Source organism: Triticum urartu, chromosome 6A (assembly GCF_056163025.1).
Source record: "Triticum urartu cultivar PI428250 chromosome 6A, HENAU_Tu73, whole genome shotgun sequence".
NCBI lineage: Eukaryota > Viridiplantae > Streptophyta > Magnoliopsida > Poales > Poaceae > Triticum > Triticum urartu.
In genome coordinates this window covers 35,083,201-35,155,289 of record NC_141878.1, presented here as the reverse complement: position 1 = coordinate 35,155,289, position 72,089 = coordinate 35,083,201, and positions in this window count along the sequence as shown.

The window sequence follows — 72,089 nt, the reverse complement described above, 5'->3', positions numbered from 1 at the left end:
GCTTGAGCACCAGCGGGAAGTAGTTGGCAAGGATCTTGTCGTCCCGTCCCCCGGCAGCCTGCACCGCGATGGTGTAGATGCTGAGGAACTCCGACGGATGTGACTTGCCGTCGTACTTCTCCGGCACATCTGGCTTGAAATTTTTTGTGTTGGGCCACTAGACTTGCCGCAGCCCGGGAGTAAATGCAGGGCAACCTACCGCGTACGGCAAGTTGTCTGGTTCCTCCGGTGCGTGCATGTCAACAGATGGCCCAGCGCGCAGGTCTGACTGACGCCGCGCTTCTCTTCGAGGCTCGATACGAGTACGAGCGTCTTCTTGTTGCCGTTCATGAAGAACTTGGCGTTGATCGCGACGAGCTCGTGGATCTGACGACGCGGTGGAGTCGCTGTCGATGTGGATCCGGCAAGCCGGCGATCTCGGCCTTCGGGGTGGAGAGTGCATGGTGGTTGCACCCTCACCAGTCTTGTCACCACCGGCTCGCGCCTGGCTAACTTGCCGTGGCTGCGATGTGCTAGGTTGCTGTGGGTTGTCGCCGTTGGTGAAGCCGATGAGGCTCTGAATGGTGGCCCTCCAGCCGTCGATCTTGTCTGGCGCTGGAGGGAAGTCCAGGAGCAGTTGAGCTCGCGCCAGAGCTTCTGCTGGAGTGGCGGGCGGTGGTGGCGAACGGTGCGAGGAACGGGATATGCTCGGACTTCTAACTATGTTAGAAGGAGCAATATCCCGTCCAAGCGACCTTACCTCGCTCGTGCCAGCATGCTGGCGCGCATGCTGGTCTTGAGCCCTCCGAGATCCGCCAGCTTGGTCTTGATCCAGCGAGCGCATGGTACCGTGAGTACCATGGCGCTGCCGGTCCCGCGCCTCTTGAGACGGGCGCGGCGCGTGTACGGACGCCGAAGTTTTGGAGTGCGCCCGGTCGTTGTGGGAGCCGGCTATGCCGCCGATGGGCAGCGCTGCCTTGTCCTTGGACCTGGTGACACCGGGAGCTCCGTCGTCGACGCCCGCTCTTCCGCCAGCGTTTACCCCGCCAGCCGTGTGCTCCAGTGGCGGTGGGTTCGGCGCGGACAGAGCGGCCGCTTTCGAAGCCTTCTTCTTTGGCGGCATGTCGGTTAAGATGGTGAAGATCTAGCTCGTGTGGACTTCGGATCAGGTTCACACAACCTCGACGCCCCCTACCTGGCACGCGAAAGATGCCGGGGAAGCTGGCCCACGAGCACCTATGGGACTTGGTGGACCGAGCCCCTTTCGGTTCGGCGGGGGCGGAGATCGCGCAAAGAGCAGATCGAGGCGAGGCACGCGAGCAGTTTACCCAGGTTCGGGCTGCACGGATGCGTAAAACCCTACTCCTGCTTGTGTTTGTATTGGTTTCTTGCTAGGGAGCGCGGAGTGCTACCGTACACTCCAGCAGCTAGCGAGGCCGAGCGTGAATGAGTGTCCTCTCCCCCCCCCTACGTTGCGCATGGGCCTCCTTTTATATGCTCAAGGGGTCACCGACGGGTGGCAACATAGACAAAAGGGCAAAAACGGAAGAGTGGTGGTTGGTACAACTACCTGTACAGTGTATCGTCCTACCCCTGACGGCAGGGGACAAGGGCATTAATTGCCTGTCTGTGTCACCCAAACAGTACAGAAAGGGACCGCTAGGGACGCCACCGTTTGCCACGATGGTTATCTTGTCAGCGCCTGCTTGCCACCGCGCACCCCTAGCTGCACAGCCTCCTCCCACGTACGCTTGGGAGGGTCCCAGAGCGACACGTTGGCGGGTGTGCTGGAGCGCGGGCACGAAGTGGGGGCTTCCCGCGGCAAGCTCCCTGCCGCGGTCGTCGTCTTGTCGCGCTCGGGAGCTTGTCGCTCACTGGGCCTTGCCGGGACGCGTGGCGCGTCGCGGCAAGTTTCCTTGATATGCCTTGGTTGGCCTTCCCGGCAAGCTCCTCTCGCCGGGGTCTTGTTTCCTTCCCGGCAAGCTCCTCTTGCCGGGGCCTTGGTTGGCCTTCCCGGCAAGCTCCTCTTGCCGGGGTCTTGTTTCCTTCCCGGCAGGCTCCTCTTGTCGGGGCCTTGGTTGGCCTTCCCGGCAAGCTCCTCTTGCCGGGGTCTTGTTTCCTTCCCGGCAAGCTCCTCTTGCCGGGGCCTTGGTTTGAGTACTTTGTTCTTGAACGGCCCCAAATTAGCCACGGAGGGTCTTGGCGGTTACTCGGCAAACCTTGCCGCGGGATGCTGCGACCGCCCGTGCACAAGTTCGGGATACTAGGGTACCCCTACTCTAGTACACCGACAAGATGGCATGCCAAGGCCGATTTGTTGCTAAAATATCCTTCCATATATTTATTGTGACATAGATTGCCATGGTCTAGTAGCCAATCTGTTAGGTGAAATAGCTCCACACCGTTTTATACTCGATCTTTGTTGCTGCGATGGCCTTCGATAGTTTGATGGCTGTGTGCTCGGCTTCATTGACTGCTGAAACAGCCTGCCATAATTTGGCACTCAAATCTGTTTGCTGAATTAGCTTTACATATATTTCGTTACTTAGATCTGCTCGTCCAAATATCTTGCCATAGCTTTAGACATCGACCTAGGTATTTTTTTCTGGACTTCATAAATAAGCATATATGTTTTTCCTGTAATATCTAGTAGAAGAACTAATTTGTATGTCTAACAGATGGACAAGACTTGGATAACTTCTGCTCGAAGATTCTCCGCTGCATATGTCGAGGGGGTTGAAAACTTCATGAACTTTATCAGAGCTGAGTACGGTGGTCCGAAATCAGATGTGCTCTGCCCGTGTAGCAGTTGTATGAATTCAGTTACAAGACCCCAGTCAACTGTGCAAAATCACCTACACTTGTATGGGATGTCGGTCACATATACTAGGTGGGTTCATCATGGTGAAGCTGTGAACGTCAATGTTATTGACTACGTGGAAGCAGCAGATCACCATCTTGATCTGCCTGATGCTCAGGTGGAAGAGGAGGAGGAGGTGGTGGTGGCGGAGCCAGTGAGTTTGACCAACATTGAAACAATGCTACGAAATGCTCGTGCATTTCATGAACTTTCACCTGCAGAAGAAAAACGGTGGGCCCGCATGTTGGAACAATGCAACATTGCTGTCACCCCAGGAAATAAGCCGTCGGTATTCTCAGCTATGGTCACCTTTCTTCAGGTGAAGACATCTGAGCAGATGACCAACAAATCATTCGATGCGATGTTGGCTACTTTCCGCAAATCTTTCCCAGATGCGTTTGAGCTGCCACACACCTACAGTAAAATTAAGAATTTCCTTCGTGCAGTTGGAATTGGATATGATATGATCCATGTTTGTAAGAATAATTGTGTTCTGTTCCGGAAGGATTATGCCAACTTAAGTGAATGCCCGAAATGCAAATCATCAAGATGGAAAGATGGCGATGTTGTGAAGAGGATTCCTCATAATGTTCTGAGACATTTTCCAATTACACCAAGATTGCAGAGGTTGTTTCATGATGCTGAAACAAGAGAGGATGTACTGTGGCATTCTAGGAACCAGGAGTACAGAGATCAGAATGTAATGAGCCATCCATCTCATGGTAGTGAGTGGAAAAGCTTCAATGATAAACACAAAGAGTTTGCTGCTGATCCGAGAAACATTAGACTTGGCTTAGCTTCAGATGGATTTAACCCATTTGGCCACCAGAGCACCACATATAGCATGTGGCCAGTGCTTGTTATCCCTTACAACATGCCTCCAAATGTCTGCACCAAAGAATCAAACTACATGATGGCCTTGCTCATCCCAGGTCCAAAAAGTCCTGGAAAGGATTTTGATTTGTTCATGGAGCCTCTTGTGGAGGAACTTCAACAGCTATGGAAGGGTGTTCGCACTCGAGACCTATATAGCAGCCCACCAGCTGATTTCTTTCTGTGTGCTGTTATAATTTGGTGCATCCATGATTATCCGGCTTTGGGTACTATGTCAGGGCAAACGACACATGGTTACAATGCATGTGTTCGCTGTGACAGGAATCCGCTGTCATACGCAATACTTAGCAAGATCTGTTACATTGGACACCGCGGTTTCCTTGCCAAGGACAAGCCGCATCCTAGAAAATACCGAAGACATGTGTTCAATGCAAAGCATGAAAACCATGATGCACCAAAGAGGCTCACCGCCGATGAGTTGCAAGTGGAATTAGAGAAGGTCGGGCATATTACACCAGGAAACCATCCTGGTAATGGTAGCGGGAAAAGGAAGCGTGGCAGGGTAGAAGAGAGATTATTGTTTACCCATAGGTCCACTTTGTGGGACTTGGAGTATTGGAAAGATTTGGATCTGCGGCATAATCTTGATGTGATGCACATCGACAAAAATATATGTGACAGCATTATCGGCACACTTCTTAATATTGAAGGCAAGACGAAAGATACCTTAAAATCTAGGATTGATTTGACACACCTGGGTATCAGAAAGGATTTGCAGGTGCAAGATGAAGGTAAACCACAGGATATGGCACCAGCTGTGTACGTCTTGGACAAGGTAAAAAGAAAAGAATTCTGCGAGGTCCTGTCACGTGTGAGATTTCCACATGGATTTGCTTCCAACCCTGAAAGGAGAGTCAGTGCAGATGGAAACAAGGTACAAGGGTTGAAAACTCATGACTGCCACGTCCTACTTCAAAGGGTTTTACCTGTTATCCTTAGAGGCTTGGGCCGCCCTGACTTATACAGAGTAGTTGCAGAGTTGGGACAATTCTTCAGGGAACTCTGCAGTAGGAATATCAGGATAGATGCTTTGGAGCGTCTTAGAGACAAGATACCAACTATCCTATGCGACCTTGAGAAGATATATCCTCCAGCCTTCTTTGATGTGATGGTACATTTGGTTGTTCATCTACCTGATGAGGCACTACTTAGAGGTCCAGTACAGTATGGCTCGATGTACCCTATTGAAAGGCAGCTAGGCACTTTCAAGGGCTATGTTAGGAACAGAGCTAGGCCCGAGGGTTCCATTGCAGAGGCCTACATTGCTACAGAAGCATTGACATTCTGCTCAAAATACATTGAAACAACTGATCAGCTTAGCAAAGAGGTGGGTGAAGACAATCCCGGGCTCAATGTTTTCGATTATTCTGTTTGAGTTACACGGAAGAGTCGACAAGAGGACAAACCTAAAGATTTGGACAAAATGGTTTGGTATGTGTTGGATAACTGTCCTGAGATACTACCTTATATCAAGTAAGTGCAGTACTGCAGCTTATACATCGTAATCTACTAAACTTGCAACACATTCTTATATATTTAGATGTTTGACGCGATCACTATGTTGTGCAGCATCTACAAAGAGGAGTTACTGCCGCAAAATCCAAGAAACATTGACAAACTGGTTATGGCAGGATTTGCGAAATGGTTCAAGAACCATGTAAGCTTTTGAAGTGCACTATCAGTTTTTTTAATATATTGAGTACATAAGATGATCAGCTTGTCTATTTTCTAACCATAGCTTAAGAAGATGCGGGAGGATGGGCAGGCTGTTGATGATGCCCTTTACTCACTAGCAATGGGTCCTGATACTTGGGTAAGACATTATGAATCTTGCATTGTTGGAGATGTGCGCTACAACACCCTTGCACGAGACGAAGGCAGGAAGACACAAAACAGTGCCATCATGAGCACGGATACGTATGACAAAGAGATAACTGAAATGTATTCTAACATAACAGACATTGTTCAGTTGTAGTATATCTCTAGTTTCGAGGATCATCCGTGTGTGGTTCTGTTGTGCTGTCGTTGGTATAACCTGTTTTCCAGGATCGCAAAACCTAGAGTTGATGATTATTTCAAATCCATCAATGTCAAGGCGTCATACCAGACCAACGAGCCTTTTATTTTGGCAAATCAAGCAACACAGATATTTTTCTTGGAAGACACATTTGCACATAGCAATGACTGGAGAGTATTGCAAAGGTTTGAGCAAAGGAATTCGTTTAATGAAGTTGCACAACAAGATGATGCTTACACTGCTCCTAATGTACAAGATAAAACAGATGTTCCTAATATCTTTGAGAACCATCACGCCAATGACGCCGGCGAAAAGATTGCCTGTCGTGCTGTGGACATACAAGAGTTGATCAAGAAGAAGCCAACGTTCGAGGACGTTGAGGACGAAGAAGAAGATGACACCGTGGGGAATTACGATTCAGACTGATACACATGGCGAAGATGTTGACGCTGCTGCTGCGGATGATGATTGCATTGCTTTTGTCGTATTTTCCTGTCAAAAGACATTTTTTATCTACTATGTGAAATTGTGTTTGCTATGACAACTAAAACCTGATGAACATGTTGTTTAGTATTTTGCTGTGAGAACATCACTTGTTATGTATGCTGATTTGTATTTGGTGATTGTATGACAACTAAAACATGATGACATTGTTGTTTAGTTGTACTCATATTTGGATGTGAAACTTGAATTTGATGACATAGTTTGTTGTTGGACTGCAATTTGCTCGGCGTCTTCGAATGAGAACAAAGCTGACCCGACAGGGCCTCTGCTATTTATTTATTTATATGAGCAAAAGGGGATACCCCCTGATTTCCGTTAATAGAAATCATTAGATGTTCACAACACTACGCCCAGCCTGCTACACAGGTTTCAATCATTACTAGTTTTGGCAAAGTGCTCATGTCGTAGCCACTGAATACATCATGAGTGCTACATACACTGCAAATAAAGAGACAATCATCCTACAGAGCACATCGATTTTGCCCGTTATCTTCACAAGCTCTTTCATCTCCTCATTGCTGTCAAGGCCATTCAGCAGCTGTTGCTTGGCAATGATCAGAGGAACTACATCTTTAACCTTCTGCTCTGCATCTTCCTCTTCTGCAGTTCCTTCAGTTACTTGTCCAACACCCCAACCTGCTGGTATTGGGATTCCTCGGCTAACCAAATAATCAGCGTAGCTGCATTCCCCCACATTAGCAACTTCCCAGAAATACAAATCACACGAATCTGCCCTTTTCTGCACGAATCAAATTGGAAGATCATCAACCAAACTATTAAAAAAAATCAGTAACTGAAAGCAGCAGAACAACACTTAAACATATTATTACCCCATGATTCGGGCATTTGTAGAAGACTTGGCCAGGGTTGCGGATTGTGGTTGAGACGCGACGGATGACTCTGCGTGATTTGCAGCAGTGGCACCACACCAACGGCAGCGGGTTGCTATGAGCAATCGGCTGCGGTGCGCGTGCCGGCGGGGGTGTGATGAGACCCACAGGAGATGGTACGGGTGGCGACTTGGCGCATATCTGGTTGTTGCCTGCTGAAGAGCAGGTGGACGAGCAGCCAACGGACATGGTTGCTGCGGCCAGAGCTTCTGATGCTAGGCAGAGTACGTAGAGAAGAGGACAAGCGAACGTTGGATATGTCAGTTTCATTACTTGCAGAGTAGCATAGCACCATATATAGTCATAGTCTAGGTTTGGATTCGAACCAGCTACAGGAGCACATCTTTCTTTTTTCTAAAACTCGGCAACGTCTCTTTACTGGTACACTAGCTTGTTCTGTACGCCTTCCCAAGTCTTTGATTTTCTTTCCCTTCTTTTTGCGAGGAAGGAAGGAGGACAAAATTGAGAGTTCCTGGGACTCGAACCCAAGACCTCTCGGTTGAAAACCAAGGGTGCTAGTCACTTATGCGGCGAACGTTCCCTATGAGGAGGACGGCAGACGAACGCATTTTCCTCGCAATTTTCTTCCTATATATAAAAAAGTATGCTACTTGGTGTCCGCTTAGTCAACAAACGATTGTGCCAACCTTGACCATTGGATTGACATTTAACGTCTGTCGCATTTCTTCAGTCTCTTCTTCCTCGAGCCGCCAAAGCCAAACCAGCGCCGGCGGGACCGCCTGCTCCCGCCTCCCACGGTTGGCTGTGATCTTCCCCGGCTCCTGTTCGTTCCCGTCCGAGGCCTCACCATCGTCCTCCGCCTTGGTTCGCTCACCACGGCGCCGCCCTCCGGTGTTGTCAACATGGTCAACAACCGAGAGGAATAAGGAGATGAATGTACATGGTCAGGATGATAGTAGGGACCCAGCAGCGCGCGCAGTAATTTTGTTTTTTCGGGACGGAGAAGGGTATCAACTGGGTTGTGCGGGACCCGTGGCCCGTCTAGCCCAGGCTTTTATTTCATATGTTTAGCACATGACCAGCCCAGTTTGTTTTTTTCCTTTTTGAAAATGGCTAGCTAGCTATTTTGTTTTTTGCAGAATAACCAACGTAGGCCTACTTGCTTTTCTACGCCCTGCTGGGCCGAGAATCTTTCAAGACGAGGAGGGATGCATTTTATCCAGAAAATGAGCTATAAGTAATAAGAAATGGGCTATAAGTAATAATAAATGGGTTGTAAAATGAAAAAATACAGCAAACAGGCAATTAGTTCCAAAATACTGTTTTCTTTCGGATTTTGATATTTTAAATTTCATTGTTTTTGTGCGGGTAAAATTTCATTGAATTTAAATTAAGGTATATTTAGATTTAAAATTAATTTAAATCTGGCTAGAAATTTCGGGTTGTATGTTGTTTGGGACAGATTTGGAGACTGACTTGTGGGTCTACTAGGTTGGCGTGTACTTTGGCTTTGTCAAATTAGTCCACAAACGATTCTAGCAGCAGTGACCGTTGGATGTTAATCCAACGGCCATGCTGCTTCTTCAATATCTGATCTTCTTGCTCCAGCCGCCCAAACTAGCTCCGGTGGGACTGCCTGCTCCTGCCTCCCATGGCCGGCTGTGCTGCCGCACAGGCCGCACCGCCCCACCCTACTTCATTGCTGGCCAGGCCATTCCTCTACTCACCCACACCTCCTGTTATTTTCCGGCGACGGCAGCCGGACCAGTAAACCCTCGTACTCCCCACCGCATGGGCAACCATTGCCGAGGCTTCCCCGGCTCTGTGTCGTTCCCTTCCTAGGCCTCGCCGTCGTCCACCGCCATGGTGCTCTCGGCGGAGCCTGGTCAACGTGGTCAATGAACGACATCCATCGGCCGTGGACTATACGCGCAAAATAATGATTCCTCCACCTGACAGATGGGACCCACCGGAAGGGACTCTGTATTTCGCGAAAAAAACGTTCCCCCGCTGACATGTCAGACTCACCAGCTATATCTTCGCACGCAAGGAAGTTCCTCCTTATTACGCACAAAAAAATGAATACCCCCTGCTAGCTGGGACCCACCATAGTGGGAGGATGACTTGTGGGCCAACTAAGTTGACGGGGACGGAGGGCTTTGTCAACTTAGTCAATATGAACGATTCTAGCTCCAGTGACCGTACGATGTCCATCCAATGGCCGTAGTGCTTCTTCAACCTCTGGTCTTCTTGCTCCAGCCGCCCAAAGCAGCGCCGGTCGTGCCGCATGCTCCTGCCTCCCGTGGCCGACTGTGCTGCCGCGGAGGCCTCACCGCCCCCTACTATTCCCACCGTTGGGCAGGCCCTGCGGCGACGGTAGCCTCACACCGCAGCCGAACCAGTGAACCCTCGTACTCCTCTCCGAGCGGGCTTCCACTGCCGCGTCTTCCCCGGCTCCGCGTCGTTCCCTTCCTAGGCCTCGCCGTCGTCCACCGTCGTGGTGCTCTCGGTGCGGCCTGGTCAACCTGGTCAAGGAACGACTTCCATCGGACATGGATAGTACGTGGAGAGGCTGACAGCTGGGTCCACGGCCGCAGCAAGGAAGTGCCTCCTTATTACGCGGAAAATAATGATTCCTCCACCTAACAGCTGGGACCCACCGGACGGGCCACTGTATTTCGTGGAAAAAACGTTTCCCCGTGACTACTGGGACCCACCAGCTTCATCTTCGCATGCAAGGAAGTGCGTCCGGGCAAAAAAAACCATTCGCCCCCTTGACTACTGGGACCCACCAGCTACACCTTCGCACGCAAGGAAGTGCGTCCGGGCAAAAAAAACGATTCGCCCCCCTGACTGCTGGGACCCACCAGCTACATCTTTGCACGTAAGGAAGTGCGTCGGGCAAAAAAACGATTTGCCGCCCTGACTGCTGGGACCCACCAGCTACATCTTCGCAGGCAAGGAAGTGCCTGACAGTCGGGACCCACCTGGTCGAAGTGTACGTAGCGTTGTCATTCTGGTCGCGAACGTGTACGTACATACTGGTCGATGTAGAGGCGCGCACGTGTCGTAGTAGAGGCGTGCACGTGTCATAGTAGAGGCGCGCACGTAGCATGTACATGTACATACAACGGCTAGGGTGCAAGAAAGAAAATACGGCCACGTATGTGTACATACGGGCGGGGTCTCGAACGCCTACTCGCGCATACGTACGGCGAGGGCTCTTTGACATGGATGGGTCGGAATGGAGAAACAGTGTCGTCATCGTGTTCATGGGGAGGCAACGGAATGCGTCGTGTTCATGGGGAGGCAACAGAATGCGTCATGTTCATCGGGAGGCAACGGAACGCGTGGGAGCCAACCGGCTGGGTCGGAACGGAATGTGTGGTCATGTTCATCGGGAGGGCTTGGACAGAACAAGCGACGGAAACGAAGCCTGGCGTACCGCACAACGGAGGAAACGGGCTTGTGTTCGACCGGCCACGTTCGAAACGGGATCCTGTTCATTGGGAGGGGTCTAGTGTACCGCAAAATGGAGGAAACGGACCTCCTACGGTCGAAACGGGGGTCCTGTTGATTAGGAGGGGTGTGGCATGCCGCAAAATGGAGGAAACGGACCTCCTATGGTCGAAATGGGGGTCCTATTGATCGGGAGGGGTGTGGCGTATCGCAAAACGGACGAAACGGACTTGTGTTGGAGCGCTACGGTCGAAACGGGGGTCCTGTTCATCGGGAGGGGTGTGGCGTACCGCAAAACAGGACTCCACGGGATACTGTTCATCTCCACCGTCGACCTCCTCCAGCCTCCACGGGCTACCGTCGACCTCCTCCAGCCTCGACCGCACGCTACTCCACCGGCTACTGTTCAACCACCCCTCCACCGTCTACTGTTCATCCAGCCCTCCACACCACGGGGTCCTATTCAACCACCCCTCCACGGGCACCCCTCCACCGTCTACTGTTCATCCAGCCCTCCACACCACGGGGTCCTATTCATCCACCCCTCCACGGGCACCCCTCCACCGTCTACTGTTCATCCAGCCCTCCACCACACCACGGGGTGCTGTTCATCCAGAGGGATGCCACTGCTCACTGTTCATCCAAAGCCCCCGCAACACTCACTGTTCATCCCAGAGGCAGCATCGATCGACTTCAGTTAGCAGCAGTAGCGAAGGAATCGCTCGATCGGGTTCAGTTAACAGCCATCGATCGATCACTCAGGTTCAGTAACGCGTAGCCTGCAGTGCAATCGCTCGGGTTCAATTAGAGCCCAACGCCTTGCTCGGGTTCAGTTAGAGCCAACGCCTCGCACACACACGCGTACATGTACGAGATAAACACGCATTGCTCGGCCCCCGACCTCCCACCGTAACCGGGAACTCCCCGAAATTTTCCTCGCCCTCGCTTCTACCACGGTTTTTTCCGTCATGGACGACCCAAAGAATGTCATGCAGCTGCATCTCGGGCCCGCCCAGGACAAAAAGCCCATTTTCTGTCATGATTTTGTGTCATAGAAGTAGGAGCCCACCACATCTGTGATGATACCGGATTTTGTCACAATTATCGTCATAGAAGTGTCATATGTATGACAGAATTTTTTTTTCGTTCGGCCCACAATGTCACGGATGTGTCTTTTTTTTGTAGTGTGTGATGAAGTCGGAGCATGATTTATTTATTGATTGTCTTCCTTATGAGTGGCGGTCGGGGACGAGCGATGGTCTTTTCCTACCAATCTATCCCCCTAGGAGCATGCGCGTAATACTTTGCTTTGACAACTTGTAGATTTTTGCAATAAGTATATGAGTTCTTTATGACTAATGTTGAGTCCATGGATTATACGCACTTTCCTTCCTTCCACCATTGCTAGCCTCTCTAATACCGTGCACTTTTCACCGGTATCATACACCCACCATATACCTTCCTCAAAACAGCCACCATACCTACCTATCATGGCATTTCCATAGCCATTCCGAGATATATTGCCATGCAACTTTCCACCGTTTCGTTTATTATGACACGCTCCATCATTGTCATATTGCTTAGCATGATCATGTAGTTGACATCGTATTTGTGGCAAAGCCACCGTTCATAATTCTTTCATACATGTCAATCTTGATTCATTGCATATCCCGATACACCGCCGGAGGCATTCATATAGACTCATACTTGTTCTAAGTATCGAGTTGTAATTGTTGAGTTGTAAGAAAATAAAAGTGTGATGATCATCATTATTAGAGCATTGTCCCAAGTGAGGAAAGGATGATGGAGACTATGATTCCCCCACAAGTCGGGATGAGACTCCGGACTAAAAAAAAGAGGCCATAAAAAGGAGAAAAGGCCCAAATAAAAAATGAGAGAAAAAGAGAGAAGGGACAATGTAACTATCCGTTTACCACACTTGTGCTTCAAAGTAGCACCATGATCTTCATGATAGAGAGTCTCTCATTTTATCACTTTCATATACTAGTGGGAATTTTTCATTATAGAACTTGGCTTGTATATTCCAATGATGGGCTTCCTTAAAATGCCCTAGGTCTTCGTGAGCAAGCAAGTTGGATGCACACCCAGTTAGTTTCTTTTGTTGAGCTTTCATATGCTTAGAGGTCGAGGATGATAATTATATGCCTCCCTCCGAAGACGAGGCAAGCCTCGACGACGACGAATTCGTCGTGCCAGAGGATCCCATCGAACAAGAGTGTTTCAAATGCAGGCTTATGGCCACGGCGAGCAGCCTCAAGAAAAAGCAGCAACAGCTTAGAGCTGATCAAGATTTGCTAGCCGACAGATGGACTGAAGTCCTTGCGGCCGAAGAGTATGAACTCGAACGCCCCTCCAAGAGCTACCCAAAGCGCAGGCTGCTTCCCCAATTAGAGGAGGAAGCACCTAAACCTACATCACCAACGCATGACATGGCCGACCGGCCACCTCGTGGCCGTGACAGAGAGGCCTCTCAGCCCTCCACTCAAGTCGCGCCCCGGCGCCGCTCAAAACATACTAAGGCACGGGAAAATGCGCCAGACCTGCGAGACATACTGGAGGACAAGGCAAGGCAAACAAGATCGATCTACGGATCGCGTGGGCGCCCCACGGCACGTGACGGTGATCGTCACTCCGGATACAATAAATCCGGCCGGGCCGAACTCAATAGACAAAGCTCGTTTGAGCTACGTCGTGATATAGCCCAATACAGAGGCGCCGCACACCCACTATGCTTCACAGATGAAGTAATGGATCATAAAATCCCTGAGGGTTTCAAACCCATAAACATCGAATCATATGATGGCACAACAGACCCTGCGGTATGGATTGAGGACTATCTCCTTCATATCCACATGGCCCGCGGCGATGATCTACACCCCATCAAATACCTCCCACTCAAACTTAAGGGACCAGCCCGGCATTGGCTTAACAGCTTGCCGGGAGAATCAATCGGTTCTTGGGAAGACCTGGAAGCCGCATTCCGACAATTTCTAGGGTACCTATGTGGGACCACCGGACGCCGATGACCTAAGCCACATCATTCAGCAGCCAGAGGAATCGGCCGGGCAATTCTGGACACGGTTCCTAACAAAGAAAAACCAAATAGTCGATTGTCTGGACGCAGAGGCCCTTGCAGCCTTCAAGCATAATATCCACGACGAGTGGCTTGCCCGGCACCTTGGACAGGAAAAGCCGAAATCTATGGCAGCCCTCACGACACTCATGACCCGCTTTTGCGCGGGAGAAGACAGCTGGCTAACTCGTAGCAATAACTTAACCAAGAACCTTGGTAACTCGGACACCAAGGACAAAAGCGGCAGGTCGCGTCGGAACAAGCAAAAGCGCTGCGTTAACAGCGACATCAACGAGGATACGGCAGTCAATGCCGGATTCAGAGGCTACAAATCCGGTCAGCGGAAAAAGCCATTCAAAATAAATTCTCAGGGCCCATCCAGTTTGGACCGAATACTCTACCGCTTGTGCCAGATACATGGCACCCCCAAAAAGCCAGCCAATCACACCAACAGGGATTGTTGGGTGTTCAAGCAGGCAGGCAAATTAAACACCGAAAAAAGAGACAAGGGGCTGCGTAGCGACGACGAGGAGGAGCCCAGGCCGCCGAACAATAGTGGACAGAAGGGTTTTCCCCCACAAGTGCGGACGGTGAACATGATATACGCAACCCACATCCCCAAGAGGGAGCAGAACATTCGTTACGGGACGTATACGCGATGGAGCCAGTCGCCCCAAAGTTCAACCCATGGTCCTCCTGCCCGATCACTTTTGATCGAAGGGACCACCCCACTAGCATCCGTCATGGCGAGTTCGCCGCATTGGTTCTCGACCCAATTATTGACGGATTTCATCTCACAAGAGTCCTCATGGACGGCGGCAGCAGCCTGAACCTGCTTTACCAGGATACAGTGCGGAAAATGGGCATAGATCCCTCAAGGATTAAGCCCACCAAAACGACCTTTAAAGGCATCATACCAGGTGTAGAGGCCAACTGTACAAGCTCAGTCACACTTGAAGTGGTCTTCGGATCTCCGAATAATTTCCAAAGCGAGGAGTTAATCTTCGACATAGTCTCGTTCCGCAGTGGCTATCACGCACTACTCGGGCGAACCGCATTTGCAAAGTTCAATGCGGTACCGCACTACGCATACCTCAAGCTCAAGATGCCAGGCCCTCGAGGAGTAATCACGGTCAATGGAAACACCGAACGCTCCCTTCGAACGAAGGAGCACACGGCGGCCCTCGCAGCGGAAGTACAAAGCAGCCTTTCTAGGAAGTTCTCCAGTCCGGCCGTTAAAAGGCCGGACACTGTCAAGCGCGCCAGGAGTAACCTACAACAAGACCGCCTGGCACGTTCTGAGCAGGCGTAGCAATGCGGCCCCAACCCCAACCCTCGCGAAATAGCGAAACCAGTGCTTCGCGTACATAACTATGCTCTTGAAATACCATGGGCACAGGGGGAGGGGCGCCATCATGGCATGCCCAAAACACGGCTTAAACCGTACTAGGGGCTGCCGAATTCTTTCTTTATCTTCTCTTACTTTCAGGACTCCATACTTCGGACGACCTGTTTGGCAATTCAACTGCCGCACAAATGATGCAAGAGCCAGGGACGCAGACAAGCCATGCCACATTATGGAACTCCCAGGTGGTCTCTATCACGAGCAGTATACCTATTTTGCATACAATTCCGCGGCCTTCCCCTGGACCGGACATGTTAAATGGTCCAACCTTTTGCTTATCGCGCTATTTGTATCATTCTGCTTCGATCGCAGCATTTTTAATAAACAATGCATAGCTTCTATCTATTTTTGCATTGCCTTTTTTATGAATATACGTTCATTGATGACATGTTGCACCCGTACACTGTGGTACGGCAAATACGCCAGGGGCTTCAGTACCCCTCAATATGGTGTGAGAAGTCCGAACACTTTGACAAGTGCGGCACCCCGAACTTATAGCATTATATGCATCGGCTCCGAATCATGTCTTGGGTCAATAGTTGGGTTTGCCCGGCTCCTATGTTTTGGTGCCTTACGTTCCGCTATATCGGCTAAGGTAGCACTAGGAGAACTACTGCGATTGTGCCCCAGTTGAGCTAGGCCGAGCACCTCAGTAGAGAAAGCTAAAACTGACTGTCATGATGAAGCGAGAGACCAGTCGCTGTTTGAGAGGTTTTTCGAGTCCCTAAAGACTTATGCGGCTTCGAGCGATGAACCGGCTTTGTCCGGCCAAGGCGTGGATAGCGCCCCGAACTCGGTCTTCCGAATACTAGGGGCTTCGCCGAAATTTAAAATTATAGAGTTCTATGGCTAAGTGAGAGTGTTCAAGCATTATAGTCTGATTGCCTTGTTCGTTGTGCTGAGCACCTCCCTCAAAGGACCCAAACATGGGAAAAAGAGCGCTCAGGTTTATCCCGAACACCCCAGCACTAGTGGCTTGGGGGCAGAAGCCGACGACTGGCCATCTCTCAATTTTTGATAAATGGCCGCACAGAAAGTAATATTTTAAATTCAACAAGCATTGCTTAGCGCATATGGACAAGTTTTCAGCGCACAGGACAATACGAGCAAGTTTACTCAAAAATTACATCCCTGGTACATTCATCCACCATAAGGCGGGCACCCTTCAGAACGTCCTTATAATAGTTCTCGGGCTTGCGATGCTCTTTCCCCGGCGGTGGCCCGTCCCTCACAAGCTTCTCATCGTCCAGCTTACCCCAGTGCACCTTAGCATGGGCAAGGGCCCTTCGGGCACCTTCGATGCAGACGGAGCGCTTGATGACCTCGAGCCTTGGACAGGACTCCACCAGCCGCCGCACCAGCCCGAAGTAGCTCCCAGGCAGGGCCTCTCCAGGCCACAGCCGAACTATGAGGCCCTTCATGGCCTGTTCGGCCGCCTTGTGGAGCTCGACCAGCTGCTTCAGCTGGTCGCTCAAGGGCACAGGGTGTCCGACCTCAGAATGCTGAGACCAGAACACTTTCTCCATTGAACTGCCCTCCTCAGCTCGATAGAACGCGGCGGCATCGGATACGCTCCAGGGAAGATCTGCGAACGCTCCTGGAGAGCTCCGGATTCGGGTAAGTAACAAGTAGCTTACTTTTGTATGTTTGCTTTGCATAAAGAATGCCTTACCCGCCGCTATCTTTTTCACCACATCCAACTCCTGGAGGGCCTTCTAGGATTCGGCCTTGGCCGACTTGGCAGTCTCGATGGCCGCCGCGAGCTCGGACGCCTGCGTCTTCGAGTCAAGCTCCAAACTCTCATGTTTTTCATGAGAGCCTAAAGCTCTTGCCGCGCCTCGCCGACCTGCGCCTCAAATTTCTCCCGCTCGGTGCGCTCCGTGGCCGCTCTCTTCTCGGCCTCGGATAGCGCCTGCTTGAGGGTCGCCACCTCAGTTGTGGCACCTACAATAAGCAGCATAATTCTATCATTCTTTGCAATTGCATCTTTTTATATATATATTTTTCTATAAGGTATCTCTTACCTTCGTTCTCCTCGAGCTGCCGCTTGGCAAGGCCGAGCTATTGCTCGGACCGCTCGAGGCCCTGCTTCAGTGTGCCCACCTCCGCAGTCAGTGCGGCGGTCACAAGCAGCGAAGCCTGCATACGCATATTGACTCATTTTTTGTTAGACTCCTGCGAAATTTATTAGATCCTCTATTTGGCTTTTCTTTCCGAACGCCAAATAGAGCATCAGGGGCTACTGTCTATGCGGTAATATTCTTACATATTTTTTCCTTACCTCGAAGCCTGTTAGAAGGCTGGCACAAGCGTCAGTCAGTCCGCTCTTGGCCGACTGAACCTTCTGGATCACCGCACTCATAATAGTGCGGTGCTCCTCGTCGATAGAGGCACCCTTAAGCACCTCCAGCAGATTGTCTGGCGCCTCCGGTTGGACGGAGGCCGCCGGCTTAGTAGGCTTACTCCTCTTAGAAGGAGGTCGCCTGCCGCAGTCCGGAACCATTGAGGATTCCGGCGCGGTGTCCGGCGGAAAGGCGGACTTAGAGCCCTGGGGGATCTTGTCCCACTTACTCCCGGAGTCCGGGAGGTCGCCTTGCGGCTCCTCCAGGACCACCTCCTCTTGGCCCGGAACTTGTTGTGACGCCACTTCGGCGTCATCCGCAGCACGGGGGGAGGCAGCGGGCGGAACTGAATTCACGTCTGATGAATCCAGAGAGCCGCTCGACGACTCGTCGAGCCCGGCCTTGGGCGGGCTGCACAGTTATATTCGACATAAGGAAAAGTTGTGCAACAAAGGAATGCTATGAGTTACTCTGGTATTCGAATACTTACGATTTCGCCGGGCGCTTGGCCCTGTGCGGCCACTCCTCTTCGCCATCATCGACGTCGATGGAGTAGTCCGGAGGAGGGGTCTTCCTCTTCTTGGACCCTTCGGCCTCCCCTGTTGGGGCGGCCTTCCTCTTCTTTCCTCCCCCCGCTGGAGGGGGAGAGGTTTCTTCTTCCTCCTCCTCATCTTCAGGGGAGGAGTGTGTCTCGGATTCATCGGATGATGAATCTGACACCTCCAGACGCCGGGCACTCTTTCGAGTCCCTGTGGCCTTCTTCTTGGCCTTCTTCTCCGGCACCACATAAGGTGCCGGAACCAGAAACTTCGCTAAGCGAGCATTGGCTGGGTCTTCGGGCAAAGGAGCCGGACAGTCGATCTGTCCGGACTTCACCTGCCAATCCTGTCAAAGGTAAGGGAGTTTAGATCCCGCATAGAGTCAAACTATGGAAAAACAACATCCTGTAAAAGGTAAAAATATCTTACCGCACTAGCTTGACGCTGCGTGCTGAATCCGCGATCCTCGGAAGCGGATGCGGGAGCCTCGGTGCCCTTGGTTAGCCCCTTCCAGGCATCTTCGTACATCGTGTCGAAGAGCCTACTCAGAGTTCGGTGCTGCGTTGGGTCGTACTCCCACAGGTTGAAATCCCGTTGTTGACACGGGAGGATCTGGCGGACGAGCATAACCTGGACTACATTGACAAGCTTGGGCTGCTTGTTCACCAGGGACTGGATGCATGTTTGCAGTCCGGCGACCTCTCCTTCGTCACCCCACGACAGGCCGTCTCTTTCCAGGATGTGAGCCGCGTAGGGGGTCCGGACCGGAACTCAGGGGTTGCGATCCATTCCGGATCGCGTGGCTCGGTGATGTAAAACCACCCCCACTGCCACCCCTTCAGGGTCTCCACAAAGGAGCCCTCGAGCCATAGGACGTTGGCCATCTTGCCCGCCATGGCGCCTCCGCATTCCGCCTGGTTGCCCCGCACCACCTTCGGCTTGATGTTGAAGGTCTTGAGCCATAGGCCGAAATGGGGGCGGATGCAGAGGAAGGCCTCACACACGACGATAAACGCCGATATGTTGAGGACGAAGTTCGGGGCCAGATCATGGAAATCCAGGCCGTGGTAGAACATGAGCCCCCGAACAAATGGGTGGAGAGGAAAGCCCAGTCCGCGGAGGAAATGGGGAAGGAATACTACCCTCATGGGGCGTTGGGGTGGGAAGGAGCTGCCCCTTTTCGAGAAGCTGGTGCGCGATGTTGTTAGACAAGTATCCGGCTTTCCTCAGCTTTTTGATATGGCCCTCCGTAACGGAGGATACCATCCACTTGCCTCCCGCTCCGGACATGGCTGGAGAAGGTTGAGGTGGGAAGTACGGACTTGGGCACTGGAGCTCAAGTACGCGGAAGATGGATAGGCAAAGGAGGAAGAAGGCGTAGATAGAAAGGTGGATCCTTATCCCCTTATATGGGCAGATGTGACTATGCGTCCCCACCAGCCTGGTAAAACTCGCTTATCTCCCAAGCGCCGTGATAAATGGCGCGGTTGGGTTACCCACGTCCGTATTGATGAGAATCCCATAAATAAAGGGGACACGATCTCTGCTTTGACAAGACGTGCCAAGGAAACCGCCTCGCAAAAAGCGCTGAGGTGGGAAAGTAAAAAACGATTCGAATAAAGGCTTGGCCATAGTGTGATGTCACACTACGGAATATGTCAGCAGATTAGATTTGTGCAAATATTATTCTCTCTATGGCAATATGTGGAAACGTATTTTGCAGAGCCGGACACTATCCTTAGTGTTTACAATCTTTTATGAAGTACTTGGAGGAGGAACCCGCCTTGCAATGCCAAAAACAATCTGCGCTCCAGACTCGTCGTCATTGAAGCCTGGTTCAGGGGCTACTGAGGGAGTCCTGGATTAGGGGGTTTCCGAATAGCCGGACTATACCTTCAGCCGGACTCCTGGACTATGAAGATACAAGATTGAAGACTTCGTCCCGTGTCCGGATGGGACTTTCCTTGGCGTGGAAGGCAAGCTTGGCGATGCGGATATTTAGATCTCCTACCATTGTAACCGACTTTGTGTAAGCCTAACCCTCTCCGGTGTCTATATAAACCGGAGGGTTTTAGTCCGTAGGACAACATACAGACAATCATACCATAGGCTAGCTTCTAGGATTTAGCCTCCTTGATCTCGTGGTAGATCTACTCTTGTACTACCCATATCTTCAATATTAATCAAGCAGGACGTAGGGTTTTACCTCCATCAAGAGGGCCCGAACCTGGGTAAAACATTGTGTCCCTTGTCTCATGTTACCATCCGCCTAGACGCACAGTTCGGGACCCCCTACCCGAGATCCGCCGGTTTTGACACCGACAGCCTAGTTGACTCGGATCATGTATCACTTAGATGACTAGAGGGATGTCTATCTGAGTGGGAGTTCATTAAATAATTTGATTAGATGAACTTAATTATCATGAACATAGTCTAAAAATCTTTGCAATATGTCTTGTAGATCAAATGGCCCACGCTAATGTTGCCCTCAACTTCAACGCATTCCTAGAGAAAACCAAGCTGAAAGACGATGGTAGCAACTATACGGACTGGGTCCGTAACTTGAGGATCATCCTCATAGCTGCCAAGAAAGCATATGTCCTTGATGCACCGCTAGGTGAAGCACCTATTTTCTGAGCAACTCAAGACGTTATGAACGCCTGGCAGTCGCGTAGTGATGATTACTCCCTGGTTCAGTGCGGCATGCTTTACAGCTTAGAATCGGGCTCCAAAAGCGTTTTGAGCAGCACGGAGCATATGAGATGTTCCAAGAGCTGAAAATGGTTTTCCAAGCTCATGCCCAAGTCGAGAGATATGAAGTCCCCGACAAGTTCTATAGTTGTAAGATGGAGGAGAATAGTTCTGTCAGCGAGCACATACTCAAAATGTCTGGGTTGCACAACCGCTTGTCTCAGCTAGGAGTTAATCTCCCGGATGACGCGGTCATTGACAGAATCCTTCAGTCGCTTCCACCTAGCTACAAGAGCTTTGTGATGAATTTCAAAATATACAGGGGATGGAGAAAACCATTCCTGAGGTATATTCAATGCTGAAATCAGCGGAGGTGGAGATCAAAAAGGAACATCAAGTGTTGATGGTCAATAAAACCACTGGTTTCAAGAAAGGCAAGGGTAAGAAGAACTTCAAGAAGGACGGCAAGGGAGTTGCTGCGCCCGGTAAGCCAGTTGTCGGGAAGAAGCCAAAGCATGGACCCAAACCTGAGACTGTGTGCTTTTATTGCAAGGGAAACGGTCACTGGAAGCGGAACTGCCCCAAGTACTTAGCGGATAAGAAGGCCGGCAATACCAAAGGTATCTATGATATACATGTTATTGATGTGTACCTTACCAGCACTCGTAGTAGCTCCTTTGTATTTGATACCAGTGCGGTTGCTCATATTTGTAACTCAAAACAGGAGCTGCGGAATAAGCGGAGACTGGCGAAGGACGAGGTGACGATGCGCATTGGGAATGGTTCCAAGGTCGATGTGATCGCTGTCGGCACGCTACCTCTACATTTACCTACAGGATTAGTTTTAAACCTCAATAATTGTTATATAGTGCCAGCTTTGAGCATGAACATTATATCTGGATCTCGTTTAATGTGAGATGGCTACTCATTTAAATCTGAGAATAATGGTTGTTCTATTTATATGAGAGATATGTTTTATGGTCAGGCCCCGCTGGTCAATGGTATATTCTTATTGAATATCAAACGTGATGTTACACATATTCATAGTGTGAATGCCAATAGATGTAAGGTTGATAATGATAGTCCCACATACTTGTGGCACTGCCGCCTTGGTCACATTGGTGTCAAACGCATGAAGAAACTCCATGCAGATGGACTTTTGGAGTCTCTTGATTATGAATCATTTGACACGTGCGAATCATGCCTCATGGGCAAAATGACCAAGACTCTGTTCTCCGGAACAATGGAGCGAGCAACCAACTTATTGGAAATCATACATACGGATGTGTGCGGTCCAATGAGCACTGAGGCTCGCGGTGGTTATCGTTATGTTCTCACCCTCACTGATGACTTAAGTACATATGGGTATGTCTACTTAATGAAACATAAGTCTGAGACCTTTGAAAAGTTCAAGGAATTTTAGAGTGAGGTTGAGAATCAACGTGACAGGAAAATAAAGTTCTTACGATCAGATCGTGGGGGAGAATATTTGAGTCACGAATTTGGCACGCACTTAAGGAAATGTGGAATTGTTTCACAACTCACCCCTCCTGGAACACCTCAGTGTAATGGTGTGTCCGAACGTCATAATCGCACTCTATTAGATATGGTGCGATCTATGATGTCTCTTACCGATCTACCGCTATCATTTTGGGGTTATGCTTTAGAGACTGCCGCATTCACTTTAAATAGGGCTCCGTCGAAATCCGTTGAGACGACACTGTATGAATTATGGTTTGGGAAGAAACCTAAGCTGACGTTTCTGAAAGTTTGGGGATGCGATGCTTATGTCAAGAAACTTCAACCTGAAAAGCTCGAAGCCAAGTCGAAAAAATGCGTCTTCATAGGATACCCTAAGGAAACTATTGGGTATACCTTCTACCTCAGATCCGAAGGCAAGATCTTTGTTGCCAAGAATGGATCCTTTCTAGAGAAAGAGTTTATCTCGAAAGAAGTAAGTGGGAGGAAAGTAGAACTTGATGAAGTACTACCTCTTGAACCGGAAAGTAGCGCAGCTCAAGAAAATGTTCATGTGGTGCCTGCACCGACTAGAGAGGAAGTTAATGATGATGATCAAGGAATTTCAGATCAAGTTACTACTGGACTTCGTTGGTCCACAAGGACATGTTCCACACCAGAATGGTATGGCAACCCTGTCCTAGAAATAATGTTGTTAGACAACGGTGAACCTTCGTACTATGAAGAAGCGATGGCAGGGCTAGATTCCAACAAATGGCTTGAAGCCATGAAATTCGAGATAGGATCCATGTATGAAAACAAAGTATGGACTTTGGCAGACTTGCTCGATGATTGCCGAGCCATAGAAAATAAATGGATCTTTAAGAAGAGACGGACGCGGATGGCGATGTGACCATCTATAAAGCTCGGCTTGTCGCTAAGGGTTATCGACAAGTTCAAGGGGTTGACTACGATGAGACCTTCTCACCCATAGCCAAGATGAAGTCCGTCCGAATCATGTTAGCAATTGCCGCATTCTATGATTATGAGATATGGCAAATGGACATCAAAACGGCATTCCTTAATGGTTTCCTTAAGGAGGAATTGTATATGATGCAGCCGGAAGGTTTTGTCGATTCTAAGAATGCTGACAAGGTATGCAAGCTCCGGAGCTCAATCTATGGGCTGGTGCAAGCATCTTAGAGTTGGAACATTCGCTTTGATGAGATGATCAAAGTGTTTGGGTTTACGCGGACTTATGGAGAAGTCTGTGTTTACAAGAAAGTGAGTGGGAGCACTGTAGCATTTCTCATATTATATGTGGATGACATACTATTGATGGGAAATGATATAGAATTTTTGGAAAGCATAAAGGCCTACTTGAATAAGTGTTTTTCAATGAAGGACCTTGGAGAAGCTGCTTACATATTAGGCATCAAGATCTATAGAGATAGATCGAGATGCCTCATTGGTCTTTCACAAAGCACATACCTTGACAAGATATTGAAGAAGTTCAATATGGATCAGTCCAAGAAGGGGTTCTTGCCTATATTGCAAGGTGTGAGATTGAGCACGGCTCAATGCCCGACCACGGCAGAAGATAGAGAAAAGATGAGTGTCATCCCCTATGCCTCGGCCATAGGGTCTATTATGTATGCCATGCTATGTACCAGACCTGATGTGGACCTTGCCGTAAGTTTGGTAGGAAGGTACCAAAGTAATCCCGGCATGGAACACTGGACAGCAGTCAAGAATATCCTGAAGTACCTGAGAAGGACTAAGGATATGTTTCTTGTTTATGGAGGTGACGAAGAGCTCATTGTAAAGGGTTACGTCGATGCTAGCTTCAAAACAGATCTAGATGACTCCAAGTCACAAACCGGATACGTGTATATTTTGAATGGTGGGGCAGTTAGCTGGTGCAGTTGCAAGCAAAGCGTCGTGCCAGGATCTACGTGTGAAGCGGAGTACATGGCAGCCTCGGAGGCAGCACATGAAGCAATCTGGATGAAGGATTTCATTACTGACCTAGGAGTTATTCCCAATGCGTCGGGCCCGATGACTCTCTTTTGTGACAACACTGGAGCTATTGCCCTGGCCAAGAAGACCAGGCATATCAAGCGTCGCTTGAACTCCATTCGTGAAAATGTTCAAGATGGAGACATAGATATTTGTAAAGTGCATACGGACCTGAATGTCACAGATCCGTTGACCAAACCTCTTCCACGAGCAAAACATGATCAACACCAGAACTCTATGGGTGTTTGATTCATCACAATGTAACTAGATTATTGACTCTATTGCAAGTGGGAGACTGTTGGAAATATGCCCTAGAGGCAATAATAAAATGGTTTTTATTATATTTCCTTGTTCATGATAATTGTCTATTGTTCATGCTATAATTGTGTTATCCGGAAATCGTAATACATGTGTGAATACATAGACCACAACATGTCCTTAGTGAGCCTTTAGTTGACTAGTTCGTTGATCAATAGATGGTTATGGTTTCCTGACCATGGACATTGGATGTCGTTGATAATGGGATCACATCATTAGGAGAATGATGTGATGGACAAGACCCAATCCTAAGCACAGCACAAGATCGTGTAGTTCGTCTGCTAAAGCTTTTCTAATGTCAAGTATCATTTCCTTAGACCATGAGATTGTGCAACTCCCGGATACCGTAGGAATGCTTTGGGTGTGCCAAACGTCACAACGTAACTGGGTGGCTATAAAGGCACACTACGGGTATCTCTGAAAGTGTCTGTTGGGTTGGCATGAATCGAGACTCGGATTTGTCACTCCGTGTGATGGAGAGGTATCTCTGGGCCCACTAGGTAAGACATCATCATAATGAGCTCAATGTGACCAAGGAGTTGATCACAGGATGATGTGTTACGGAACGAGTAAAGAGACTTGCCGGTAACGAGATTGAAAAAGGTATAGGGATACCGACTATCGAATCTCAGGCAAGTATCATACCGGTAGACAAAGGGAATTGTATACGGGATTGATTGAATCCTCGACATCATAGTTCATCCGATAAGATCATCGTGGAACATGTGGGAGCCAACATGGGTATCCAGATCCCGTTGTTGGTTATTGAATGAAGAGATGTCTCGGTCATGTCTACATGCCTCCCAAACCCGTAGGGTCTACACACTTAAGGTTCGATGACGCTAGGGTTATAGGGAAAGTTTGCATGTGGTTACCGAATGTTGTTTGGAGTCCCGGATGAGATCCCGGACGTCACGAGGAGTTCCGGAATGGTCCAGAGGTACAGAATAATATATAGGAAGTGAGGTTTTGGCCACCGGAAGTATTTCGGGCATCACCGGTAATGTACCGGGATCACCGGAAGGGTTCCGGGGGTCCACCGGGAGGGGCCACCAGCCCCGGAGGCTTGCATGGGCCAAGAGTGGGAAGAGACCAGCTCCTGAGTGGGCTGGTGTGCCTCCCACCAAGGCCCAAGGCGCAGCTAGGAGGAGAGGAGGGAAACCCTAGGCGCAGATGGGCCTAAAGGCCCACTCTAGGGCGCGCCCCCCCTCTCTCCCCCTCTTGGCCGCCCCCTCCAATCCCATCTAGGGCTGCCGCACCCCCTAGGATGGGAACCCTTGAGGGGGCGCAGCCGCCTCCCCTCTTCCTATATACAGTGGGGGTTTTGGGGCTGCCAGGGACACGACTCTCTCTCTCTCTCTCTCTCTCTCTCTCTCTCTCTCTCTCGGCGCAGCCCTACCTCTCCACATCCTCGTCCTTCGTAGTGCTTGGCGAAGCCCTGCTGGAAACCACACTTCTCCACCACCACCACGCTGTCGTGCTGTTGCTGGAGTTGTCTTCCCCAACCTCTCCCTCCTCCTTGCTGGATCAAGGCGCGGGAGACGTCACCAGGCTACACGTGTGTTGAACGCGGAGGCGCTGTTGTTCGGCGCTTAGATCGGAATCGACCGCGATCTGAATCGCTGCATGTACGTCTCCTCCAACCGCGTTCTAGTAACGCTTCTGCATCGCGATCTTCAAGGGTATGAAGATACACTCCCCTCTCTCTCGTTGCTAGTCTCTCCATGGAATGATCTTGGTGATGCATAGAAAATTTTAATTTCTGCAATGATCCCCAACATCGTGGTGTTGTTGGGAGCCTCCAATTAAGTTGTGGAGATTGCCCCAAGCTTGTTTGTAAAGTTTAGGTTGCCGCCTCCAAGGGCACCAATTGTGGAATCGCGGCATCTCGCATTGTGTGAGGGCGTGAGGAGAATACAGTGGCCCTAGTGGCTTCTTGGGGAGCATTGTGCCTCCACACCGCTCCAACAGAGACGTACTTCCTCTCAAATGGAAGGAACTTCGGTAACACATCCTCGTTTCCACCGGCTCCACTCTTGGTTATCTCTTACCTTTACTTGTGCAAGCTTATATTGAGTTGTATCCCTAGCTTGCTTGTGTGCTTGTTGTTGTTGCATCATATAGGTTGCTCACCTAGTTGCATATCTAGACAACCTACTTTGATGCAAAGTTTAAATTGGTAAAGAAAAGCTAAAAATTGTTAGTTGCCTATTCACCCCGTCTAGTCAACTATATTGATCCTTTCAGAAGTGTTGATAGAATTGCTCATGATGTGGAAAATCTCAAGATGAAAATTTTGTGCCTAAAGTTGATGAATCAATTAAAGCTCTTTATGTTTCTATGGATGAAAGTAAGAAAAGAACTGCTATGCTTAGAGCTAAAAGAGAATTTTTTAGAGAAAGCTTTTTCTAGTGATTATTCTTGCAAAAGTGATGAAGATCTTAAAATGATTGGTGTTTCTTCTATTGATTCCTTGTTTAGTAAAGTTAAGAATGATGAAAAAGGGACTGGAGAAGAGTCAACTTTAGATAGAAGGCGTCCCAATATTTCGGAGGGTGAAAATCTTGTTGAGAAAATTGATAAAAGTGGGTTTGAAGAGGTCAAAACTTTAGCTAGTGATGCACCCACTATTTTGGATTACAAAGACTTTAATTATGATAGTTGCTCTTTGATTGATTGTATTTCTTTGGTGCAATCAATGTTGAATTCACCCCATGCTTATGAAGAAAACAAAGCTTTTACTAAACATATTGTTGATGCTATGATGAAAGCTTCGGAAGAAAAATTGGAATTAGAAGTTTCAATTCCTAGAAAATTGCATGATGAGTGGGAACCTACTATCAAAGTCAAGATTAAAAATTATGAGTGTTTTTCTTTGTGTGACTTGGGTGCTAGTGTTTCTACAATTCCGAAATCTTTATGTGATGTGCTTGGTCTTACCAATCTTGAAGAATGTTCTTTGAATTTGCACTTGGCGGATTCTACTATTAAAAAGCCTATGGGAAGAATTAATGATGTTCTTATTCTTGCAATTGTTCTTGGTATTTATTGCAATCCGTCTTGCCCAATTATTCTTGGTAGACCGTTTTTACACACTATCGGTGTCGTGATTGATATGAAAGAAGGCAATATCAAGTTCCAATTTCCTTTGAGAAAGGGTATGGAACATTTTCCTAGAACAAAAATTAGGCCACCTTATGAATCAATCATGAGGGCATCCTATGGATCTCGAACCAAAGATGACAAAACTTAGATCATTGCCTTACGCCTAGCTAAGGGCGTAAAACTATAGCGCTTGTTGGGAGGCAATCCAATGAATAAAATTTATTTTCTCTTTTTTATTTCTGTTCTTGTGTGTTTTCACAATTATGCTACTGGTATGATTGCGTTTTTTGTGTTTTAATTAGTGTTTGTGCCAAGTAAAGCCTTTAGGATCTTCTTGAGTGATAGTTGTTTGATCTTGCTGAAAAAGACAGAAACTTTGTGCTCACGAAAATAATTTTCATCAATCACAGAAGAGAGATATTGCCCTGATTGTTTTTGCAGAAGATTAATATACAAATTACCCTGGTATTCCTAATTTGTTAGAATTTTGGAGTGCCAGAATTATTCGCCAAAGTCAGATTACTACAGACTATTCTGTTTTGACAGATTCTGTTTTCTTTGTGTTGTGTGCTTATTTTGATGGCTCTATGGTATTCTTTGATGAGTTTTTGCCATATAAAAGTTGGAATACATTATATATAATAAAAAAAATATGAATTGGTTTGATACAGCACTTATGGTAGTAGTTTGTTTTCTTATACTAACGGATCTCACAAAGGTTTTGTTGAGTTTTGTGTGATTGAAGTTTCCAAGTTTTGGGTTATCTTACGATGGATGAAGGAAGGATGTAAGAGCCTAAGCTTTGGGATTCCCCGGCATCCCAAGCTATTATCGAAGAATGAGCAACCAACTAATCTTGGGGATGCCCCCGAGTGGCATCCCCGCTTTCTTCCAACAACTATCGGTATTTCACTCGAGGCTATATTTTTATTCGTCACATGATATGTGTTTTGCTTGGAGTGTCTTGTATGATATGTGTCTTTGCTTGTTTTATTTTGTGTTTTAAGTCATCAATCCTTGCTGGACACACCTATTTGAGAGAGCCAAAATTATATCATGACTTGTTAGAATTGCTCTCTGTGCTTCACTTAAATCTTTTATGAGCTAGGACTTGCTCTAGTGCTTCACTTATACATTTTTGAGCACGTGTGCTTTGTTATTTTTCAAGAAATGCTCTCTTGCTTCACTTAGATTCATTTGAGAGTTAGTAAAATTTTGAATAAATTCTCTCTTGCTTCACTTAAATTATTTTGAGAGAAATAAAATCTGTTATGCTCATGATCTTCACTTATATTTGTTTGAGCTTATGAAAAGCAACACATAAAAATTAGTCCCAGAGTGATAGATATCCAAGAAGGATAAATAAAAAAATGTCATGAAAATCATTGGACAAAATAAACTTGATTCTTAGTAATAGTTTTGAGATATGTTGATGTGATATGTGAGTTATGTTGATGAGTAATTGTGCTCTAGTAAGAATGTTGGTGTTAAGATTTGTGATTCCCTATGCATGCATGAAAGTCAACAATCATGCAATGAAAATTATATCCTACTTGTGGTGCATTATTCGGTGTTACTTATGCTTAATGCTTGCTTTACGAAATTATTCGTTTCTTGGTTGGTCGCTTCTCAATCTTTTTGCTAGCCTTCTTTTTGCACTAAGTATGACCTCTACTTGTGCATCCAAACTCCTTTAAACCAGTTTTGCCACATGAGTCCACTATATCTACCTATATGCTGTATTCTTTTTCCGTTATAAGCAAATTTGCATGTGCCATCTCTAATTTTCAAAATAAACTACTCTTTTGTGTATTTGTTTCGCTCGCGGAACGGTAACGGGTGGCTAATATTTCCCATGTTGGATGTGTTATTCTCACAATGAGTGTTTATTCACTTGTCATTGCACGAGAGTAAGGCAAAGGTTTTAGGGATTCCCAGTCCCAACATGCAAAAATGAATATACTTTATGTTGTCAAATAATAAATTCCTTGGAAAGTGTTGGTATGGAAGGCACCCGTGGATACGGCTAGCCATGGAAAGTGAAGGAATGGTGGAAAAAGGAATAAACTTTACTTTTTGTTTGGGAACCGCCTATGGCATATCTAGCATTGAAAGTGTTCGTAGCTCTACGTCGTTTTCGTTGGTGGGATGGATACACCTCCCAAAATGTTTTTATCTCTAATTTTTCACATTGAGCTCTGGCACCTCTACAAATCCCTACTTCCCTCTGCGAAGGGCCTGTCTTTTACTTTATGCAATTTTTATTTTTGAATTTGAGTCTCCATCTTCTCTTATAAAAGCACCAACTAAGAGGCAATATGATCATACTTAAGCATTGGGTGTAGCTAATATTCGAGTGTGTTTCATGAATGGATCAATGTTTGAGCATGATGGGCTAGGGATAACTTGTTTTGGCATTGATATTTTGAAAGACATGGTTTCTTGTTGATATGCTTGAGTATCTAAATTATTATGTCAAAACTAGGCTACTGCTTTGAATCACATAAAAGTCCAAATGTCCATGCTATAAAGAAAAGAATATGATATGACTTGATGAACAACACTCCACATCAAAAATTCTATTTTTATCACTTACCTACTCGAGGATGAGCAGGAGTTAAGCTTGGGGATGTTGATACGTCTCCAACGTATCTATAATTTTTGATTGTTCCATGCTATTTTATTATCAATCTTGGATGTTTTATAATCTTTTTATACCATTTTTTGGTACTAACCTATTGACATAGTGCCAAGTGCCAGTTGCTGTTTTTCCCATGTTTTTTACATCACAGGAAACCAATATCAAACGGAGTCCAAATGCCCCAAAACTTTACAGAGAACTTTAATGGGCCAGAAGGAAGAAGTTGGGCCCTGGTTGCACCTGGGGGGAGTCCCGAGGAGAGGACAACCCACCAGGGCGCGCCAGGAGGCCCTGGTGGGTTGTGCCCACCTCGGGTGCTCCGGACTGCCTCTTTGCTCTATAAATACCCCAAAAATACCAGAACCCTAGAAGCGTCGATGGAATATTCATCCAGCCGCCGCAGAGTCTAGAACCACCAGATCTAATCTAGACACCATCACGAAGGGGTTCACCACTTCCATTGGTGCCTCTCCGATGATGCGTGAGTAGTTCTTTGTAGACCTTCAGGTCCGTAGTTAGTAGCTAGATGGCTTCCTCTCTCTCTTTTTATTCTCAATACAATGGTCTCTTGGAGATCCATATGATGTAACTCTTTTTGTTGTGTGTTCATTGGGATCTGATGAACTTCGAGTTTATGATCAGTTATATCCTTTTATATCCATGAAAGTTATTTGAGTTTCTTTGATCTCTTATATGCATGATCTCTTATAGCCTCATATTTCTTCTCTGATATTTGGGTTTTGTTTGACCAACTTGATCTATTTATCTTCCAATAGGAAGAGGTGCCGGGTAGTGGGTTCGATCTTACGGTGCTTGATCCCAGTGACAGAAAGGGAACTGACACGTATGTATCGTTGCTACTAAGGACAAAAAGATGGGATCCCTATCTGCCGCAATAGATAATGGATCTTGTCTACATCATGTCATCGTTCTTACTGCATTACTCCATTTTCCATGAACTTAATACACTAGATGCATGCTGGATAGCGGTCGATGTGAGGTGTTGTTGTTTGTGTGCAGGTGCTGTTTACATTGTGTTGCTTGGTTCTCCTACTGGTTCGATAATCTTGGTTTCATCACTAAGGGAAATACCTACCATCGCTATGCTACATCATCCCTTCCACTTGGGGGAAATAGCGACGTAGTTGCAGCAACCATCAGTGGCTGGAATTTCTTCAGGGATGGTCAGAAGTGAAGCTTGAGGTTCATCAGAGCCCATTTGAACTTCTTCAGTTTGGACTGGGGACTGAGGAATCTGTTGCAGTGGGGTGAACATGGGTGAATTGGGGTGATGACTTTCCCAATAGTCATCATTCAGAACCGGAGTGGTGCACCCAATGTTCATGTCTTCATCTTCTTCATCCATTTCTTCAACGCCTACCTCTTCAGTCGTGAACTGAGGCATGGACGATGATACCAGTGGGGTTGAAGGGATATCATCCACTTCAATTTATTCATCCAACTGCTCTGACGAAGCAGCAGAAGGAACATCTTCATTTGATCCGCTTGGGATCTCATAATCCTCACCAAAGGGAACGATTTCCTTTTTGGAATGCTTGAAACAGGAACAACATTTATAGGATTGTCATAAGAGCTTGTCAAAGTCTTTGCCTTCTTGGGTGCAGCAGACTCTGAGGAAGCAGATGCTTTCCTTTTCTTCACAGCTGCTCGCTCCGCAGCCTTGGTTTTCTTCACTTTTGATGTAGAAGGAAGGGTAGGACTTGGTGTTGGTGAAGAAGGAGCAGAGGAAATTGGTTCATTTTCTTCAGGCATGACTGATGCAGTTGCCCTGGCTTGTTCGGTTTCTTCAGGCTCAGCGGTAGATGCTTCAGCTGGCCTGTCTTGATCTTCAGGCGCAACACTAGTGGTTGCCTTGAAAATTTCATCAGTGGCTGGAATAGCTTCATCAGCCCTGGTACTTTCAGTTTCATTTAGCAGCCTGATTTTCATCAGTGGTGCTGGTATGCTCTTCAATAGGCTGGGCAGATGCTTTAGCCTGAGGAATTTCAATGTGCATTTGAGCAGCAACATTTGATGTAAATCCCTTCGTCATTCCGACGAATCTGACTTTATCTCCCAGCCATTCTGCATGGTATGCATCAAATTCATCACTGAGATTCTTGATTTCTGTTTGGAGAGCAAAAAGTTCATCAGGTGACAACTTCAACACATTTTGCTTCAGAAAGCGCTCTTTCTTGTACTGAGCTTTCTTCACCTTTCGGGCTTTCTCAATTTTCCATTTTTCTTCAGGTATGAAAGCCGTCAGCATGTGACTTTGGCCAGGAGTGAGCTTGAAATCAGGCATATGAGTGTTGGGGTCCTTGTGCCAGAGATCAATGAAGTCTAGGATCAGCTTGGGATCCAACAGAAGAGGCACATCTGTGCCTTTGGCTCTAGCAGCCCTTTTCTGTCTATCTCTGATGATTTCAGCAAGTTCTTCATCATCAGCTTCATCATCATCTGACGGTACTTGGAAGGCAACCTGCTTCTGGTGAGGACTTGGTCTAGAGCCTCGTGCAACACTAGCCTTGGTCTTCGGCAAGGTGGGGCCTGTTGAGGACTGTGGAGGAGCAGAAGAACTTGCAGAGGCTCCTGAGGCAATTGAGATGCATGTGGTCCTTTGACACGAGGCAAGATGCACATGTGCTGAGGACTTTGCCAGAGGAGCTGAGGCCTTTGCAATTGGAGGAACTAGAGCAACTTGAGGAATTTGCCGTGAGGGCATTGATGAGATTGGCCGTGAGGGCATTGGTGAAGAATTGGGCTTGTGAGCTGGCTTCTTTTGCATAGACTTCTTGGGCTTGCTAACAGAGGCCTCAGCAGTGGCAGCATCAGAGTCTTCGTTGAATTTCCCCACTGCTTCATTGGCCATTTTGGCCAGTTTAGCTTGCTTCTTAGCCCATTCATTAGGATAGTCCTCACCGCGCTTGAGGCTAGTGGGATCGGCAATTTGGCCAGGTGCCAGCGGAGGTCTTGGGCAAGGAGGGTGAAGAGCGAATTTCTTCATGTACTTTGGAGTGACATATCTGTACTCCCTCCATTCCCGTGGCCACCTCCTCTCTATCCTTTGTATGCGCACCATGCACTGATTCTTGTTCTCCTTGCCATGTTTGGCTTCATCAGGAGTGCAATATTCCTCATAAATGTCATCAGGGATCTCAAATGTTGTGTTAACTTCCATTTTCTTGCCTCCCTTCTGAGGTTTCTTGCCATCTGCCATTTTCTTTAGCTGAGGATTTTGAACCATTGAGTTCTCTGAAGAGGTATGCAACTTGTCTACGAGGAACGCTGCAAATGAGTTAAGTTGATGAGAACCTAGTGATTCAGCAGCGGACGTGAGTACCTGTGAACAGAGTATAGGTGCGAAGAATTTGGAGAGGTCATATGCGTTCTCAGAAGTTTTTGCAAAAAGAACAAGTTTGAGGAATTTGACCAGTGGTGTCTTGAGGAATTCACTAAGCGTTTTTGACTTAGGTTCCAGAGTTGTATAGATTGAAAATCCACACAACTGAGGAATCTTAAAGAAAAATATAGCTTAGAGAAACAGATCAAGAAAAGATGCTTGTGTAAGGTGTTTAGAGTGTAGAAATTGAAGAATAAACACCTTTTGAAGATTTTGTAGAAATCATCAGAATCAACAAGGGCAGTAAAAGTAAATTTTAATTACCCTTGACGAAGAACACGACGAACTTGGAGTAGTAGATTGGAAGTTCGTCATTCCAGATCTTCCACGCTCTAACTTGGCAGAGGAAGACAGCTATGGCGGCGGCGGAGAGAAGAAATCCGCGGCCGACGCGAGTATGGCGGCGATGAGGTCGAGGCAGTGAAGCTCTTCCTCACTGACGACGATGGAAGTAGCGGCGGCGCTAGGTCTTGAGAGCTCGAGAAAGGGGAGTGAGGTTGAGCGGGGTAAATGTAGTCTGAGGAGGGTGAGGGGTATATATAGCCGAGGTGAAAAACCGCTCGCCCGAGGAAATTGGACGAACGTGCCCCTGACCATTCTCATCCTAGCGACATGTGTCACCCACGTACAGAGCGGTGGAGATGGTGGCTGAATAGATAAATCCAATCATGGGATATGGAACGGTTTGAGCAGCAAAAGCCAAAAATTCATATTAGAATATTTAACATTTCGTTCGCAAATTCTTCAGCTGACCAGGACACAGTGAAGATTTTGAACGAGTTTCAAACAGAACGCACATGAAGAATTTGTGAACAGGCTGGGTTGATTTTAGCATAGAGGGGGAAGGGTCCGATCACATCCACTTAGCAGAAAAGGCAACTTGAAGCGATAGCAACAAGTGAATGTTGTAGAGGACATAAACTCTCTCTCTCTCTCTCACACACACACACACACATATATATATAGTCAATGAAGAACAACAACGGAAAAAGTGAAGACAATGCAAAGTTGAAGAAATTGAACAACTGAGGAATTTCAAAAACTGAAGAGAAACTCAAATTGAAGATTTTCAACTTTTGTTGGTGGCGTGACCCATCGTATAATAATGATGATTTCAGACGCCGCGTACAATTGTCGTAGGGCTCTGAGAATCAAATTCTTCGTTAATTTCTTCACACTTAGAGGGTTAGTCTTCATTGATTGAAGAAAAATGTTACTTCGTGTGTTGCACATCTAAGTCATCAATTTTGCATAAGTGTTAGGATGTGTGTCCTTTTCAAAGGACATTCGAAGATTCTAAGATATTTAGCTCACACCGCAACTTGCTAATTCTCTTCTCATCCAAGGGCTTTGTGAAGATATCGGATAGTTGTTCTTCAGTCTTCCCATGCTCGATAGAGATGTCGCCCTTCAACATATGATCACGAAGAAAATGATGACGAATCTAAATGTGCTTTGTCTTTGAGTGCTGAACTGGGTTATGAGCAATCTTGATGGCACTCTCATTGTCACAGTAGAGAGGCACATTCTTCATGTTGATGATGTAGTCCTTGAGGGTTTGCTTCATCCATAGCAATTGAGCACATCACGAACCAGCAGCAATGTACTCAGCTTCAGCAGTAGAAAGTGATAAGTAGTTCTGTTTCTTCGAGGACCAACATACCAAGGATCATCCGAGGAAATGGCATGTGCCTAATGTTGACTTGCGGTCCACACGATCACCAGCATAGTCAGAGTCTGAATATCCAATGAGATCAAAAGCCGAGCCCTTGGGGTACCATAATCCAAGTGTTGGAGTGTGAGGTAGATATCGAAGAATATGCTTCACAGCCTTATGGTGTGATTCTTTCAGTGTAGCTTGAAATCGGGCACACATGCAAACACTAAGCATAATATTTGGCCTAGATGCACATAGATACAATAAAGAGCCAATCATGGAGCGATATACCTTTTGATCGAAGTCAATACCATTTTCATCAGTGCATAGATGGCCATTTGTGGGCATAGGGATTTTGACGCCTTTGCAATCTTGCATGCCGAATTTACTCAATACGTCCTTGAGGTATTTCTCCTGAGATATGAAGATGTCGTTGCGCTGTTCACGTATTTGAAGACCTAAGAAGAATTTCAATTCTCCCATCATAGACATTTGATATTCTTCACTCATCATATAGGCAAATTCATCACTGTAACACTGGCACTGTTCAAGAATTTGTCCGATTAATCAGTTAATGGGCCAGTTAATCGCTACTCATAGGGTGACCGAATCGGATAATGCCTATTCATCATGTTAACTTGCCAGGCCGATTAATTGATCAGTTAGACCGATTAATCAGTTGTTAGGCCGATTAATCGCTACTGACCCATTGGCTTGTGGGCAAACAAAGCATATTTTTCCCTGTAACCCCTCCCATCCCCCTCTCACTCTTCAATAGTTAAGGTTCGACCAAACAATAGCATATTTTTATATATTACATAGTTAAGAGCATGAGAGTATGGTGTAATACATAATAAACTAGATATATGTTGGTAATTCCTATTTAATCTACCGATTAATGGTCGACCGGTTAATCCAGTTAATAGGCCGATTCACCAACTAATCACTACTCCCAAGCCGACCGAGCAGCTACCAGTTACCGATTTCCTGAACAATGAACACTGGTCAGTACAGCCAAAGATAATATCATCGACATAAATTTGGCACACGAATAATTCATCATCATAGGTTTTGGTGAAAAGAGTTGGGTCAAGTGAACCGGGATTGAATCCTTTCTTCATGAGGAACTCCTTCAAAGTATCATACCACGCCCGAGGAGCCTGCTTGAGGCCATAGAGGGCCTTATTGAGTATGAAGACTTTGTCAGGATGCTTTGGATCTTCAAAACCTGGGGGTTGAGCAACATATACTTCTTCCTCAAGCTTACCATTGAGGAATGCACTTTTCACATCCATTTGATATAAGATGATATTATGATGGTTAGCATAAGCAAGTAATATGCGAATAGCCTCAAGTCTAGCAACTGGTGCAAAAGTTTCATCAAAATCAATTCCTTCAACCTGTGTGTAGACTTGAGCTACAAGCCGTGCCTTATTCCTTACCACAAGGCCATTTTCATCTTTCTTGTTGCGGTAGATCCATTCGGTGCCAATGATATTGTGCTTGTGAGGGTCTGGTCGCTTGACAAGTTTCCAAACATTGTTGAGCTCAAACTGATGTAATTCCTCTTGCATAGCTTGAATCCACTTAGGCTCCAGAAATGCTTCATCTACCTTAGTGGGCTCTGTGATAGAGACGGAAGCAAAGTGCCCACAAAAGGTAGACAAATGTGAAGCTTTTGAGCGTGTGAGAGGACCTGGTGTCAATTTGCACTTCATTTGCGACGCAAGGATGATAAGGTTGACGACGAGGAATTTGCTCATTTTCTTTAGAACCATTTTCTTCAGGTGCACCAGCATGATGCTCTTCACGATCTGGGATGACTTCTTCAGCAGATTCTTCAGTAGGAATAACATCCTCGGTGGCCTTGAACTTGATGGTTTCCTCGGGTGACTTTTCATCTAGCAAATGAGGTAGGTGCTCTCTTTGCAAGCCATTAGTTTCATCGAACTGCACATCTACAGTTTCAACAACCTTGTGGTGAATGTTGTTGAAGACTCTGTAGGTGTGCGATTCCTTTCCGTAACCAAGCATAAAATCTTCACGTGCTTTCGGTGCAAATTTAGAATTGTGATGAGGATCTCTAATCCAACATTTAGCACCACAGACTTTGAAATAACTCACATTAGGTTTCTTGTCAGTGAGGAGTTCATATGCGGTCTTTTTGAAGAATTTGTGAAGATATACCCTGTTGATGATGTGGCACGCGGTATCAATTGCCTCAATCCAAAAGTGACGAGGTGTATTGTATTCATCAAGCATAGTGCGAGCCATCTCAACAAGAGTTCGGTTCTTGCGCTCCACGACGCCATTCTGCTGAGGAGTATAAGGAGCAGATAACACATGAGTAATACCAAGTTCATCAAGATAGTCATCAACACCAGTATTCTTGAACTCAGCTCCATTGTCACTTCTGATGTGCTTGATCTTCACACCAAAGTTGGTTGAAGCCCTCGAGGATAATCGTTTGAAGACTTCCTGCACTTCACATTTGTAAGTGACGATATGCACCCATGTGTAATGAGAGTAATCATCAACAATAACAAAGCCATATAAAGAAGCTTCAATAGTGAATGCATAATAATGATCAGGACCAAAGAGATCCATGTGAAGCAATTCAAATGGATGAGTGGTAGTCATGATAGTCTTTGCGGGATGCTTGGCCTTGGTTATCTTTCCAGCTTCACAGGCTCCGCACAGGTGATCCTTGAGGACTTTGACATTCTCAATGCCAATGACGTGCTTCTTCTTCGTGAGCGTGTGCAAGTTTCTCATGCCAGCATGACCGAGTCATCAATGCCATAGCCAGCCTTCTGAAGCTTTTGCAAGTAGACATATAGCAGGTTGTGGTCCTGTAGAGAAATCAACAATATACAGATCTCCTCTCCTAAAGCCTTCGAAGACTTTGGAATGGTCAGCATCCATGATCACAACACAACGATACTTGCCAAAGATAACAACCATATCAAGATCACAAAGCATTGAGACTGACATGAGGTTGAATCCTAAGGACTCGACAAGCATGACTTTGTCCATGTGTCGATCATTTGAGATCGCAAACTTACCTAGACCCAATACCTTGCTTTTGCCTTTGTGAGCATAGGTGATATGCTTCAGATGCGATGGAGATAAGGGAGCATCCATCAATAAGTTCTTGTCACCAGTCATGTGATTTGTACATCCACTATCGAGGACCCACTTAGTGGCTTTGGGTTCATCATCCTGCAGATGAATTAGTGCAACTTACGAACTCATATACTTCATCAATGAAGAATATGACATCAAATTCATCAGATCAATTTCATCAAGCAATAGAACAGATATAACAGTATGAGGACATGAGAAATGAAAATTCATTTCTTCATGATTAGCTTGCGTCCTTCCAAGCATATTTCAGGTCTCCGGCAAATTCTTCAGACGTTTAAGTTCGTCTGGAGACCCTGCATAAGAGATTAGTTCTTTTTCTTCAGCACCCACATCTGGAGGGGTGGCAAAGAGTTCATCACTCTGCGAGCACCATAAGAGAAAGGTGGCATAGAAGCCAGTCCACTTCGTTTCACATAAGATAAGTTAGGGTAAGCATATGAATAAGCAGAGAAATTATTCGAGGACTTATGAACATAATGATTGGATGAATAATGCACATATTCATAACCGTTAGATCTTCCCTGTGAAACAGAAGTGTTAGCACGATGATGTTCATATGAAAACTTTGATCCATTTGAGGAATTTGATCCACGTGAGGAATTCGGTCTGTATGAGGACTTGGATCCATATGAAGACTTTGGTCCATATGAAGAATTTGATCTGGGTTTCCTATTCTTCACAGGTGGTGTCATGATGACATTCACCTGAAGACTTTCAAGGCACCTTTTGGGAACCCAGATTTTCTTCATAGGGGGGCTGTTCCTACAGTTAGTGCCAACATGGTTGATTTTTGAACAACTTATAGTTGGAGTCAAATGACTCGTCAGAAGAATATGAAGATTCACATGTAAAGCCAGATAAAGTGGATGAATCTACTGGAGGTCCCTTTGCAGCAACCCATGAGGTTTTGGGATACTTCTCAGGCTTCCAGTATGTCCCATCAGCATTGAGTTTCCTCTCAAAGGCAATACCCTCTTTCCTAGGGTTCCTGTTGAGGATTTGCTTTTTAAGCACATCACAAAGAGCCTGATGCCCTTTGAGGCTTTTGTACATGCCTCTCATATACAATTCTTTCAGCCATGCATTGTCAGTGATACTAGCTACATCCTCAGATGAGGAATTAGTGATAGTAGAGCCAGATGAAGAATTTGTAGCAATAGAAGCATTTGAACTTTCAGGTGAAGAATTAGCAGATTCACGTTCAATGCACTTCAAACATGGAGGAATAAATTCTTCCTGAGCAATGCTGATCTGCTGAGAAAGCAATGAATCACGTTCCTTCTAAAGATCTTCATAACTCTCACTTAGCTTCTCAAGATCTTGCTTTCTTTGAAGAAATTCATAAGAAAGCTTCTCATGATCAGATAATAGAGTGTTATGATGACTCTGAAGGTTATCAAACTTGGAATGAAGTCTCTAAAGATTTTCAGTCAAAGTTTTAGTGCGATCCATTTCTTCACCCAACATATCATCGCTCTTGTCTAGCATATTTTGAACCTTTTCAAAAGCATTTTGTTGTTTACAGCAATCTTAGCAAGTTTAGAGTAGCTAGGCTTGAGGTTTTCATCAGATTCGTCCTCACTTGATTCAGAGGAGGGATATTTGAGTACCTTGGCACCCTTTGCCATGAAGCAGTAGGTGGGAGCGTAGTCATCATCGTCATCGTCAGCCTTGTTGGGGAGGTCATTCTCCTCAGAGTTGAAGATGGACTTGCTGACGAACGCTGTAGCGAGGGCTAGGCTCGCCACACCAGATTCTGACTCCTCAGATGCCTCCTCTTCCTCATTTTCCTCAGATTCAGCTTCAGAGTCCATTTCCTTGCCAATGAATGCCCGAGACTTTTTGGAACTGCTCTTCTTGTGAGATGAAGACTTTGAGGATTTTGATGATGAGGACTTTGAAGATTTCTTCTTCTTCTTTGAGTCATCAGAACTGTAATCCTTATATTTCTTCTTCTTTGATTCCTTTTCCCACAGAGGCAATCTTGAATGTACTGACCATGTTTCTTGCATTTGTGGCACTCTTCTTGTAGTCACGGGATGAGGAATCTGATCTTACATCATCACTTCTTGAGGATTTTCCAAAGCGACCACGCCTTGAGAACTTCTGGAATTTCTTTACAAGCATTGCTAGCTCCTGGCTCAGTTCTTCAGGATCACCAAGGCTGCTAACAGAATCCTCACCTTCAGATTCAGATACTGCCTTGGCCTTCAGAGCGCGTGATCTGCCACAGCTCGGTCCATAGAGATCTCTCTCAGCAGGTTGGGACTCATGAGTGTTTAGCCTCTTGAGGATATCAGCGGGATCAAGTGACTTGTAGTATCCACGCTCTTGTATCATCAGTGCGAGGCTGTCAAATGAGGAATCAAGCGATCTCAGCAATTTCTTCACCACTTCATGGTCAGTGATGTCAGTGGCACCGAGTGCTTGAAGCTCATTTGAGATGTCAGTGAGGCGATCGAAGGTTTGCTGAACATTTTCATTGTTGAGTCTTTTGAAGCAGTTGAAGAGATTGCGAAGGACGTCAACTCGTGAGTCACGCTGTGTTGAGACTCCTTCATTGACCTTGGACAGCCTATCCCAGATAAGCTTAGCTGTCTCCAAAGCACTCACTCTACCATGCTGCCCTTTGCTCAATGGCCACATATGATGTTCTTTGCTTGAGAGTCGAGTTGCTTGAATCTCTTCACATCAGCAGCGTTCACGGAAGGAATGATGGAGGGAACACCATTTTCCACAATGTACCAAAGATCGTTGTCAATTGCCTCAAGATGCATTTGCATCTTATTCTTCCAGTAGGGGTAGTCCGTCCCACTGAAGGTAGGACACCGAGCCGAGACCTTGATCATACCTGCGGTCGACATAACTAAAACTCCAGGCGGTTAAACCAAAATCACACAGAACAAGGGAGTACCTTGCTCTGATACCAATTGAAAGTGTGTTAAGTCGACTAGAGGGGGTGAATAGGCGATTTTTACAAATTCGTCACTGAGGAATTTCAATGTGAGGAAATTCCTAAGTCACGAACGACTAGCATTGGAATAAGTACTCAGATGCAAGCATAACAGAACAGAAGCACAATCATCATGATGAAATGAAAACAAGCACAGAGTACAGAAAGTGTAAACACAGGATAATCAGGCTGAAGACAAACTGACTGAAGAAATTGAACTGAGGAAATTGAGAAAGTCTTCAATTAAAGTCTTCAAACAGTAACGATCAAGTACGCAACACAGTCATGAGGAAATGAAAGGGTTGAGGAAATAGAACCAATTAGCTCGGTGTAGACAGTGATTTGGTAGACCAGTTCCAACTGCTGTGACAATTGTATGTCTGGTTGGAGCGGCTAGGTATTTAAACCTGAAGACACACAGCCCCGGACACATAGTCCTCACCGTATTCTCCTTGAGCTAAGGTCACACAGACCTCGCCCAATCACTCGTGGTAAGTCTTCAGGTGACTTCCAAATCTTCACAAACTCGGTCACTCGGTGATCCACAATTTCCTCTTGGATGCTCTAGACCATGACGCCTAACCGTCTGGAAGATGCACAGTCTTCAAAGGTAACAAGCGTCGGATCCACACAGGAACAATCTCTTCAGTGATGCTCAATCACTTTGGATTTCTAGGTGTTTGGGTTTGGGTTTGTCCTCACTTGATGATTTTGGCTCAAAGTCCTCGGAGGATGGGACGCTCTCAATGACAAGTGTCAGTTTCTCTCGGAGCAGCCAACCATCTAGTGGTTGTAGGGGGCGGCTATTTATAGCTTAGGGAGCAGCCCGACATGATAATACATAAATGCCCTTCGATGATATGACCGTTAGGTGGATAAGATATTTTGGGACAGCTGGCACATAGCAAAGCAACGGTCGGAAATTTGAGGTTCAAATTCCTCAGGGCTATGATGTTCCTCACTTGTAGTCAATCCGCACTGGCGAATTCCTAACTCCTCAGTCAGAACAAATTCCTCAGAGACCAGAAGAACTTCGTCTCTGTCACAAAGAAATTGACTGAACTGTATGATATTTCCAATGGCTTCACTCGAAGGGATTGGTAGGTGTAGGATTTTGAGATGAGCATCACTTGGAAACTTTTCCTTAGTTTTTCCTCGACCCCGTTTAACAGTACGGTGTTTCCTATGACCCAATAAAGAGAAAACGAAAGTACGAAAACAAAAGTCTTCACGCTTCATATTCCTCGCGTGAATATAGTCTTCACAGTCACACCAATTTCTTCACTTTCAAAGTCTTCAGAAAGCCACAGTCTTCAGTTGAAGACATTCATTTTTAGGGGTCGAATTTCTATATAAATATCAAACGCCTCATAGACTTATAGACCTGTGTACACTCACAAACACATTAGTCCCTTAACCTATAAGTCTTCAATATACCAGAATCACTAAGGGGCACTAGATGCACTTACACTACTCCCTCCTCATCATGGAGACATCCGGGATGATGAAGATGGCCTCCGGTGATGATTTCCCCCTCCGGAAGGGTGCCAGAGAAGGCCTCCAAATGAGATCGCCTCGGTACAGCGGCTTGCGGCGGCAGAGCGGAAGTTCTAGGTTTCTTTCTTGGGTTTTTGGTATTTATAGGAATTTTTGGCGTTGGTTTCATGTCAAGGGGGCCCATGAGGGAGCGACAAGCCTGCCCGGCACACCCTGGGGGAGGGTGCCCCCCCCCCCAAGATTGTCACTTCCCCGTGAGGCTTTTGGTCCTTCCTCGAAGCTTCATGGGTCACTTTTGGTCTACAATAAACCACTGTAAATTTCAGCCCATTCCGAGAACTTTTTATTTCTGCACAAAAAACACCACCTCGGTAGTTCTGCTAAAAACAACGTCAGTCCGAGTTGGTTCCATTCAAATCATACTAAAACCATATAAAATTGTTTTAAACATGGCATGAATACTTCATAAATTATAGATACGTTGGAGACGTACCACTCTCCTCCTAGCTCCAACCATGGCTGGTTCTTCCTCTACACCGGACCCATGGGTTGGGTTGCAAGGGTTGGGTTGCCATGCTTCTTGGTTCACTGCGCAGCGACCAAGACCTCTTCCTTAACTACATGAAGGTTGCCCATGAGGTACACTAGCGCGCAAGGGCTCATAGATGCAACAGAGGAAGTGAGGAAGAAGGCAACCAGTGAGGAGAAGCAGTGCATGGACCAGTGCTATGGAAACCCAGGTAAGGGGAGCCTGCCCATCGACATGCTGCTATGGGCAATGAAGGAGGCGGACTCCCCCGATGCCGGGCAGAGGCAGCGGTGGGCAGCCCACTGCTATCTCCCTCCGGCACAAGCTCCGGCACAAGAGGTGCAGCAAGACAACGACGAATTACAGATCATAGCCTTGTTAGCACTGCATGCTCGCCGCCATCCTCCTCCCATCACCGTCATCGATGAACACGAAGACAAAGAGGAGGTGTGGGAGGTGCCAAATCCTAACTAAGTGAAGCAAGAGGTATGACGCCTAGGTCGCTTAGCAGGGCATGCGCCTAAGTGATTCTGAATCTGAACATAAAGTTTTAGATTCAGTTTCGTCAATTATCTACAGTGTCAGTTATCTTCAGTTTCATCAGATTATCACCAGTGTGTCATGTGTTGTTCAATGTTACTAAGTTTCAGTTCCAGTGACTTGAAAACATTCCCATACTATCTTTGTTATCTAAATGGTATGTAATACTTATATTGGATGTTGTTTATAGTTCATGCATGATTTTATAAGATACTCAGAACTAGCTGTCATCAATAATTTGCAAGTAGGGTATGCAGCCATTTAGGATAACACAGACATAGATAAACTACATCATACTTAGATAATATGGTTCTTAACCTAGCATTAGGGCCATTGCACCTAGCATAATCTTATAGCGTTACAGATCAGGGGCATTACAACACCCCACAACCCAACCAAAATGATCTGAAACCATAGGCAGTTCATAGATAATATTAATAGTAAGATGCATATCTACATCAGATTGCAATCCTAGGCCAATTATATATATAGGCCTCATATATACTTACCAACCACAACTGCCACTTCACTCCTCCATGACAACGTCCTTGATCTTGTCCAACTTTTCATTGCACCCATGACCAGCCTTCAAAAGCTCAACAATGACTTGCTCCAGCTTCCTTTTCTCTTCTTTAAGGATAAATTTATCCACCTCTATCTCCTTCATGGCCTTCATGGTGTTATGAATTATATCAACTTGATCCTACATGATGCACCTCTGTTCTTTTTTGAGCTTAAGCTTCTCCATTTGAAGCTCAATCTTTGCCCGCTCCTCAAGTTGCTTCTTCTTCTCCTTCAGTTCATTGATTGCCTGGTTTGTGTAATCCATGTCGTGAGATTTTTGTCCATCTTGATAATCAAACAACTTGGAAATATCATCCACAAGCTGGCTTACTGATTTCCTGGAGAACCCATCTCCTTCTTCAGTTTTGCAACCTCTCTCCCATGAGCTTCATTGTCTTGGACTCTACCAAGGTTCTGCTCATGGTACATATCCCAAATCTTGGTTAAGCACCTTTGCAGAATGACGGGTCAAGGGGCATCAACCCTCTCAAGTGAAGGAAATATGCCCTAGAGGCAATAATAAAGTTATTATTTATTTCCTTATATCATGATAAATGTTTATTATTCATGCTAGAATTGTATTAACCGGAAACATAATACATGTGTGAATACATAGACCAACAGAGTGTCACTAGTATGCCTCTACTTGACTAGCTCGTTAATCAAAGATGGTTATGTTTCCTAACCATGAACAAAGAGTTGTTATTTGATTAACGAGGTCACATCATTAGTTGAATGATCTGATTGACATGACCCATTCCATTAGCTTAGCACCCGATCGTTTAGTATGTTGCTATTGCTTTCTTCATGACTTATACATGTTCCTATAACTATGAGATTATGCAACTCCCGTTTACCGGAGGAACACTTTGGGTACTACCAAACGTCACAACGTAACTGGGTGATTATAAAGGAGTACTACAGGTGTCTCCAATGGTAGATGTTGGGTTGGCGTATTTCAAGATTAGGGTTTGTCACTCCGATTGTCGGAGAGGTATCTCTGGGCCCTCTCGGTAATGCACATCACATAAGCCTTGCAAGCACTGTAACTAATATGTTAGTTGTGAGATGATGTATTACGGAACGAGTAAAGAGACTTGCCGGTAACGATATTGAACTAGGTATTGGATACCGACGATCGAATCTCGGGCAAGTAACATACCGATGACAAAGGGAACAACGTATGTTGTTATGCGGTCTGACCGATAAAGATCTTCGTAGAATATGTAGGAGCCAATATGGGCATCCAGGTCCCGCTATTGGTTATTGACCGGAGACGTGTCTCGGTCATGTCTACACTGTTCTCGAACCGTAGGGTCCGCACGCTTAACGTTACGATGACAGTTATTATGATTTTATGCATTTTGATGTACCGAAGGTTGTTCGGAGTCCCGGATGAGATCACGGACATGACGAGGAGTCTCGAAATGGTCGAGACGTAAAGATTGATATATTGGAAGCCTATGTTTGGACATCGGAAGTGTTCCGGGTGAAATCGGGATTTTACCGGATTACCGGGAGGGTTACCGGAACCCCCCGGGAGCCAAATGGGCCAACATGGGCCTTAGTGGAAAGGTGAGAGGGCAGCCCACATAGGGCTGCGCCTCCCCCCCTCTCCCTAGTCCTATTAGGACTAGGAGAGGGGCCGGCCACCTCTCTCTCTCTCCTTTAAAGGATTCCTAGTTGGACTAGGATTGGAGGGGGGAGTCCTACTCCCGGTAGGAGTAGGACTCCTCCTGCGCCTCCCTCTCTTTGGCCGGCCAGCCCCCCTCCCTCCAACCTTTATATACGGGGGCAGGGGACACCCCAAGACACACAAGTTGATCCTTGAGATCGTTCCTTAGCCGTGTGCGGTGCCCCCTGCCACCAAATTCCACCTCGATCATACCGTTGTAGTGCCTAGGCGAAGCCCTGCGTTGGTAGTACATCAAGATCGTCACCACGCTGTTGTGCTGACGGAACTCTTCCTCGACGCTTTGCTGGATCGGAGCCCGAGGATCGTCATCGAGCTGAACGTGTGCTAAGAACTCGGAGGTGCCGGAGTAACGGTGCTTGGATCGGTCGGATCGGGAAGAAGACGTACGACTACTTCCTCTATGTTGTGTGATCGCTTCCGCAGTCGGTCTGCGTTGGTACGTAGACAACACTCTCCCCTCTCGTTGCTATGCATCACCATGATCTTGCATGTGCGTAGGAAAATTTTCGAAATTACTACGTTCCCCAACAGTGGCATCCGAGCCAGGTTTTATGGTTTGATGTTATTTGCACGAGTAGAACACAAGTGAGTTGTGGGCGATACAAGTCATACTGCCTACCAGCATGTCATACTTTGGTTCGGCGGTATTGTTGGGTGAGACGATCCGGACCAACCTTACGCGTACTCTTACGCGAGACCGGTTCCCTCGACGTGCTTTGCACATAGATGGCTTGCGGAAGACTGTCTCCCCAACTTTAGTTGAACCAAGTGTGACTACGCCCGGTCCTTGAGAAGGTTAAAACGGAGTCTATTTGACGAACTATCGTTGTGGTTTTGATGCGTAGGTGAGATGAGTTCTTACTTAAGCCCGTAGCAGCCACGTAAAACTTGCAACAACAAAGTAGAGGACGTCTAACTTGTTTTTGCAGGGCATGTTGTGATGTGATATGGTCAAGGCATGATGCTGATTTTATTGTATGAGATGATCATGTTTTGTAACCGAGTTATCGGCAACTGGCAGGAGCCATATGGTTGTCGCTTTATTGTATGCAATGCAATCGTGATGTAATGCTTTACTTTATTACTAAGCGGTAGTGATAGTCGTGGAAGCATAAGATTGGCGAGACGACAACGATGCTACGATGGAGATCAAGGTGGCGCGCCGGTGACGATGGTGATCATGACGGTGCTTCGGAGATGGAGATCACAAGCACAAGATGATGATGGCCATATCATATCACTTATATTGATTGCATGTGATGTTTATCCTTTTATGCATCTTATCTTGCTTTGATTGACGGTAGCATTATAAGATGATCTCTCACTAAATTATCAAGAAGTGTTCTCCCTGAGTATGCACCGTTGCCAAAGTTCGTCGTGCCCAGACACCACGTGATGATCGGGTGTGATAAGCTCTACGTCCATCTACAATGGGTGCAAGCCAGTTTTGCACACGCAGAATACTCAGGTTAAACTTGACGAGCCTAGCATATGCAGATATGGCCTCGGAACACAGAGACCGAAAGGTCGAGCGTGAATCATATAGTAGATATGATCAACATGACGATGTTCACCATTGAAAACTACTCCATCTCACGTGATGATCGGTTATGGTTTAGTTCATTTGGATCACGTGATCACTTAGAGGATTAGAGGGATGTCTATCTAAGTGGGACTTCCTAAGTAATTTGATTAACTGAACTTAAACTTATCATGAACTTAGTACCTGATAGTATCTTGCTTGTTTATGTTGATTGTAGATAGATGGCTCGTGCTGTTGTTCCGTTGAATTTTAATGCGTTCCTTGAGAAAGCAAAGTTGAAAGATGATGGTAGCAATTACACGGACTGGGTCCGTAACCTGAGGATTATCCTCATTGCTGCACAGAAGAATTACGTCCTGGAAGCACCGCTGGGTGCCAGGCCTGCTGCTGGAGCAACGCCAGATGTTATGAACGTCTGGCAGAGCAAAGCTGATGACTACTCGATAGTTCAGTGTGCCATGCTTTACGGCTTAGAATCGGGACTTCAACGACGTTTTGAACGTCATGGAGCATATGAGATGTTCCAGGAGTTGAAGTTAATATTTCAAGCAAATACCCGAATTGAGAGATATGAAGTCTCCAATAAGTTCTATAGCTGCAAGATGGAGGAGAACAGTTCTGTCAGTGAGCATATACTCAAAATGTCTGGGTATAATAATCACTTGATTCAGATGGGAGTTAATCTTCCAGATGATTGCGTCATTGACAGAATTCTCCAATCACTGCCACCAAGCTACAAGAGCTTCGTGATGAACTATAATATGCAAGGGATGAACAAGACTATTCCCGAGCTCTTCGCAATGCTGAAAGCTGCGGAGGTAGAAATCAAGAAGGAGCATCAAGTGTTGATGGTTAACAAAACCACTGGTTTCAAGAAAAAGGGCAAAGGAAAGAAGAAGGGGAACTTCAAGAAGAACAGCAAGCAAGTTGCTGCTCAGGAGAAGAAACCCAAGTCTGGACCTAAGCCTGAAACTGAGTGCTTCTACTGCAAGCAGACTGGTCACTGGAAGCGGAACTGCCCCAAGTATTTGGTGGATAAGAAGGATGGCAAGGTGAACAAAGGTATATGTGATATACATGTTATTGATGTGTACCTTACTAGAGCTCGCAGTAGCACCTGGGTATTTGATACTGGTTCTGTTGCTAATATTTGCAACTCGAAACAGGGACTACGGAATAAGCGGACGCTAGCAAAGGACGAGGTGACGATGCGCGTGGGAAACGGTTCCAAAGTCGATGTGATCGCGGTCGGCACGCTACCTCTACATCTACCTTCGGGATTAATATTAGACCTAAATAATTGTTATTTGGTGCCAGTGTTGAGCATGAACATTATATCTGGATCTTGTTTGATGCGAGACGGTTATTCATTTAAATCAGAGAATAATGGTTGTTCTATTTATATGAGTAATATCTTTTATGGTCATGCACCCTTGAAAAGTGGTCTATTCTTATTGAATCTCGATAGTAGTGATACACATATTCATAATGTAGAAACCAAAAGATGCAGAGTTGATAATGATGGTGCAACTTATTTGTGGCACTGCCGTTTAGGTCATATCGGTGTAAAGCGCATGAAGAAACTCCATACTGATGGGCTTTTGGAACCACTTGATTATGAATCACTTGGTACTTGCGAACCGTGCCTCATAGGCAAGATGACTAAAACACCGTTCTCCGGTACTATGGAGAGAGCAACAGATTTATTGGAAATCATACATACCGATGTATGTGGTCCGATGAATATTGAGGCTCGTGGCGGATATCGTTATTTTCTCACCTTCACAGATGATTTAAGCAGATATGGGTATATCTACTTAATGAAACATAAGTCTGAAACATTTGAAAAGTTCAAGGAATTTCAGAGTGAAGTTGAAAATCATCGTAACAAGAAAATAAAGTTTCTACGATCTGATCGTGGAGGAGAATATTTGAGTTACGAGTTTGGTATACATTTGAAAAATTGTGGAATAGTTTCGCAACTCACACCACCCGGAACACCACAGCGTAATGGTGTGTCCGAACGTCGTAATCGTACTTTACTAGATATGGTGGGATCTATGATGTCTCTTACTGATTTACCGCTATCGTTTTGGGGTTATGCTTTAGAGACGGCCGCATTCACGTTAAATAGGGCACCATGAAAATCTGTTGAGACGACGCCTTATGAACTATGGTTTGGCAAGAAACCAAAGTTGTTGTTTCTTAAAGTTTGGGGCTGCGATGCTTATGTGAAAAAGCTTCAACCTGATAAGCTCGAACCCAAAGCGGAGAAATGTGTCTTCATAGGATACCCAAAGGAAACTGTTGGGTATACCTTCTATCACAGATCCGAAGGCAAGACATTCGTTGCTAAGAATGGATCATTTCTAGAGAAGGAGTTTCTCTCGAAAGAAGTGAGTGGGAGGAAAGTAGAACTTGACGAGGTAACTGTACCTGCTCCCTTATTGGAAAATAGTACATCACAGAAAACTGTTTCTGCGACACCTATACCAATTAGTGAGGAAGCCAATGATGATGATCATGAAGCTTCAGGACAAGATACTACTGAACCACGTAGATCAACCAGAGTGAGATCCGCACCAGAGTGGTACGGTAATCCAGTTCTGGAAGTCATGCTACTAGATCATGATGAACCTACGAACTATGAAGAAGCGATGGTGAGCCCAGATTCCGCAAAGTGGCTTGAGGCCATGAAATCTGAGATGGGATCCATGTATGAGAACAAAGTATGGACTTTGGTTGACTTGCCCGATGATCGGCAAGCAATTGAGAATAAATGGATCTTCAAGAAAAAGACTGACGCTGACGGTAATGTTACTGTCTATAAAGCTCGACTTGTCGCAAAAGGTTTTCGACAAGTTCAAGGGGTTGACTACGATGAGACCTTCTCACCCGTAGCGATGCTTAAGTCCGTCAGAATTATGTTAGCAATTGCTGCGTTTTATGATTATGAAATATGGCAAATGGATGTCAAAACTGCATTCCTGAATGGATTTCTGGAAGAAGAGTTGTATATGATGCAACCAGAAGGTTTTGTCGATCCGAAGGGAGCTAACAAAGTGTGCAAACTCCAGCGATCCATTTATGGACTGGTGCAAGCATCTCGGAGTTGGAATAAACGCTTTGATAGTGTGATCAAAGCATTTGGCTTTATACAGACTTTTGGAGAAGCCTGTACTTACAAGAAAGTGAGTGGGAGCTCTGTAGCATTTCTGATATTATATGTGGATGACATATTGCTGATTGGAAATCATATAGAATTTCTGGATAGCATAAAGGGATACTTGAATAAAAGTTTTTCGATGAAAGACCTCGGGGAAGCTGCTTACATATTAGGCATAAAAATCTATAGAGATAGATCAAAACGCTTAATTGGACTTTCACAAAGCACATACCTTGACAAGATTTTGAAGAAGTTCAAAATGGATCAAGCAAAGAAAGGGTTCTTGCCTGTGTTACAAGGTGTGAAGTTGAGTCAGACTCAATGCCCGACCACTGCAGAAGATAGAGAGAAAATGAAAGATGTTCCCTATGCTTCAGCCATAGGCTCTATCATGTATGCAATGCTATGTACCAGACCTGATGTGTGCCTTGCTATAAGTTTAGCAGGGAGGTACCAAAGTAATCCAGGAGTGGATCACTGGACAGCGGTCAAGAACATCCTGAAATACCTGAAAAGGACTAAGGATATGTTTCTCGTATATGGAGGTGACAAAGAGCTCACCGTAAGAGGTTACGTTGATGCAAGCTTTGACACTGATCCGGACGATTCTAAATCGCAAACCGGATACGTGTTTACTTTAAACGGTGGAGCTGTCAGTTGGTGCAGTTCTAAACAAAGCGTCGTAGCGGGATCTACATGTGAAGCGGAGTACATAGCTGCTTCGGAAGCAGCAAACGAAGGAGTCTGGATGAAGGAGTTCATATCCGATCTAGGTGTCATACCTAGTGCATCGGGTCCAATGAAAATCTTCTGTGACAATACTGGTGCAATTGCCTTGGCAAAGGAATCCAGATTTCACAAAAGAACCAAGCACATCAAAAGACGCTTCAACTCCATCCGGGATTTAGTCCAGGTGGGAGACATAGAGATTTGCAAGATACATACGGATCTGAATGTTGCAGACCCGTTGACTAAGCCTCTTCCACGAGCAAAACATGATCAGCACCAAGGCTCCATGGGTGTTAGAATCATTACTGTGTAATCTAGATTATTGACTCTAGTGCAAGTGGGAGACTGAAGGAAATATGCCCTAGAGGCAATAATAAAGTTATTATTTATTTCCTTATATCATGATAAATGTTTATTATTCATGCTAGAATTGTATTAACCGGAAACATAATACATGTGTCAATACATAGACCAACAGAGTGTCACTAGTATGCCTCTACTTGACTAGCTCGTTAATCAAAGATGGTTATGTTTCCTAACCATGAACAAAGAGTTGTTATTTGATTAACGAGGTCACATCATTAGTTGAATGATCTGATTGACATGACCCATTCCATTAGCTTAGCACCCGATCGTTTAGTATGTTGCTATTGCTTTCTTCATGACTTATACATGTTCCTATAACTATGAGATTATGCAACTCCCGTTTACCGGAGGAACACTTTGGGTACTACCAAACGTCACAACGTAACTGGGTGATTATAAAGGAGTACTACAGGTGTCTCCAATGGTAGATGTTGGGTTGGCGTATTTCAAGATTAGGGTTTGTCACTCCGATTGTCGGAGAGGTATCTCTGGGCCCTCTCGGTAATGCACATCACATAAGCCTTGCAAGCACTGTAACTAATATGTTAGTTGTGAGATGATGTATTACGGAACGAGTAAAGAGACTTGCCGGTAACGAGATTGAACTAGGTATTGGATACCGACGATCGAATCTCGGGCAAGTAACATACCGATGACAAAGGGAACAACGTATGTTGTTATGCGGTCTGACCGATAAAGATCTTCGTAGAATATGTAGGAGCCAATATGGGCATCCAGGTCCCGCTATTGGTTATTGACCGGAGACGTGTCTCGGTCATGTCTACACTGTTCTCGAACCGTAGGGTCCGCACGCTTAACGTTACGATGACAGTTATTATGAGTTTATGCATTTTGATGTACCGAAGGTTGTTCGGAGTCCCGGATGAGATCACGGACATGACGAGGAGTCTCGAAATGGTCGAGACATAAAGATTGATATATTGGAAGCCTATGTTTGGACATCGGAAGTGTTCCTGGTGAAATCGGGATTTTACCGGATTACCGGGAGGGTTACCGGAACCCCCCGGGAGCCAAATGGGCCAACATGGGCCTTAGTGGAAAGGTGAGAGGGCAGCCCACATAGGGCTGCGCCTCCCCCCCCTCTCTCTAGTCCTATTAGGACTAGGAGAGGGGCCGGCCACCTCTCTCTCTCTCTCCTTTAAAGGATTCCTAGTTGGACTAGGATTGGAGGGGGGAGTCCTACTCCCGGTAGGAGTAGGACTCCTCCTGCGCCTCCCTCTCTTTGGCCGGCCAGCCCCCCTCCCTCCAACCTTTATATACGGGGGCAGGGGACACCCCAAGACACACAAGTTGATCCTTGAGATCGTTCCTTAGCCGTGTGCGGTGCCCCCTGCCACCAAATTCCACCTCGATCATACCGTTGTAGTGCTTAGGCGAAGCCCTGCGTCGGTAGTACATCAAGATCGTCACCACGCTGTTGTGCTGACGGAACTCTTCCTCGACGCTTTGCTGGATCGGAGCCCGAGGATCGTCATCGAGTTGAACGTGTGCTAAGAACTCGGAGGTGCCGGAGTAACGGTGCTTGGATCGGTCGGATCGGGAAGAAGACGTACGACTACTTCCTCTACGTTGTGTGATCGCTTCCGCAGTCGGTCTGCGTTGGTACGTAGACAACACTCTCCCCTCTCGTTGCTATGCATCACCATGATCTTGCATGTGCGTAGGAAAATTTTCGAAATCACTACGTTCCCCAACATCAAGAACACCACAGTTCACACCATCCCGAAAATTAAGTTATAAACAAATTTAGTTGTAAACAAATCCAGTTACAAACAAAATTCAGTAAGAAAACAAATTCAGTTACAAGCAATTCAGGTGCTGACAAACACTACATAAATCTATAGACATCAACACCAAACCAGCTATTTAGTCTAGTGTCCAGTCCATGAAACAACAACACAACTACAGTGTTCTGTATCCACTATGTACCCCAAATCCATCAAACAACTCATAAAACAGTAAATCTACTTACCCCAGTAGCACATCCTATGAATCTCATGCCTGTGCCAGTGCCTTCAAAAGCCACAAACTTGCCTGGCCTCTGCCTGTGCAGGATGCACTTCAGATTCAACCACATGCCCATAGTAACTTGGTTCTATCACAATGTCAGGGGTTTGCTGCACCAGCAAAAATAGATATATCAACCACATCAGCTCATAGATATGACCTTAAATGGAAGAAATCCAAATTATCTTCAAACCCTAGCCCTAACCATAGCAAAGGAGAGAGTGAGCCGACTTACAAAATACTCCATCAGCATGCTGCTGAACTCGCTCATGTACTCGCCATCGTCGGAGTTCTCGTTGCTATTGGGCCACAGCGGCATGATGGCGGCGTGTTGCCTTTGCCAGAGTGTGAGAAGAGAAGTGAAGAAGAGAGTGAGCTCGGGAGAGTGAGTGATGAGAGGGGGAGAGTGAGCTGACCGACCGCTTTGACCTGGTCGAAACAGGTCATGATGGGCCAAGCAGATAACGACCGCCAGGTGCCAAACGTTAGGCATTAGTGCCACATGGCCCTGAAATATGGCCACACTTGTCAGTTTCGTGTTTAAAATGAGCAAAACCATCATCAACAAAAAATGGTAGTTTTTAGGGATGAATTACAAAAAATGCGGTAGTTTTCAGTCAAAATTTTGTAAGTGGTAGTTCTGTGGGACGGTGACCCAAAAGTGGTAGTTTTATGTCAATTACTCTGAACATTGAGACGATTTGGAGTGTTCGATCACGTGGACAGATGGTTGAGACGATGAGTTGGATCTACCCTTTCGTGCTTTTATAGGGGTAGTAGATTATATGTTTTAAAAATATGAACAAAAGAACAGGCGAAACAAACTATCGTGCATGCCGCCGAACTTATGGCTGCTACTTCAGCATAGCGGCCCACATGGCCTACCTATGAGGCAAAGCTCACCCGGGCTATCTACGAGGCGTAGCGCGGGCTAGGGCTTCTTCCGACTCGCAACGAGTGGGACATAACCATGCCCGGCGACTAACCTTTGCAAGGAGCATAGCGAGATATAGCTCTCGTCTCGCTAAAGGTTTTTCTTCCTTTGTTGTTTCTGGGACGGCCCATTTTCTATTTCTTGTTCGCTCGATCTGTCGTGTGTCATTCGCTGGTTGTTGTCCAGTTTTCTTCCTTTTCCCTATCTTTCCTTCGGGTTTCCTTGTTTCTCAAGGCTTTCTTTGGTTTTTCAATTTTTCTTTGCCTTTTTACTGGTTTTCTCTGTTACTTTCTTGGTTTACACAGGTATTTTGTTTCTTTGGTTCAGTTTTCCCTCTTGGTTTTTCATTGATATTTTTGCTTTTCATTCATTTTTTCATTTGTTTTTTCGAGCTTTTTGTTTCATTACTTTTGTTCATTTCTCTTTATTTAAACTACCAAACGTACACAATGTACCTATTTTAGTGTACACATGAAACATTTTAATACATTATGTACATTTGTTTAAATAAACATTTTGATACATGGCCAACATTTTTTCAAATAAAGGTGATCATTTTCTGAATTGCAATTAACATATATTGACAAGAAAAGTACATTTTCAAATACATGATTAACATTTTTCTCAGATACATGTTTTGTTATTTACATTTTTAATACATATACAGGAGAAGCATTTTTTTATACATATTTAACATTTTGAACGTAAGTGATTTTTTTTCAGTTTTTTAAGTCTCATTTTTCATACAGATTATAAAATTTTCGTATACACCAAACACATTTTTCTAATACATATTCAACATTTTCAAAGTACATGATTAACACTTTTAAACATGTTTTAAACATTTTTAAACAAATGATCGATATTTTTTTTCATATACATTATTTTTTTGGAAACATTTTTCGTATAAATGAGAAACTTTTTTGTAAACATTTTTCATATAGATGAGAAACATTATACTCGTAATGATAATATATTTTAAATACTGGATTAACATTTTTCAAAAGCTTTGATTATATTATTTAAAATACATTATCAACTCTTACCTACACACTTTATACTTTTTGTAAACATTTTCCATATACATGAGAAACATTTTTTTTCTATTTCTATTTGACATTTTTCAAATGCTTGATTGACATTTTTCATATTTTATGAAAACCTTTTTTTGTAAGTATAAGAAAAAGTAAAAAAAACAAAGCAAAAACTCTGAGCAAAAGTGTAAAAAAACAAAACTAAAGCTTAAATCCTTCGTTCCCCATTGGGCCGGCCCATTCAAGGTACGGGAGCTCGTATTCGACGCTTCAGGCAGCAGGGAAGAAGCTCCCTGGCACCCACGTGCGAACACTGGAGGGCCGGCCCATGTAGAATTCTCCATGTTATATCCCCATGAATCGCGTGATGCATTTAAAACAAACGATTTTTTTTCGAGTAAACAAAAACTTCCGTGAATTCAAATATGTTCACAATTTTGAAAAAAAGGTTCATGAATTTGAGAACAAAACATATATTTGAAAAACGTTCATTGAATTTGAAAAACACATCTATTTGAGAAAAGTTCATTGAATTAGAAAAAAAGTTCATCGATATACAAAAATCATCGAATTTGGAAGAAGTTCACCGTATTTGAAAAAAGTACATAGATTTTGAAAAACTTAACTGAAATTTAATAATTTCATGGATGTTAAAGAAAGTCAAAAAAATATGAATAGGGTCATCAATTTGAAAAAAAATCATCGATTTGCAAAAAAGTACATCGAAAATGAAAATGTTTATGGATTTTCAAGAATTCCAAAATTTGAAAATATTTATCAATTTGATAAAAAAGTCCATCCAATTGAATAAAAAAGCATCAATTTTACAAAAAGATCACCAATTTGAAAAAAAAAATCATCGAACCAGGAAGAAGAAAATACAGAAAACGTAAAAACGAAACAAGAAAGAAGAAAGAAAAAAAGATGGAAAAAGAGGTTAGTTATCAGATCGGGCAAACTTTTTTTGGTGCCGAAACAGCCCCAGTCCCTTTGGTCATTTCGCTTTTCGTGCCGGCCTGTATTCGGAGTTTCTTGGATTTGCGGCGCCTGAATGCATTTCTCCTTCTTTTTGGTGACGTCGGATGCCCGCCGTTGGCGCTCAGAGGCGTGGTGGTTGCTGCCTCGTGGGTCAATGCTGGGGGTCGCTGGTTGGGTGCGCATTTTTTGCGTTAAAAAAAGGAAAAACGGCGAGATGGGCCAGGCGAGAGGTGGTATGTACGCCCCTTTGCAAAGTTTATACTGACGGGCGCCAAATTGGAAACACCCTGTGTATAGACTAAAGGAAGGCTACCTATTGGGTCATGCAAGGTGAGGCAGCACCTTTGGTGCCAACTAGGGGTTGCGGCGCCCACTCAGGCGCACTCTGGGCCCGACCAAAAAATGGGGGCGTGTTCGCTGGCTGGTCATGGCGTTTTTTTGTGTTGACCGTTCGCCTGCTGCTGAGTGGTCAATCTTTGACTTAGAAAAAAAGAAAAAGAACAAAAAATAAATATTGCCTAATTCAAAAATGTGAATTAAGTTTTCAAAAGAATTCATAAATTTGAAAAAAATGTTCATCGGTTTTGAAAAAAGTTCATCAATTCTTAAAAAAAATCATCGAAAATGGAAAAAGTTCATGGATTTCCAGAAAGTTCGAAAAAAAATGCTAGAATCGAATAAACAACCCACCATTTTTGAAAAAAAATGATCATCAATATGAAGAAAAAGTTCGTGAATTTGAAAAAATAAATCATTGAAGCAAGAAGAACAAAAATCAAAAAACAGAAAAAGGAAAAAGAAAGAAAGAGAAAGAAATATGGAAAAAGAGGTTAATTATCAGATCGGGCGAGGCGGCGTGGTGGTTACTACCTCGTGCCTCGATGCTCGGGGTCAGTGGTTAGATTCACCACGGGAGCGCATTTTTTGACTTAAAAAATGCGAAAAAGGTGAAGATAGGTCGGGCCAGCGCTGAGTTGGTGTGTGCGCCTGTTTGGAAAGTGAATACTAACGGGCACTAAATAGAAAATGCGCTCTGTCTAGACTAAAAAAGGCTACCTATCAGGTCCTTCATGGCGAGTGAGTACCTTTGGCGCCAACTAGGGGTTCCGGCGGCCACGCAGCCGCACTCTGATCCTGGCCCAAAAACAGGGGCACGTTCACTGACTAGTTGTTGGGGAACGCAGTAATTTCAAAAAATTTCCTACGCACACGCAAGATCATGGTGATGCACAGCAACGAGAGGGGAGAGTGTTGTCTACGTACCAACGCAGACCGACTGCGGAAGCGATCACACAACGTAGAGGAAGTAGTCGTACGTCTTCTTCCCGGTCCGATCGATCCAAGCACCGTTACTCCGGCACCTCCGAGTTCTTAGCACACGTTCAGCTCGATGACGTTCCTCGGGCTCCGATCCAGCAAAGCGTCGAGGAAGAGTTCCGTCAGCACGACGGCGTGATGACGATCTTGATGTACTACCGACGCAGGGCTTCGCCTAAGCACTACAACGGTACGATCGAGGTGGAATTTGGTGGCAGGGGGCACCGCACACGGCTGAGGAACGATCTCAAGGATCAAGTTGTGTGTCTTGGGGTGCCCCCTGCCCCCGTATATAAAGGTTGGAGGAGGGGAGCCGGCCGGCCAAGGGAGAGGAGGCGCAGGGGAGTCCTACTCCCATCGGGAGTAGGACTCCTCCCCCCAATCCTAATCCTATTAGGACTCCCGGGGGGGAAAGGAGAGAGAAGGGGGGCCGGCCCCTATCCTAGTCCTACTAGGACTTTGGGAAGGGGGGCGCCAGCCAGCTTGTGGGCTTTCCCTTTTTCTCCTTTTCCACTAAGGCCCAATAGGCCCATTAGTCTCCCGGGGGGTTCCGGTAACCCTCCCGGTATTCCGGTAAAATCCCGATTTCACCCGGAACACTTCCGATGTCCAAACATAGGCTTCCAATATATCAATCTTTACGTCTCGACCATTTCGAGACTCCTCGTCATGTCCGTGATCTCATCCGGGACTCCGAACAACCTTCGGTACATCAGAATGCATAAACTCATAATAACTGTCATCGTAATGTTAAGCGTGCGGACCCTACGGTTCGAGAACAATGTAGACATGACCGAGACACGTCTCCGGTCAATAACCAATAGCGGGACCTGGATGCCCATATTGGCTCCTACATATTCTACGAAGATCTTTATCGGTCAGACCGCATAACAACATACGTTGTTCCCTTTGTCATCGGTATGTTAGTTGCCTGAGATTCGATCGTCGGTATCCAATACCTAGTTCAATCTCGTTACCGGCAAGTCTCTTTACTCGTTCCGTAATACATCATCTCACAACTAACATATTAGTTGCAGTGCTTGCAAGGCTTATGTGATGTGCATTACCGAGAGGGCCCAGAGATACCTCTCCGACAATCGGAGTGACAAACCCTAATCTCGAAATACGCCAACCCAACATCTACCATTGGAGACACCTGTAGTACTCCTTTATAATCACCCAGTTACGTTGTGACGTTTGGTAGTACCCAAAGTGTTCCTCCGGTAAACGGGAGTTGCATAATCTCATAGTTATAGGAACATGTATAAGTCATGAAGAAAACAATAGCAATATACTAAACGATCGGGTGCTATGCTAATGGAATGGGTCATGTCAATCAGATCATTCTACTAATGATGTGACCTCGTTAATCAAATAACAACTCCTTGTTCATGGTTAGGAAACATAACCATCTTTGATTAACGAGCTAGTCAAGTAGAGGCATACTAGTGACACTCTGTTGGTCTATGTATTCACACATGTATTATGTTTCCGGTTAATACAATTCTAGCATGAATAATAAACATTTATCATGATGTAAGGAAATAAATAATAACTTTATTATTGCCTCTAGGGCATATTTCCTTCACTAGTCACATTGTTTCGGTGTGTTGACCGTTTGGCTGCTGGTGACTGGTCATGGTTGACCGGTCAATCTTTGAGTTACAAAAAAAGAAAACAACGAAAAAGAGAAAAAAATGAAAAAAATTGTGAGTTCAAAAATGTAAATTAAATTTTCAAAAAACTTCACAAATCTGAAAACAAGTTCATCTAGTTTGATAAAAGTTCACCAAATTTGAAAAATCATCGAATTTGAAAAAAAAAGTTCACCCAATTATAAGAAAAAGTTCATAAAAAATTGTTCTTTTTTTTTGAAAAACAGTTCATCAAATTTGAAAAGGTTCATCAAATTCTTAAAAAGATCATAAATTTGAAAACAGTTCATTTATTTTGAAAAATATCATCAATTTTTCTAAAACACAAAATGTGAATAATCATCAATTTTAAAAACACGAATTCCAAAAAATCCTCCATTAAAAAAAGAAAACCCAACTAAAACTGCACTGGAAATGACCAGCAAACCGGGAGAAAACCGGTTTGGGAAGCTTCCAAAAACCGGAGGATTCCCGCGAATGAAGAGAACAATAAGAAAAAACAATTTAGAAAGCACTAGTTGTTCGATGGCGTACTGGTTACTGTCGTTGGCGCCAACACAACTACAGTGTTCTGTAACAAAACAAATCCAATTACAAGCAATTCAGGTATTGACAAACTCTACGTAGATCAATAGACATCAACAGTAAACCAGCTATTTAGTCTAGTGTCCAATCCATGAAACAACAACACAACTACAATGTTGTGTGTCCACTATGTATCCCCAAATCAATCAAACAAATCATAAACACTAAATCTACTTACCTCAGTAGCACATCCTATGAATCTTCTGTCTGTGTCAGTTCCTTCAAAAGACGCAAACTTGCCTGGCCTCTGCCTGTGCAGGATGCACTTGAGATTCAACCACAAGCCCACAATAACTAGGTTTTATCACAGTGTGAGGGGTTTGCTGCACCTGCAAAAACAGATATATCAACCACATCAGCTGACACATATGACCTTAAATGGAAGAAATCCAAAGTATCTTCAAACCTAACCCTAACCATAGCGGAGGAGAGGAGAGAGTGAGCTGACTTACAAAATACTTCATCAGCATGCTGCTGAACTCGCTCATGTACTCGTCATCGTCGAAGCACATGGTGGTGGCGCGTCGCCTTCGCCGGAGTGCGCGCAGAGAAGGGAAGAAGAGAGCGAGATCGGGAGAGTGAGTAATGGAGGGGGAGAGTGAGCCGATCGACCACAAAATGTGGTAGTTTTCGGTATTTTTTTGAAAGTGGTAGTATTATGTCAATTACTCTCAACATTGAGACGATTTGGAGTGTTCAATCACGTGGGTAGACGGTTCAGACAATGAGTTAGATCTACCCTTTCATAATTTTATAGGGGTAGTAGATTATATGTTTTGAAAATATGAACAAAGGAAAAAGCGAAACAAACCAACTTGCATGCCGCCGAACTTATGGCTGCTACTTTTCCATAGCGGCAAATCTCACCTGGCCTATCCGCGAGGCAAAGCACGGGCTAGGGCTTCTTCCGACTCGCAACGAGTGGGATATAGTCATGTCCGGCGAGTGACCTTTGCAAAGGGCTTAGCGAGATATAGCTCCTGTCTCGCTGATGGGTTTTCTTCCTTTCTTGTTTCTGGGCCGACCCGTTTGCTTTTTCTTCTTCGCTCGATCTTTCGTGTGTCATTCGCTGGTTGTCATCCAGTTTTCTTCCTTTTCCCTATTTTTCTTTCAGTTTTCTTTGTTTCTCAAGGCTTTCTTTGGTTTTCAATTTTTCTTTGCCTATTTTAACTAGTTTTCTCTGTTACTTTCTTGGTTTTCAAAGGTATTTTGTTTCTTTGGTTCAATTTTCCATCTTGGTCTTTCATTGATCTTTTCCTTTTCATTCATTTTTTCATTCATGTTTTGGGGTTTTAATTTGTTTTCATTACTTTTGTTCATTTCTCTTTATTTAAACAACCAAACATACACAATGTACCTATTTTAAGTGTACACATTAAACTTTTTTTAAGACATGATGTACATTTGTTGAAATACACATTTTGAACACTTTTCTGAGTAGATGACCAACATTGTTTCAAAAAAAGGTGAACAAGTTCTGAATTGCAATTAAATATTTTGACACAAAATTAGATTTTCAAATACATGATTAACAATTTTCTCAGATACATGTTTTGATGTTTACTTTTTTTTCATACATCTACACGAGAAACATTTTTCTTATACATATTTAACATTTTTCACGTACGTGGTTATTTTTTCCAGTCCTTTATGTCTCATTTTTCATACAGATTATAAAAATTTCGTATACACCACACACATTTTTCTTATACATGTTTAATATTTTTCAAATACATGATTAACATTTTTAATACACGTTTTATATAAATGATATATTTTTTCGTACACATTGTTTTTTGTAAAATTTCCCCTATAAATGGAAAACTTTTTTGTAAATATTTTTTGTATAGATGAGAAACATTATACTCGTATTGATAATGTATTTTAAATACTAGAATAACATTTTTCAAATGCTTTGATTACATTTTTTGAAATACATTATCAACTCTAACATACACATTGTATACTTTTGGTATACATTTTCCGTATACATGAGAAACATTTTTTCTATCTATATTTGACATTTTTGAAATGCTTGATTGAGATTTTTAATCTTTTATGAAAATATTTTTTGTAATTATAAGAAAAAGTTAAAATAAAGCAAAAACTCTAGGCAAAAGTGTAAAAAAACAAAAAGAAACACTTGAAACCTCCGTTCTTCACTGGGCCGGCCCATTCTATTGGCGGGAGCTACTATTCGGGGGAGCTCCTGTTTGGCGCCCTCAGCGCCCCTTAAGCTAGTTGGCGCTTGCAGGGGACCTGTAGCGGGCCGGCCCATTAACTTGCACTGAAGCACAACGGAACGCAAAAGAAAAGAAAAAAAGAAACACTGCTTATATTCGCAAGAAGCAGGTTTCGAACCGCGAACACGACCATGGAAGACGTAGCCGGTAACCACTAGGCAATCCTCATTTAGTTGTCTAAATGGAGTATATGGAAATAGAGTTATTTGAACTTACTTTAGTTAATATATTGACCCTTTTCCTTTTGCGAGTAACATATACTATTATGAAAAACGAAAGCATAACTTTCATAATATAAAAACGTTTGTGAACTAAAAAATATTCATGGATTTTGAAGAACAATTCATGCTTTTTAATAAAAAGTTTGTGCAATTAAAAAAATCATCAAATATGAAAAAAGTTTGTGCAGTATTAAAAAAAGTTCATCAAATTTGAAAAAAGTTCATTGGATTTGAAAAAAGGTTCATTGATTTCGAAAAAAGTTCATCGAATCTGAAAAAGTTCATTGGATTTGAAAAAAGTTCATTGGATTTGAAAAAAGTTCATCAGATTTTAAAAAAGTTCATCGGATTTGAAAGAAGTTCATTGATTTCGAAAATAGTTCATCGATTTCGAAAAAAGTTCACCGAATCTGAAAAAAGTTCATTGGATTTTTAAAAAAATCATCAATTTTGAAAAAGTTCATCAGATTTAAAAAAACACTCATCGGATTAAAAAAAAGTTCATCGAAATTGAGAAGGAATTGATTGATTCTGAAAAAGCATGAGAAAAAAAGAAAAAGAAATAGAATAACCGAACTGACGTCGACAATAAATATAGTGACTGAAGTAAGTATTTACATATGCGGTCATGGCGTGGTGGCCAGAGCCTAGCGCTGGCACCGATGTGGTTCTGGTTCGATCCCCCGTTCTTGGAGTTTTTTGACGTTTCTCTAAAAACAGAAGAAGAAGAAAAAAAGCAAAACGGGTCGAGCCCAGCTGTGTTATGGCAGCTCTAGGCGCCCGTTTGCAAATTGCACTGTAACGTGCGCCTGCAGCGCTAAATAGGAATTGCCACTATTCGGTGCTTCAGGTGCCATGGAAGCTAAATAGGAATTGCCACTATTCGGCGCTTCAGGTGCCATGGAAGCTAAATAGGAATTGCCACTATTCGGCGCTTCAGGTGCCATGGAAGCTCTCTGGAGCCCACGTGCGAACACTGGAGCGCCGGCCCATGTAGAAGTCACATTTTATTTGCCCATGAATATCTTAGGGCTAGTTTGGATTGCATCCACGGTGTTGTGCCTGAGAAAAAGTGCTGCTGGGCGTGGCTTGAAATGTGAAGAAACTTTTGCTTGGTCAGGTAGCCTGGGTTGATAGACGTTTGGTTGCCTTCCTCGCCTGACGAGTTATATATCTTAAAAAATTAGCCCATCAACTCGTACATCGAGAAGTATTACCTTCGTTTAGTGTCCCAGGCAGCTGTTGGTGGTCACGAGGCGTGGGATCCCTTGAGCCTGGACCAGGCTGACTACCTGCCCGGATTCTCTTGCCAGGCTAATCACTGCTCACTCAGGCTACCTCAGGCATTTCCAGGACAGTAACCAAACGAGTTCCTCAAAACGCCAAGCAAGCTTCAGGCCAGGCCGGATGGCATGAGGACACAAATCAAACTGACCCTTAATGCATGTGTAACAAACGAAGAAAAAAATGAAAACTTTCGTGAATTCAAATATGTACACGATTTTGAAAAAGGGTTCATGAATTTGAGAAAAAACATATATTTGAAAAACTTTTATTCAATTTGAAAAACAAACCATCTCTTTGAGAAAAGTTCATCGAATTATAAGAAAAGATAGTCGATATAAAAAAATCATCGAATTTTGAAGAAGTTCGTCCTATATGAAACAAAGTTCATCGATTTTGAAAAAAGTTCATCAAAATTTTAAAAGTTCATGAATGTTCAAAAAAATGTCCAGAAAAATGAAAAGGCATCAATTTGAAATAAGTTCATCAAATTTGAAAAAAGGTTCATCGATTTTGAAGAAAATCATTGATTTGAAGAAAATGTTTATAGATTTTCAAAAAAGTCCAAAAATTGTAAAAAAATCATCAATTTGAAAAAAGTTCATCGAATTGAATAAAACCCCATCAATCTTGGAAAAAATCATCGAATGAGGATGAAGAAAGACAGAACATGTAAAAAGGAAAAAGTAAAGACAAAAGAAAAAATATGGAAAAAGGTTAGTTTTTCAGATTGGGCAAGGAGGCGTGGTGGTTAGTGCCTCGTACGTCGATGCTCGGGGGGGGGGGGGGGGGCGCTGGTTTGATTCACCACAGGTGCGCAATTTTTGCGTTTCAAAAAAAGGAAATACCGTGAGATGGGTCGGGCGGGAGGTGGTATGTGCGCCCATTTTCAAAGTTTATACTGACGGGCGGTAAATTGGAAACACCCTGTGCCTAGACTAAAGAAAGGCCACCTATTGGCTCCTGCAAGGTGAGTCAGCGCCTTTGGCGCCAACTAGGGGTTTCGGCGCCCACTCAGCCGCACTCTAGGCCCAGCCAAAGATGGCGGCGCGTTGACTGGATGGTCATGTCGTTTCTGTGCTGACCGTTTGCCTACTACTGATTGGTTAACCTTAGACTAAGAAAAAAAGAAAAATAAATAAATATTGGTGAATTCGAAAATCTGAATTAAGTTTTCAAAACATTTGACAAATTTTGAAAAAGTTCATCGGTTTTGAAAAAAGGTTCATCAATTCTTAAAAAAATCATCGAAAATGGAAAAAGTTCATGAATTTCCAAAAAGTTTAGAAATTGAAAAAAATTAGTCGAATCGAATTAAAAACCCATCAATTTTGAAAAAAAGATCATCAATTTGAAGAAAAGGTTCAGGAAGTGGAAAGAAAATCATTGAACCAGGAATAAGAAAAAACGGGAAAAAGGAAAAAAAGAGAGGTTAATTATCAGATCGGGCAAGATGGCGTGGTGGTTACTGCCTCGTACCTTATGCTGGGGTCATTATTGTGATTCATCGCGGGAGTGCATTTTTTTGTGTTTCAGAAAAATAGAAGAAGGTGGAGATGGGTCGTGCCAGCGTGGAGTTGGTGTGTGCACCTGTTTGGAAAGCGTATACTAACGGGCGCCAAATAGGAAACGCCATGTGTCCAGACTAAAAAAAGGTTACCTATCGGGTCCTGCATGGTGAGTTAGGGGTTCCGGCGCCTATGCAGCGGGCCCGGCCCAAAAACGAGGGCGCGTTCGCTGGCTGGTCACATTGTTTCGGTGTGTTGACTGGTCATGGTTGACCGGCCAACCGTTGAGTTACAAAAAATGGAAAAAAAATAAGAAAGAGAAAAAAACGTGAGTTCAAAAATGTGAATGAAAATTTGAAAAAGGTTCATCAAAACTAAAAAAAATCATCTAATTTGATAAAAGTTCACTGAATTTGAAAAAACATTCACTGAATTATAAAGAAGTTCATAAAATATTTATTTTAGAAAGAAAGTTCATCAAATTTGAAAAAGTTTATCAAAATTTTAAAATGTTTGTAAATTCGAAAAAAGTTCATTTATTTTGAAAAAATATCATCAAATTTTCTTAAAAGCAAAATATGAAAAGTCATCAAATTTGAGAAAAAACACGAATTCCAAAAAAATGTGCATTTAAAAAAGAAAACCCGACTAAAACCGCCCTGGAAATGACCACGAACTGGGAAAAAACCGTTTTGGGAAGCTTTAAAAACTAAAGGATTCCCGCGACTAAAAAGAACAATAAGAAACAAAACAATTTAGAAAGCACTAATTGTTCGATGGCGTAGTGGTTAATGTCGTTGGCACCGAAAGAACGCGACTATTTTTGAGCTCTACAGACTCAGCCAAATCCTATTCGGCTACTAGGACAATACCCGTGCGTTGCTACGGGCAGAAGCCAAATGTTGATGCGTTGTCACAAAATAATAAAAATATAGACGCATTGATCAAATTATTCATTTAATTCACATCATGGTGACATTCGTTTTTTATCATACAACGACAAATACAAACTCTCTTTCGTTTCTTTCCTTCTTGGTGACTTCGTGTCTCCTTAACCAGCCAAATCGCTCGCCACCAAAGAACTTATAAGTGGATATATGTCGTCCATGATTAAATTATATTAGTATCACTCAACTTCATGTGTCCATGTGTGTCACTATTGTTGGGGATCGTAGCAGAAATTCAAAATTTTCTACGTAACACCAAGATCAATCTATGGAGTAATCTAGCAACGAGGAAAGGAGATTGCATCTACATACCTTTGTAGATCACTAAGCGAAGCGTTCAAGTGAACGGGGTTGATGGAGTCGTACTCGACGTGATTCAAATCACCGATGATCCTAGTGCCGAACGGGCGGCACCTCCGCGTTCAACACACATGCAGCCCGGTGTCGTCTCCCACGCCTTGATCCCGCAAGGGGAGAAGGAGAGGTTGGGGAAGACTCCGTCCAGCAACAGCACGACGGCGTGGTGGTGGTGGAGGAGCGTGGCAATCTTGCAGGGCTTCGCCAAGCACCGCGGGAGAGGAGGAGGACTTGGGAGAGGGGGAGGGCTGCGCCTAGAGAGAGATCAAATCGTGTTTTGGGCAGCCCCCATACCTCAAGTATATATAGGGGGAGGGGAGGGGGCTGCGCCCCCTCTAGGGTTCCCACCCCAAGGGGTGCGACAGCCCTAGATCCCATCTAGGGTGGCGGCCACAAGGGGGAGAGGGGGAGGCGCACCTGGGGTGGGCCTTAGGGCCCATCTGCCCTAGGGTTTGCCCCTTCCCCTCTTGGAGGCGCCTTGGGCCTTGGTGGGAGGCGCCCCAGCCCACCTAGGGGTTGGTCCCTTCCCACTATTGGCCAATGTTGGCCTCCGGGGCTGGTGGCCCCTCCCGGTGGACCCCTGAACCCCTTCGGTGGTCCCGATACACTACCAGTGATGCCCGGAACACTTTCGATGGCCAAAACCATACTTCCTATATATAAATCTTTACCTCCGGACCATTCCGGAACTCCTCGTGACGTCCGGGATCTCATCCGGGACTCCAAACAACATTCGGTAACCACGTACATCTATTCCCTATAACCCTAGCGTTACCGAACCTTAAGTGTGTAGACCCTACGGGTTCGGGAACCATGTAGACATGACCGAGACACCTCTCCGGCCAATAACCAACAGCGGGATCTGGATACCCATGTTGGCTCCCACATGTTCCACGATGATCTCATCGGATGAACCACGATGCCGAGGATTTAATCAATACCGTATTCAATTCCCTTTGTCTAGCGGTATTGTACTTGCCCGAGATTCGATCGTCGGTATCCGATACCTTGTTCAATCTCGTTACCAGCAAGTCTCTTTACTTGTTCCATAACACATCATCCCGTGATCAACTCCTTGGTCACATTGCGCATATGATGATGTCCTACCAAGTGGGCCCAGAGATACCTCTCCGTCACACGGAGTGACAAATCCCAGTCTCGATTCGTGCCAACCCAACAGACACTTTCGGAGATACCCGTAGTGTACCTTTATAGCCACACAGTTACGTTGTGACGTTTGGCACATCCAAAGCATTCCTACGGTATCTGGGAGTTGCACAATCTCATGGTCTAAGGAAATGATACTTGACATTAGAAAAGCTTTAGCATACGAACTACACGATCTTTGTGCTAGGCTTAGGATTGGGTCTTGTCCATCACATGATTCTCCTAATGATGTGATCCCCAAGGTTGTCAGAATCGCGATTCTGTTATACGATTCTACGACTTTACGATCCAAACTTACCACTCTGATTCTACGATTTTAGTTCATGGAATCTACGTTTCTACGATCCTGATAGTGAAGATTCTACGATTTGCGATCCTGCCATCAGAGCTCCGATTCGATTCAAAATCACGATTCTGACAACCTTGGTGATCCCGTTATCAACGACATCCAATGTCCATGGTCAGGAAACCGTGACCATCTATTGATCAACGAGCTAGTCAACTAGAGGCTTACCAGGGACATGGTGTTGTCTATGTATCCACACATGTATCTGAGTTTCCTATCAATACAATTATAGCATGGATAATAAACGATTATCATGAACAAGGAAATATAACAATAACTAATTTGTTATTGCCTCTAGGGCATATTTCCAACAGTCTCCCACTTGCACTAGAGTCAATAATCTAGTTCACATCACCATGTGATTAACACTCACAGGTCACATCGCCATGTGACCAACATCCAAAGAGTTTACTAGAGTCAATAATCTAGTTCGCATCACTATGTGATTAACACTCAATGAGTTCTGGGTTTGATCATGTTGCTTGTGAGAGAGGTTTTAGTCAACGGGTCTGCAACATTCAGATCCGTATGTACTTCGCAAATCTCTACGCTATATTTGGAGCCATTTCAAATAACTATTCTACTTGGAGCCATTCTAAATTGTTGCTCCATTATACGTATTCGGTATCTCTACTCAGAGCTATCCGAATAGGTGTTAAGCTTGCATCGACGTAACTCTTTATGTCGAACTCTTTATCACCTCCATAACTGAGAAACATATCCTTATTCCTCTAAGGATAATTTTGACCGCTATCTGGTGATCTACTCCTAGATTACCTTTGTATCCTCTTGTCAGTCATGTGGCAAGGCACACATCAGGTGCGGTACTCAGCATGGCATACCGTATAGAGCCCATGACAAAAGCATAGGGGACGACCTTCGTCCTTCCTCTTTCTTCTGCCATGGTTGAGCTTTAAGTCTTAACTTCATACCTTACAACTCAGGCAAGAACTCCTTCTTTGGCTGATCCATCTTGAACACCTTCAAGATCATGTCAAGGTATGTGCTCATTTGAAAGTACCATTAAGTGTTTTGATCTATCCTTATAGATCTTGATGCTCAATCTTCAAGTAGCTCAATCCAGGTTTTCCATTGAAAAACACCTTTCAAATAACCCTATATGCTTTCCAGAAATACATCATTTCGGATCAACAATATGTCATCCACATATACTTATCAGAAATGTCGTAGTGCTCCCACTCACTTTATTTGGAAATACAAGTTTCTCATAAACTTTGTATAAACCCATAAACTTTGATTACTCCATCAAAGTGTATACTCCGACTCCGAGATGCTTGCTCTAGTCCATGGAAGGATCGCTGGAGCTAGCATACCTTTTAGCATCCTTAGGATCGACAAAACCTTTCTGATTGTATCACATACAACCTTTCCTTACGAAAACTGGTAAGGAAACTTGTTTTGACATCCATCTGCCAGATTTCATAAATGCAGCTTATGCTAACATGATTCCGACGGACTTAAGCATCGCTACGGGTGAGAAAATCTCATCGTAGTCAACTGCTTGAACTTGTGAAAAACTCTTCGCCACAAGTCGAGCTTCATAGACGATGACATTACCGTCCACGTCTGCCTTCTTCTTAAAATCCACATGTACCTTACAGCCTTACGACCATCAAGTAGTTCTTCCAAAGTCTACACTTTGTTTTCATATATGGATCCTCTCTCGGATTTTATGGCCTCGAGCCATTCTTGGAATCCAGGCCCACCATCGCTTCTCCATAGCTCGTAGGTTCATTGTTGTCTAGCAACATGACTTCCAAGACAGGATTACGTACCACTCCGAAGTAATACGCATCCTTGTCGTCCTACGAGGTTTGGCAGTGACTTGATCTGAAGTTTCATGATCACTATCATAAACTCCCACTTCAATTGGTGTAGGTGCCACAGGAACAACTCTGTCACCTGCTATACACTGGTTGAAGTGACGGTTCAATGACCTCATCAAGTCTCCACCATCCTCCCACTCAATTCTTTTGAGAGAAACTTTTCCTCAAGAAAGGACCCGATTCAAGAAACAATTCCTATTGCTTACGGATCTGAGACATGAGGTATACCCAACTGTTTTGGGTGTCCTATGAAGATGCATTTATCCGCTTTGGGTTCGAGCTTATCAGCCTGAAACTTTTTCACATAAGCGTCGCAGCCCCAAACCTTTAAGAAATGACAGCTTAGGTTTCTCTAAACCATAGTTCATACGGTGTCATCTCATCGGAATTACGTGGTGCCCTATTTAAAGTGAATGTGGTTGTCTCTAATGCCTAACCCATAAACTATCGTGGTAATTCGATAAGAGACATCATGGTATGCATCATATCCAATAGGGTGCAGTTATGATGTTCAGACACACCATCACACTATGGTGTTCCAAGCTGTATCAGTTGTGAAACTATTTCCACAATGTCTTAATTCTGTGCCAAACTCGTAATTCAGATATTCATCTCTATGATCATATCATAGATATTTCATCCTCTTGTCACGACGATCTTCAACTTCACCCTGAAATTACTTGAACCTTTCAATAATTCAGACTCGTGATTCATCAAGTAAATATACTTAGTATCTACTCAAATCATCTGTGAAGTAAGAATATAACGATATCCACTACATGCCTCAGCACTTATTGGACTGCACACATCAAGATGTATTACTTCCAACAAGTTGCTTTCTTGTTCCATCTTACTGAAAACGGGGCCTTTCAGTCATCTTGCTCATGTGGTATGATTTGCATGTCTCAAGTGATTCAAAATCAAGCGAGTCCAAAGATCCATCAACATGGAGCTTCTTCATGCGTTTTATACCATTGTGACTAAAATTGCAGTGCCACAAGTATGTGGTAATATCATTACTATCCTATATCTTTTGGCATGAACATGTGTATCACTACGATCGGGATTCAATAAACCATTTATTTGAGGTGCAAGACCATTGAAGGTATTATTCAAATAAACAGAGTAACCATTATTCTCCTTAAATGAATAACCGTATTGCGATGAACATAATCTAATCATGTCCATGCTCAACGCAAACACCAAATAACAATTATTTAGGTTTAACACCAATCCCGATGGTAGACGGAGCATGCGATGTTTGATCACATCAACCTTGGAAACTCTTCCAACACCTATCGTTGTCTCACCTTTGGCTAGTCTCCATTTATTCTGTAGCCTTTTATTTCGAGTTACTAACACTTAGCAACCGAACCGGTATCTAATACCCTGCTGCTACTAGGAGTACTAGTAGAGTACACATTTATAATGTATGTCCAATACATACTTCTGTCAACCTTGTCAGCCTTCTCATCTACCAAGTATCTAGGGTGGTTCTGCCTCAGTGACTGTTCCCCTTATTACAGAAGCACTTAGTCTCGGGCTTGGGTTCAACACGCCCTTGCCCTTATTGAAACTAGTGGTTTTACTAACCATCAACAATTGATGCTCCTATTTGATTTCTACTTTCGCGGTGTCGCGAATAGCTCAAGGATCATATCTATCCCTGATA